We start from the raw sequence: 72089 nt of genomic DNA on the forward strand, positions 1-72089 counted from the left end.
CACCTAGGGGGGAAAAAAGCATATTGGGTGTTGCATAACTTTGTTTATGAAATAAATTAAATAAGTATGTAATTGTTGTGTTACTTGCTCACTCAGATAATATTAGGCTTTGGTTGAAGAGCTGATAAAAATCAATATAAAAAATATGCAAAATTGGCCACGTGTCAAATGTTTGCAGATGGGAGAAGTATGATATTGAATAATCTGTGAATGGAAAATGTTGCAACTGTGGTGGGGATCATACTCCGAACTGCCTTGAGTGCCCTGTTAGGGTGAATGAGGTCGAGGTGTCAAAGATCAGGGCTGCATAACGATTCTCCTATGTGGAGGCCCTCAGGCTTCTGAGCCTGTATTGGGACCTGATTAGAATGAGGTTTTTACAGAAAAGCAGGTAGATTAAAAAAAAAAAAAAAAATGTTTATAGTTTGTCTATTTATTTTTACTCGAATGTGTTCCTTTTTGGGATCCTTATTATCCACCCGCACAGTAAGTGGCGGAATGCACTTCTAATAGTTGCGAACGCAATTATACCATAGAAGAAGACAAATAATAAGAAACGGGCGTGACCACACTTGGACTCCAGCCAAACAAAAAACGTTGGCTTTTTGGGGGTAGGGCTTCCGAGCAAACCTGTGAAGATGGCTACCTGGGCTAGTTGACCGATGTAGGCTTGCAAACGTAGCTACCTAGTTAGCAAATAAAACCCCATAATAGCTAGCCAGTTGCCAACAAAACCTTAACAAGCAAGCATAGTAGCAGTACTTTCCCTCAGCAAACCAGCCATGTATTACTCTGGGAAACACTCTTTTCACGGCACTTCGATACTAGTAACGTTACCGAAGTGACTTTTTCGTAGCAGGTTAGGAAATGGACCAGGGCTATCCAAAATCACTTAGTATTTAAGTGCCGTGAAAATAGTGTGCCCGTTGTCTTGCAAACCATAACACTTAATCGTCAAAGTAACGTTACCTCCCCAAATCCCGAGCTTGAGTTGTGAGGTGTCAAGGTTCACAACATAGTCCCCCAGAAACCTGTTTAGGACATCTACCACCACGCTTTCGAAGACCATGTTGCTATGTCGTTCACCTCTCGGTCACCATGTTAAATTGTTTACATTAAGTTTCTCTTGACTAGCTAGCTAGCTACCTGTCGCGCCTAGTCCTGTTTCTCAAGCATTTGGTTGCGTCAGTAGAGTAGTGGTGGGGAGTCGAATCCAAAATAATCGATTCCTTGCCAGTCGACTCCCATTTCTAGTTGTCAAGCTTCGATTCCACTATGAATAGACTCCTAAGGTTCAGTATTTTTACTTCGAGAACAAACTCTCGCATCTTTCACAGCTATGGGGGTGCAATACACAGCGAAGAAAGAGAGGGAGAGACGGCAGAGGCACAGCCAGGCATAGACATGTCGACCACCAGGCAGAAAGTCAGAACCGTGCATCGGTAATCAAAATATATAGCGTTGGCTATCGCAATGGTGTATATTAAAATGGAAGAGCAGGCGAGGGAGAGAGAATGGGGTCAGGCAGACAGACTGTCGGAATAGTCGCATAAACTATATTTTGGTAATCTGTATCTCACAGTGCCTTGTAAATTCACCTACAGTATTTTAAAGTATATATTAAGCTACCAATGAGTATGATTAAACTATTCGTCATAGTGACAGTGAATTGAAATTAAACATCGCCAAATTCATGTTTAATTAGGCCTAAATGTGCAGTAAAACGTATTGTGTTTATAGATTATTTAACGAAACCCTGGTAGGCTGTTGATGTACTGTGGGCGGCAGGTAGCCTAGAGCGTTGGGCCAGTAACCGAAAGGTCGTTGGATCGAATCCCCGAGCTGACAAGGTAAAAATATGTCGTTCTGCCCCTTAGCAAGGCAGTTAACCCTCTGTTCCCCGAGCGCCGTAGACGTGGATCTCGATTATGGCAGCCCCACACCTCTCTGATTCAGAGGGGGTGGGTTAATTGCGGAAGATGCATTCAGTAAGGTTTCGCTCCAACCAGATTATTTTGATCAACCAGCTAATTATTGAATCAGATGCCCTAGATTAAGGTTGGAGTGAACCTAAAGGATGGAAGCGCTCCATGAACAGGGTTTGAGAGCTGTCAAAGCAGGACATCCCCGCTAAACTTTTTGGAAATGGTAAATTCACTTAAACGCATCTCAAGTGCAAATATGGTTCAGCAGCTCAAATCAGCAGGATGGGGGGGAAGAATAGGTGTATCAACACAGTACCAGCATCATCCCATGTGATCCGTCAAGGCTGCACAAAGCATAAATATTACTGCAATATTCTAGTTCCTAAACATTACCTTCTATATTCAAACAAAATAGGCCTTTTATAGGCTAAATTGATGACTAAATGGGCATGCTCATGTCAGTCCTCTAGAACGCACATGTAGTCTTCCTAGTAGGACTGTAATGGGGTGGCGTGTCCGCATCCGTTTCAGCGTGCTTTCGCGTCAAGCAAGAGTCGCCTATTTCAACTCTAACCACAGGAGTTGACTACTTTTGACTCCCAACAATAGGAGTCACCATAGTCTATGGCATATAGAAAATAAAAGGCCAATAGTGTGCAACTGCAGCCCGCAATTTGGGGCGTTCCTGTGTTTGGGCATTCCTGCATGTGCCCCACCTCGATTATCCCATTGGTTCCTCTCAAGCAGTGTTGCACATTTGCTGTTTTCTCGCGAATTGGGCTACTTTGAAGACGATGTCGCTCGTGAAAATGTATTGGTTACGTTTTTTGGGCTATTAGTAAGTTGCACTGCGGCCGCCATGGCATTTTTCTTAACAAATATATATTTATATATATTCACTGTGACCTGTTGCTTACTGTCTGGCAGAGGCAGGTTGTTGATGAGGGAGGGAGGGAGTGTTGGGGAGGGACGGAGGGGTGTGTGTTGAGAGAGCACTACAGCTATTGGCTGAGTCATGTGAGCGAGAGAAGAGGGAGCAGCGCACGTCCTGACAACTTTTTACCAAGTTGTACATAGGCTATTTAGATTCGTTTGTATACTGTTTTTTCTGCAATAAATACAAATAATAATAAGTACATTTAGATGGTCGTTATGGAGACACCTATTTCCAACCCATTTTCGCAAAACATATGAATACACTAGGGCTGCATTCCAAACACGTTATTTTATCCCCTCAACGGGTTAATATGACCCACAATTCAATGCAAACTATAGTCACATGTCAAACTCTGGTGGCCACGAAGTGTCAAATTCAATAAACAAGGCTGCATTTTCGGCATGTTAGAAAAAAGTATGAAGCTAGCTTGCAAAAAAAAAAAAAATATATATATATATATACATTGATTTTAGCGTTAGCAAATTGGCTTAGTCTCGTAGTGAGGAGCCTATAAAACGTTGCTAGATTCATAAATATATTTTTTGCAATTCTGAAATGTATTGGAATAAATTACCAAACTATATAACTAGCTAGCCAGCTATGGGTAACTGTAGCTAGCTACCTGACAGGAGTGCTAGCTAAATACTTTAGCTTACTAGGTACATTAATAACTTTAGGATGGTTGTTTTTAAGCTCAACTTCAAGATTTCAACCAAGGACGTTGCCTCTCCAATCATCACCCGGAGATTTAAAGTACACTCGGATGTGACGACGTAAAACGTCATTCAAGGGCTGACAGTTTATGGCCGACGGCTGTCTACGTTTAACGTACACTCGGATGTGACAACGTAAAACGTCATTCAAGGGCTGATAGTTTATGGCCGACGGCTGTCTACTATTAGTTTGAAATGCAGCCTAGAACTGATGCACATCAAGAAATAATGGAGTCAAAGCAATAGCAGTTCTAGCTTGTATGGCTCCCTTCAGCGCCCCGCCAACAAAAAAAACTATAAAGTTTATTCAGACATTTGGAACAACACAAATAAATAATCATAACATTTAAAACTATGTAAATATAAAAATATATACAAAAATAAGACTCATAAATATCAAAAATAAGTAACAAAGACAAATAGAAACAAATTTGTGTTGATTTGGCTCTCGAGCGTCAATTACCCATCCCCCAATACTGTCAACCAAGAGTCAAGACTAAACCAATTCACCTTGGTGGTGTGCAGACTGGTTTTATATTATTCTTAACGATTTTGTTTATAATAGCATTTTTTTTCACCTTTATATAACCAGGTAAGCTAGTTGAGAACAAGTTCTCATTTGCAACTGCGACCTGGCCAAGATAAAGCATAGCAGTTCGACACATACAACAACACAGAGTTAAACATGGAATGAACAAAACATACATTCAATAATACAGTAGAACAAAAAGAAAACAAAGTCTATATACAGTGAGTGCAAATAAGGGAGTTAAGGCAATAAATAGGCCATGGTGGCAAAGTAATTACAATATGGCAATTAAACACTGGAATGGTAGATGTGCAAACGATGGATGTGCAAGTAGAGATACTGTGGTGCAAAAGGAGCAAAATAAATAAATAAATACAGTATGGGAATGAGGTAGATAGATGGGCTATGAACAGGTGCAGTGATCTGTGAGCTGCTCTGACAGCTGGTGAGGGAGATGGGAATCTCCAGCTTCAGTGATTTTTGCAGTTCGTTCCAGTCAGTGGCAGCAGAGAACTGGAAGGAAAGGCGACCAAAGTAGGAATTGGCTTTGGGGGTGATCAGTGAGATATACCTGCTGGAGCGTGTGCTACGAGTGGGTGCTGCTATGGTGACCAGGGAGCTGAGATAGGGCGGGGCACTACCTAGCAGAGACTTGTAGATAACCTGTAGCCAGGTTACCTCGGGTGGTTTTTGATATATGGCCAATATACCACGGCTAAGGGCTGTGTCCAGGCACTCCGTGTTGCGTCATGCATAAGAGCAGCCCTTAGCCGTGGTATATTGGCCATATACCATACCCCCTTGTGCCTTATTGCTTAATCATAGCAGTCAAACGAGATTCATTGATGGAAAATGATATGGCAAGTTTATCAAGTGCAAATGATCTTTTCTCTTGCGACATATTCAAATTCCTTTATTACATCATATCATAGCTCGCAATAATTATTATTTTGAGGAAAACCGAATTTTGCTTATAACGTCGTAACAAGTTACTACGATATTCCTTTTTAATTGGCTCGATAAAATTATGGAAAAAATAGTTTATTGTATAAATATGGAAACTCCTCTTGCTGTGACATTTGTATCAATTTGGCATAGGTGTCAGTTCTTTTGGGCGGGATTTGAGTGGTCATTGTCTGGAAAATTTAGCAAATCCTGGCAACCCTGCCCTGGTGCAAGACATCTTCATGCTTGTGTGACACTTTTGAATGGGTCACAAGGTTTTTATCTGATTGAAAGGTTTTTTTTCTCTCAAAGTTGCCGGGGATGTCAAGTGTCCTACTTATATCAGTACACTTGTAACAACCTAAGGCGATACGAAACTTCTATTCGATATATACTAAATGAGCCACACATAGCAAATACGCCAAAATAAGCATACAAATCTCCTCACTTGGTGAGTGGAAAAAACACCACCTGCTGCAGAAGACAGATTTTTGACCCAGTTATCCCTCTCGCTTAGCCTCTTCTTCTCTGGTTTATCTGAATGAGTGTTTGTATATTCAAGTTTCTTTGTTACTGTTAACATGGTTCAAACAAGCACATTTAAACCTTTAACCCTTAATAAGCATTGCTTGTTATTTCTATATTTTACCATTTTCCCTATTTATGTGCCTCGGGGGCCTCCCGAGTGGCGCAGTGGTCTATGGCACTGCGCCACTAGAGATCCTGGTTAGAGTCGGCCGTGACCGGGAGACCCATCGGGCGACGCACAATTGGTAAAGCATAATCAGGGTTAGGGGAGGGTTTGGCCGGCAGGGATGTCCTTGTTCTATTGCGCTCTAGCGACTCCTGTGGCAGGCCGGGCGTATGCACGCTGACACGGTCGCCAGGTGTAGGGTGTTTCCTCTGACACATTGGTGTGGCTGGCTTCCGGGTTAAGTGGGTATTGTGTCAAGAAAGCAGTGTAGCTTGGTTGGGTCGTGTTTCGGAGGACGCATGGCTCTCGATCTTCGCCTCTCCCGAGTCCATATGGGAGTTTCAGAGATGAGACAAGACTGTAACTACCAATTGGATACCATGAAATTGGGGAGAAAAAAGGGTAAAAGTAAAATAAATGTCCCTCGAACCCAGGGGCGCAACTTTGACTGGGAATGGGGAGGGGGGGCATGATCCCCCCCCACATTCTAAAACGTAATTTGTGTCCCGCCCAGTTTTATAATCGCACTGTGATACAAAGGCAGCATCAATGTGCTTTAAGACCATGCGGACGCCTCAGTGCTGTTGGGTAGGCTGTTTGGCTGTTTCAGTCGACTGGATTTAGGACCACAAGGACACCACAGAGCAGGCGGACAGGCTGTGTGAAGGCAAAGCTATTATTATAGGACCCGCATGGTGCTGCTGTCTGCAGATGCGGTCGCTGTGTGTTGCGCTTTTTCTCCGGGTTGTAAAAGAAAGAAGAGCAGAAACTGGCAGTTCAAGCTCCCTTGGTTGCTACCATAGATTTACATTAGAAGTGCCCGTCCAAGAAGACTCAAGGTCATTGGCCTCTGACAAAATTACGTCAAATCACGTTATCTACCATAGCTTTGATTGGACTGATCATGTCAACATCATACGTTCAAATGTTTAGCTAACAGGCTAGACAATCACATTGTGAATCACAGCGACAATCTACGGGCAAATCCTTGTCTTATGAAGATAAAAACAAATTGCAAATTTAACAATGAGTGGTTTGGATGGAATCAGTGGCTAACTGCGAGCGTCGCAAAGCTATCACTATTTTGCTTCCCCTGCCTGCTATTCGGTGGAGAGGGTGTGTGGTCCAAGACTAGGTTTAAGATTTTAAAACATCTGTCTGAAAGGGTGTCTTTTTCTAGCTTAAAGTAATAAACATTCACATGCAACACCATGGGCCAGAAAATGTTGAATACATTGGCCATGCTGTCAATCCAGCATGACTTTTGCTGTGTTCAAAACAATTGGCCTCTTATACCACCAATGCTCCTTATAGGACACATCACTGCACTCTATACTCCTCTGTAAACTGGTCATCTCTGTATACCCGTCGCAAGACCCACTGGTTGATGCTTATTTATAAAACCCTCTTAGGCCTCACTCCCCCCTATCTAAGATATCTACTGCAGCCCCCATCCTCCACATACAACACCCGTTCTGACAGTCACATTCTGTTAAAGGTCCCCAAACCACACACATCCCTGGGTCGCTCCTCTTTTCAGTTCGCTGCAGCTAGCGACTGGAACAAGCTGCAAAAAACACTCAAACTGGACAGTTTTATCTCTGTCTATTCATTCAAAGACTCAATCATGGATACTTACTGACAGTTGTGGCTGCTTCACATGATGTATTGTTGTCTCTACCTTCTTGCCCTTTGTGCTGTTGTATGTCGCCAATAATGTTTGTACCATGTTTTATGCTGCTACCAGGTTGTGCTTCTGCCATGTTGTGTTGCTACCATGTTGTTGTCATGTTGTGTTGCTACAATGCTCTGTTTTCATGTGTTGCTGCCATGCTATGTTGTTGTCTTAAGTCTCTCTTTATGTAGTGTTGTGTTGTCTATCTTGTCATGATGTGTGTTTTCTCCTATATTTCAATTAAATGTTTTATTTTGAATCCCAGCCCCCGTCCCTGCATGAGGCCTTCTTTTACCTTTTGGTAGACCGTCATTGTAAATAAGAATTTGTTCTTAACTGACTTGCCTAGTTAAAAAAAGGTTAAATAAAATAAAATGATACGCTCATCATTCTCTTATGCCATAGTCTATCATATAAGTATCTTAGCATACCACCCTGCATACCACTGCTGGCTTGCTTCTGAAGCTAAGCAGCGTGGGTCCTGGTCAGTCCCTGATGGGAGACCAGATGCTGCTGGAAGTGGTGTTGGAGGGCCAGTAGGAGGCACTCTTGCCTTTGGTCTAAAAAATATCCCAATGCTCCAGGGCAGTGATTGGGGACACTGCCCTGTGTAGGGTGCCGTCTTTCAGATGGGGTGTCCTGACTCTCTGCGGTCATTAAAGATCCCATGGCACTTATCGTAAGAGTAGGGGTGTTAACCCCGGTGTCCTGGCTAAATTCCCAATCTGGCCATCAAACCATCACGGTCACCTAATAATCCCCAGTTTACAATTGGCTCATTCATCCCCCTCCTCTCCCCTGTAACTATTCCCCAGGTCGTTGCTGCAAATGAGAATGGGTTCTCAGTCAACTTACCTGGTAAAATAACGGATAAATTAGTCATTATTTTAGGCAAAGTTGGAATTATTTAATTATTTTGCTTACTTCGTATATTATTATTAGCTCATGTGCTTTTCTTCATGATAAGGGGATAGATACTATATAATGTTGTTGGGTCTGTAAACATGTTTGCCAGTGACAGTCTCTTCCGATGCAAACATAAAGTTGTAAAGTGTTGTTGTAAAATGTTGGTCCCGTGTTTTATGAGCTGAAATAAAAATCACAAGATCTTTCCATTTGCTCAAAAAGCTTATTTTTCTTTGTTTTCAATCTGTGTTAGTGACCATTTCTTCTTTTCCAAGATAATCCATCCACACCTGACAGGTGTGGCATATCAAGAAGCTGATTAAACAGTATGATCATTACACAGGTGCACCTTGTGCTGGGGACAATAAAAGGACACAGATGTCTCAAGTTGAGGGAGCATGCATTTGGCATGCTGACTGCAGGAATGTCCACCAGAGCTGTTGCCAGATAATTTAATGTTAATTTCTTTACCATAAGCCCCCTCCAACGTCATTTGAAAGAATTTGTCAGTACATCCATCCAGTCTCACAACCACAAACCACGTGTAACCATGCCAGCCCAGGACCTCCACGCTTCTACACCTGCAGGATCATCTGAAGGGGGTAGGGGAGGGTTCTGAGTATTGCTTTCTGTAATAAAGCCCTTTTGTGGGGAAAAACTCATTCTGATTGGCTGGGCTTGGCTCACCAGTGGGAGGGCCTGACTGCCAAGTGGCCCACCCATGGCTGCACCCCTGCCTAGTCATGTGAAATCCTTAGATTGGCGCCTAATTAATTAATTAAAATTCCTTATAGGAATTGTAACTCAGTAAAATCTTTGAAATTGTTGCATGTTGTGTTTATATTTTTGTTCAGTATACAAGTACCATTTTCAGGCTGTGGAAGAAAATCCAGACAATGCATCGATGTATGGCATCAAAAAAGCCTGTTACTTCTCTGAATCATGTGCCATCTCCAATTACCTATCTGTTTCCACCAGACGTTATGTATGCCACCGGACTGCAGGTAGCCTAGTGGTTAGAGCGTTGGACTAGTGACCGAAAAGTTGCCAGATCGAATCCCTGACCTGACACGGTAAAAATCTGTATTTCTGCCCCTGAGCAAGGCAGTTAACACCACTGCTCCTAGGCTGTCATTGAAAATAAGATTTTGTTCTTAACTGACTTGCCTAATTAAATGAAGGTAAAATAAAATGACCTTCATGAGGGCATCATACCCACAGTGCTCAGAATAGTGCTGCAACAACTGGTTCAAGAGAGGCAAATTACTTTGGCCCAGATCAACTATGAGATTGAGAACTTGTCATATGGCAAACAAGATGTGTCTTCTAAACCTGTCCCACTATCCGAGAGAACCCCAAGGAAAAATGGCCATCTATCTGGAAGTGCATCAGAAAAATGTACACTTTTCCGTTTACTCCCTCAAATGATTGGTAGTCAAATACAAAACGTCAGTGCTTAGGATCTCTGCCTCCTGCTTCGAGAGATATCCAACATAATCTTGGCCCAAGTTTTAAGAAGATCCTGGATCCCATATACGGCAGAAAAAATCCCTGAATTTCAAGCTCTCTTACAGGAGCTGTTTCCAGGGAAGACCATCCCAAAGATGCACGACCTCGTCCACTACCCTAGCCTGCTACTTGCCTATGGACCTTTGATCCACAATGCGATTTGAAGCGAAACACCAATATTTCAAGAGGCTCTCAGCAGGGAAACTTCAAAAATATAACGAAGACCCAGCCTAAAAGACATCAGCTCGGACCATGCTTGGAGCAAACCAACAAAAGCCTTGGCAACAAAACAACACACTGTAAGGACACAAGAGACGTCCCACTGCATGCTCTTCCAAACTCTGACCATGCAGTATTAAGTGCCAGATTCGGAGAAGCCATCAGAGCAAAATATGTCACCAAGACAAAGTCCATTGCAGTGAACAATGTGTAATACAATGTAGGAGACTATCTGGCCATTGACACTGTCTATTCAGAAGAGATCCCTGTGTTCATGGAAGTCTGTGGAATTTACAGTTTCCTTGGTTCTTGGTGCTTGTGTGGTAAAGTACTACTACCAGCCAGTTTCAACAGCCATCACCACACATACATGGTTCAACACAGTCAACAATAGATGGCTTTAAGGCCTGGTGGGAGATCGATTTCCATGGGTTAGATGGATACAGAGGGGCCGAGAGGGAGGAGTGTTGATTCCACTCTGCCACTGGATTGCAGTTAGTTAAAATTCATTGATTTATTATCAAATCAAATCAAACCACATTTTATTGGTAACGTACACATGGTTAGCAGATGTTAATGTGAGTGTAGCGAAATGCTTATGATTCTAGTTCCGACAATGCAGTAATATCTAACAAGTAATCTAACATATTTACAATGACTACCTTATACACACAAATGTAAAGGGATATGTACAGTGCCTTGCGAAAGTATTCGGCCCCCTTGAACTTTGCGACCTTTTGCCACATTTCAGGCTTGAAACATAAAGATATAAAACTGTATTTTTTTGTGAAGAATCAACAACAAGTGGGACACAATCATGAAGTGGAACAACATTTATTGGATATTTCAAAATTTTTTAACAAATCAAAAACTGAAAAATTGGGCGTGCAAAATTATTCAGCCCCCTTAAGTTAATACTTTGTAGCGCCACCTTTTGCTGCGATTACAGCTGTAAGTCGCTTGGGGTATGTCTCTATCAGTATTGCACATCGAGACAGTGACATTTTTTCCCATTCCTCCTTGCAAAACAGCTCGAGCTCAGTGAGGTTGGATGGAGAGCATTTGTGAACAGCAGTTTTCAGTTCTTTCCACAGATTCTCGATTGGATTCAGGTCTGGACTTTGACTTGGCCATTCTAACACCTGGATATGTTTATTTTTGAACCATTCCATTGTAGATTTTGCTTTATATTTTTGATCATTGTCCTGTTGGAAGACAAATCTCCGTCCCAGTCTCAGGTCTTTTGCAGACTCCATCAGGTTTTCTTCCAGAATGGTCCTGTATTTGGCTCCATCCATCTTCCCATCAATTTTAACCATCTTCCCTGTCCCTGCTGAAGAAAAGCAGGCCCAAACCATGATGCTGCCACCACCATGTTTGACAGTGGGGATGGTGTGTTCAGCTGTGTTGCTTTTACGCCAAACATAACGTTTTGCATTGTTGCCAAAAAGTTCAATTTTGGTTTCATCTGACCAGAGCACCTTCTTCCACCATGTTTGGTGTGTCTCCCAGGTGGCTTGTAGCAAACTTTAAACAACACTTTTTATGGATATCTTTAAGAAATGGCTTTCTTCTTGCCACTCTTCCATAAAGGCCAGATTTGTGCAATATACGACTGATTGTTGTCCTATGGACAGAGTCTCCCACCTCAGCTGTAGATCTCTGCAGTTCATCCAGAGTGATCATGGGCCTCTTGGCTGCATCTCTGATCAGTCTTCTCCTTGTATGAGCTGAAAGTTTAGAGGGACGGCCAGGTCTTGGTAGATTTGCAGTGGTCTGATACTCCTTCCATCTCAATATTATCGCTTGCACAGTGCTCCTTGGGATGTTTAAAGCTTGGGAAATCTTTTTGTATCCAAATCCGGCTTTAAACTTCTTCACAACAGTATCTCGGACCTGCCTGGTGTGTTCCTTGTTCTTCATGATGGTCTCTGCGCTTTTGACGGACCTCTGAGACTATCACAGTGCAGGTGCATTTATACGGAGACTTGATTACACACAGGTGGATTGTATTTATCATCATTAGTCATTTAGGTCAACATTGGATCATTCAGAGATCCTCACTGAACTTCTGGAGAGAGTTTGCTGCACTGAAAGTAAAGGGGCTGAATAATTTTGCACGCCCAATTTTTCAGTTTTTGATTTGTTAAAAAAGTTTGAAATATCCAATAAATGTCGTTCCACTTCATGATTGTGTCCCACTTGTTGTTGATTCTTCACAAAAAAATACAGTTTTATATCTTTATGTTTGAAGCCTGAAATGTGGCAAAAGGTCGCAAAGTTCAAGGGGGCCGAATACTTTCGCAAGGCACTGTACATATACAGTGGGGCAAAAAAGTATTTAGTCAGCCACCAATTGTGCAAGTTCTCCCACTTAAAAAGATGAGAGAGGCCTGTACTTTTTATCATAGGTACACTTCAACTATGACAGACAAAATGAGGAAAAAAATCCAGAAAATCATAATGTTTGATTTTTAATGAATTTATTTGCAAATGATGGTGGAAAATAAGTATTTGGTCAATAACAAAAGTTTATCTCAATACTTTGTTATATATCCTTTGTTGGCAATGACAGAGGTCAAACGTTTTCTGTAAGTCTTCACAAGGTTTTCACAAGGTTTTCACACACTGTTTCTGGTATTTTGGCCCATTCCTCCATGCAGATCTCCTCTAGAGCAGTGATGTTTTGGGGCTGTTGCTGGGCAACACGGACTTTCAACTCCCCCCAAAGATTTTCTATGGGGTTGAGATCTGGAGACTGGCTAGGCCACTCCAGGACCTTGAAATGCTTCTTACGAAGCCACTCCTTCGTTGCCCGGGCGGTGTGTTTGGGATCATTGTCATGCTGAAAGACCCAGCCACGTTTCATCTTCAATGCCCTTGCTGATGGAAGGAGGTTTTCACTCAAAATCTCACGATACATGGCCCCATTCATTCTTTCCTTTTCACTGATCAGTCGTCCTGGTCCCTTTGCAGAAAAACAGCCCCAAAGCATGATGTTTCCACCCCCATGCTTCACAGTACGTATGGTGTTCTTTGGATGCAACTCGGCATTCTTTGTCCTCCAAAACACGACGAGTTGAGTTTTTACCAAAAAGTTATATTTTGGTTTCATCTGACCATATGACATTCTCCCAATCTTCTTCTGGATCATCCAAATGCTCTCTAGCAAACTTCAGACGGGCCTGGACGTGTACTGGCTTAAGCAGGGGGACACGTCTGGCACTGCAGGATTTGAGTCCCTGGTGGCGTAGTGTGTTACTGATGGTAGGCTTTGTTACTTTGGTCCCAACTCTCTGCAGGTCATTCACTAGGTCCCCCTGTGTGGTTCTGGGATTTTTGCTCACCGTTCTTGTGATCATTTTGACCCCACGGGGTGAGACCTTGCGTGGAGCCCCAGATCGAGGGAGATTATCAGTGGTCATGTATGTCTTCTATTACCTAATAATTGCTCCAACAGTTGATTTCTTCAAACCAAGCTGCTTACCTATTGCAGATTCAGTCTTCCCAGCCTGGTGCAGGTCTACAATTTTGTTTCTGGTGTCCTTTGACAGCTCTTTGGTCTTGGCCATAGTGGAGTTTGGCGTGTGACTGTTTGAGGTTGTGGACAGGTGTCTTTTATACTGATAACAAGTTCAAACATGTGCCATTAATTCTTGTAATGAGTGGAGGACAGTGGAGCCTCTTAAAGAAGAAGTTACAGGTCTGTGAGAGCCAGATATCTTGCTTGTTTGTAGGTGACCAAATACTTATTTTCCACCATAATTTGCAAATAAATTCATTAAAAATCCTACAATGTAATTTTCTGTATTTTTTTCCTCATTTTGTCTGTCATAGTTGAAGTGTACCAATGATGAAAATTACAGGCCTCTCTCATCTTTTTAAGTGGGAGAACTTGCATAATTGGTGGCTGACTAAATACTTTTTTGTCCCACTGTATAAATAAATGGATGAGCAATGGCCGTGCGGCATAGGCAAGATGCAGTAGATGGTATAGAATATAGTATATGCATATGAGATGAGTAATGTAGGATATGTAAACATTATTAAAGTGGCGTTATTTAAAGTGACTAGTGATACCTTTTATTAAATCCATTTTTTAAAGTGGCCAAAGATTTGAGTCTGTATGTTGGCAGCAGCCTCTCTATGTTAGTGATGGCTGTTTAACAGTCTGATGGCCTGTCACGCCTGCTCCCGCTCTTCCCCCCCCTGGGGTTCGAGGGCGCCAGGCTGCCCTGCATTACGTACTCCTGCCACCATCATTTACGCACACCTGCCTTCCTTCGTCACACGCTTCTGCGATTTTGGACTAACCTGGACTCACTCAATCACCTGTTTATTACCTCCCCTATATTTGTCAGTTCTCCGCTCTGTTCCCCGCTGCTGCATTGTTTGTCATATGTCCATGTTACCCGTGTGCTGACGCTGTTCCTGTCTTGTTCTATGTCTGTTCCCGAATAAATGTCTGACTCCCCTTACCTGCTTCTCCTGTCTGGCGTCGGTCCTTACAGAATGCAGCAGCCATCACATGAAGCATCGGGGAGTACTGGCATTCCGGTTGGTGGTGACGTCGGTCCTGGGTCTCCACCAATAGAACCGGGGCTGCCTAGCCAGACCGTCGGGCCTCCACGCCCTAGCTGGCTCGAGAGGTTTCCTTGGCTCGGAAGGCGCCCATCCCACGTTGGGCCTCAGCCGGATCGTCAGGTCTTGTTCTCCCAGCCGGCCCATGAGTTTTCTTGTTTTGTTGGTGACGTCGGGCTTGGATACTGCTGCCAATGGAACTGGGGGTGCCTAAGCCAGCTTGTCGGAATTCCACGTCCTAGCTAGCTAGAGAGGTTTCCTTGCCTCGGTTGGCTCAGCAGGTTCCCATCCCACATCATGCTCCGCCGGATCATCGGGCTTTCACGCCGCAGCGGGATCGACAGGCGTTCATGCCTCAGCCAGCACACCAGGCTCCCACGCCCCTGCCGGTTCGTGGGGAGTTTACCCCCCGTCGGCTTTCCCAGTGCCCATGTCACGATCATCTTCTTTGTTTTGTTGAAGTTGAGTGAGAGGTTATTTTCCTGACACCAAACTCCGAGGGCCCTCACCTCCTCCCTGTAGGCCGTCTCGTCATTGTTGGTAATCAAGCCTACTACTGTAGTGTCGTCTGTATACTTGGTTATTGAGTTAGAGGCATGCATGGCCACGCAGTCATGGGTGAACGGGGAGTATAGGAGAGGGCCGAGAACGCACCCTTGTGGGACCCCAGTGTTGAGGGTCAGTGGAGATGTTGTTTCCTACCTTCCCCACCTGGGTGCGGTCTGTCAGAATGTCCAGGAACCAGTTGCATAGGGCGGGGTGGAGGGTATTATGGTGTTAAATGCTGAGCTGTAGTCGATGAACAGCATTCTCACATAGGTATTCCTCTTGTCCAGATGGGATAGAGTAGTGTGCAGTGTGATGGCGATTGCGTCATCACACTGCAAAATTGGAAAATTGGAGTGGGTCTAGGGTATCAGGTAGGGTGGACGTGATATGATCCTTGACTAGTCTCACAAAGCACTTCATGATGACAGAAGTGAGTGCTAAGGGGCGATAGTCATTTAGTTCAGTTACCTTAGGTTTCTTGGGAACAGGAACAATGTTGGCCATCTTGAAGCATGTGGGGACAGCAGACTGGGATAGGGATCCATAAACACACCAGCTAGCTGGTCTGCGCATGCTCTGAGGAAGCGGCTAGGGATGCCATCTGGGCCGGCAGCCTTGCGAGGGTTAACACGTTTAAATGTTTTACTCACGTTGGTCACAGAGAAGGAGAGCCCACAGGCATTGGTAGCGGGCCGTGTCTGTGGCACTGTATTGTCCTCAAAGCGAGCTAAGAAGTTGTTTAATTTGTCTGGGAGTAAGACGTTGATGTCCGCGACGGGGCTGTTTTTCATTTTGTAATCCATGATCGACTGCCACATATGTCTCGTGTTTGAGCCGTTGAATTACGACTCTACATTGTTTCTATACTGACGCTGTCACACCCTGGTCTTAGTATTTTGTGTTTTCTGTATTATTTTGGTCAGGCCAGGGTGTGACATGGGTTTATTTATGTGGTGTGTTTTGTCTTGGGGTTTTTGTTAGGTATTGGGTTTGTGGCTTAGTAGAGTTTTCTAGGTAAGTCTATGGCTGTCTGGAGTGGTTCTCAATCAGAGGCAGGTGTTTATCGTTGTCTCTGATTGGGAACCATATTTAGGCAGCCATATTCTTTAAGTTGTTTCGTGGGTGATTGTTCCTGTCTCTGTGTTTGTTTGTTCACCAGATAGGCTGTTTAGGTTTTCTCACGTTTATTGTTTTTGTTAGTTTATTCATGTATAGTTTTCTTTATTAAAGAATCATGAATAACCACCACGCTGCATTTTGGTCCGCCTCTCCTTCACCTAAAGAAAACCGTTACAGACGCTTCACTTGTTTGATTGCCTTGCGGAGGGAATAACTACATTGTTTGTATTCGGTCATGTTTCCAGTCGCCTTGCCATGATTAAAAGCATTGGTTCGTGCTTTAAGTTTTGCGCAAATGCTGCCATCAATCCATGGTTTCTGGTTACGGAAGGTTTTAATAGTCACATTGGGTACAACATCTCCGATGCACTTGCTAATAAACTCGCTCATCGAGTCAGCGTATACGTACGTCAATGTTATTGTCTGAGGCTACCTGGAACATATCCCAGTCCATGTGATCGAAGCAATCTTGAAGCGTGGAATCCGATTGGTCAGACCAGCGTTGGATAGACCTGAGCACGGGCATTTCCTGTTTTAGCTTCTGCCTATAGGATGGGAGCAACAAAATGGAGTCATGGTCAGATTTCCCGAAGGGAGGGCGGGGGAGGGCTTTGTATGCATCGCGGAAGTTAGAGTAGCAATGGTCCAGAATGCTACCAGAATGCTGACAGAATTTTGGAAGCCTTGTTCTCAGATTAGCTTTGTTAACATCTCCAGCAACAATAAATGCAGCCTCAGGATATATGGTTTCCAGTTTACATAGAGTCCAGTGTAGTTCTTTCAGGGTCATCGAGGTATCTGCTCGGGGGGGGGGGGGGGGGGGAAATATACACGGCTCTGACTATAATCGAAGAGAATTATTTTGGGAGATAATGCGGTCAGCATTTGATTGTAAGGAATTATAGGCCAGGTGAACAAAAGGACTTGAGTTCCTGTATGTTGTTATGATTACACCATGAGTCGTTAATCATAAGGCGTACACCCTCGCCCTTCTTTATACCAGAGATATGTTTGTCACTGTCGGCTCGATGCATGAAGAAACCAGGTGGCTGTACTGACTCGGACAACATAACCCGAGTGAGCCATGTTTCCGTGAAACAGAGAATGTTACAACCTCATGTCTCTCTGGAAGGCAACTTGTGCCCGAATTTTGTCCACTTTGTTGTCTAGAGATTGGACATTGGCGAGTAATATGCTCTGAAGCTGTGGATGGTGTGCTCGACTTCTAAGTCTGACCAGTAGGCCGCTCCGTATGCCTCTCCTGCGGCGACCGCGTTGTTTTGGGTCGGCCTCTGGGATTAGATCCCATGTCCAGAGTGGAGGTCCGAACCAAGGATCCGCTTCGGGAAAGTCATATTCCTGGTTGTAATGTTGGTAAGTTGACGTCGCTTTTATATCCAATAGTTATTCCCGGCTGGATGTAATAACACTTGAGATTTCTGGGCTAACAATGTAAGAAATAATACATTTTAAAAAACAAATTACTGCATAGTTTCCTAAGGACCTGAAGCGAGGCGACCATCTCTGTCGGCGCCATCTTATAAAGTACAACACACTTTTGTTTTCACATTTTCATATTCTTTTCCTATTCTGATATGCACTGGCCAGAACACTGACATGTTCTTTTTCTTTTGTATATTTTTCTCCAATAGAACACTAAATTGATGGAGAGACTGATGTCATTGGACCAAACATAACAAAATGTGAAAAAAGGGAGACAGCCTTATTTTGCTGTCAATGAATTCCAGTATTATTATATGTTTATTTATATATAAACGGTTAGGTTCACAAAGTAGAAGATAACATCCCAGCCCTCTGTCTGCCTGGTCAATGACTATCTGTCAGACTGTCAAGCCCTTCCAACAAGTTTGAACATTTTTAAATGCACACACAATGTACACATTGTAAGAATGTGGAAAGGGATGCCTTTGAGCGATTCGGAGCCTAATGGTGCAGTGAACCACAGAACAACAGTCAAACAAACTATGCTCCATAAAACATTCTATGATCTGTCACGATTTGCTTTGCACACTTTTGCAGACAACATTTGCTTGGCAAAACCAAATACTATGTCTCTAAAGATTCACATAGCTCTCACTATTCACATAAGTGAAGCATACCGGAACAACAAGACAGAAGGCATTATAATAATAATAATAATAATAATAATAATAATCAAATGTCATTTGAAGAGCGCATTTCCCACGATTAATAATAATTATGCATGGCTAGGGACCTGGATAGGACTTACTGGCCTGGTAGCTAAAGCTAATTCTGCTAGAGCAGAGGGGTTGGAGATTTTAAGGCTATGTACACTATATAACCACAAGTACTAGGTGTTTTCCCTGGTCAGGTGACATGGTCAGGAAAAAGTCCTGGCCATGGGCATAACAATAACACATAGAGAGGTTGGCTGAAGCAGAAGATATTTCCTCCCTGGTCACAGGGGCAGTAGCTGGGCCAAGGGTTCAGTTATGATGATCCCGAGCACCGTGCCCCGTCTGAGCCCGGAAGCCTTGTCTAACACCTTCAGTTGGAGCCGCAAGCCACCCAGGCTGTCCAGGCTCAGCTCAGTGAAGAAAAAGTCCTCATTGAACACGGGGCTCCTGCAGTTCCTGATTGTGGCGCTGTCCTGTCTCTGGAGCTTCCCCGGGCTTAAGCTCAGGCTGAGGCAGCAGTGGAGGGCTCTGGGGTCCCCTTCATCCCTCAGACCCTCCACGGACACCACCCTCACTCGCACTACCATGGACAGAAGAGAGGGCGACAATGTGTGCTCGGCCGAGAGGCGGACTCTGCCGCGGCCCTCCGGCAGTGGGAGGACATGTTCTCTCTGCATCCGCTCCTGGCAGTGGAGCACGTCCAGCGGGAACAGGACAGGGGGCGCCAGGGAGTTGACAACGAAGGGAGGACTGAAGCAGGGCTCGATAAGGGAGGTGGAGGGAATGGGAGAGATCGCCCCCCTCCGTCCTCTGGGGTTAACTGCAGAGCATGAGGGGGCTCCTTCCAGTCCCAAAGTGCCACTGAAGGCAGACTGCAGACCTGGGTGACCCTCGGTTAACCCGATGATAGAGAGTGAGAGGCCAGAGCAAGAGCGGCTGAGCAGGGGAGAGCCCAGAGGGGAGGAGTCATTTGAGGAGGGCGTATCGCTTTCTGTGCTGCCTGACTCCGACAGGCTCTTACAGGAGAGCCCTAGTTCAAGCCCCAAATGGCTGGGGGGTGCTTTACAATGGTTTTGCTCTATCGCCACCCTTGTGGTGGGCCTGGGTAGGGTCCTGTCCAGTGTGTAGCCAGTGCTCTTGGAGTGAAACAGCGACTCTTTCCTCCGTGTGTTTGGACTCTCATACATCCCTGCCAAACCGTAGCCCTCTGCGGAGAATGGCAGTGGCTTCTTACCCTTCCAGGCCACCCCACTGACTTTTGTCAACTTCATTTCCTCAATCTGTTTAACTTGCGGAGTCACAGAGAAATCAACAGCACCACAGTCTCGACTGGTGAGCCTCTGACTCACAGTGTGGGGTTCAGCTGCCGCTAGGCTCCTGCACAGCCGAGGGGGCAAGCAGAACTCCGGGATTTTGTCCGGAGTCAGAATGTTACTGTGCAACTTGTTGGAGAGGCTGGCCTTGGCTGAGAGATCCTCCTCCTCACTCTTTCCCACGTAGCGTCCAAGCTCTAAGGGAATGTTCTCCATGCTCTCTCGGATCTTTCCCAGGAACCACATTCTGCTGTCTAGCAGGTGTTCACTCTTGACCAAGCTGTCCTGGTTAGTTATCCCTGTTAAAACAAAATGGGTACCAGAATACTATTCTCATGAACATTCTCAAATCTAAAGTCATGATGTAGTGTATCGACTTAAGCTAAAATCATGTATAGCACGATATCTATAATAACACACGTTTCATTGCAAGAATTCACTTCTGACATCAAGAGAGTTTACAGTACCATGAATGTTTTCTCACCTGTGTAGTCCAAAGATTTGTAAATTACTGGTATGGAGGGAGTGTTCCGTGCTGTGTTCCATGAATGGGAGTGTGTGTATGAGTGATAGAGGGGCAGAGGAGAGGTGTTTTTAAAGGCTAATGTCACTCTCTGCGTCACTAGTCTGCTGCACCCGCAGCCAGGAAACGATTTGCACACACACATAGACACACACACACACACACAGTTGTATTGACAGTATTCAAGCAAAAAACAGAAAAGACCTCCAAAAGGTCAAATAGACTTCTGTGGTGGTGAGATAAAGAGGGGACTGCAGGATGTGACTATAGCTACAGGATTGATTTGACCAAGGCAATGGAATGTGTAATGTGTGCCATATTACATAGTTTCAAACCTCTCTAAAAGTAGCATCACTGTCACTGTACTCTTCTCTCTAACTGAAGTCTACATCAAAGACCTTCAAAGACAGCAGCTAACCTGGCCTACACACACACCACCTCAAAGACTGACCTTAACACTCAGTACACCCCGTACCTCCCTCCGACTTCTACCGCCCCTCTGCTGACCCTCCGCCCCTCTGCCACCACTGTAGCCTCTGTACATACTGTCCTGTAGAGAGAGAAAGGCAGCCCTGGCCCATTGTAATATCAGGCTGTTCAAATAGTGACACCTAGTGATATATAGGCTAATAGCTCTCATGTCCTCTGTGTCAGGCAGGCTTGATACTGCAGCTGCATATGAATAGTCCTAGTGGGCTTGTCTCCTTGTATACTGTGGCTGCATATGAATAGTCCTAGTGGGCTTGTCTCCTTGTATACTGCAGCTGCATATGAATAGTCCTAGTGGGCTTGTCTCCTTGTATACTGCAGCTGCATATGAATAGTCCTAGTGGGCTTGTCTCCTTGTATACTGCGGCTGCATATGTATAGTCCTAGTGGGCTTGTCTCCTTGTATACTGCGGCTGCATATGTATAGTCCTAGTGGGCTTGTCTCCTTGTATACTGCGGCTGCATATGTATAGTCTTAGTGGGCTTGTCTCCTTGTATACTGCGGCTGCATATGAATAGTCCTAGTGGGCTTGTCTCCTTGTATACTGTGGCTGCATATGAATAGTCCTAGTGGGCTTGTCTCCTTGTTTCTTCTTTTCATCTTCACATGAAATGATGGGACGACTGAAACAGAGTATGTCATGGGATAGGATCTAAAGAGGTTAGATGGATATATTAAAAGGGATAGATCAAGATGTATCTACTTCCCCAGAGTCAGACGACCTCGTGGATACCATTTTTATGTCTGTGTTCAGTTTGAAGGAAGCAGCCAACTAGGGTTAGCGCAAATGGTAACTAGCGTTAGCGCAATATAGACTTCCCGTCATTGCACTAGCTCTAGTCAGCATTGGCTCGTGAAGCTACCTATCTATAACTTCCTTCATACTGGACCCAGAGTACTGGACCCAGACATAAAAATGGTATCCAGTTCATCTGACTCTGGGGAAGTAGATAAAGGGTTTCATTGCCAAAATCCCAAACTATCCCTTTAGGCAATATGGCATGTTGCTTATAGCCTTCCTTTCCAGTCTTTTAAGATATAGTGGGATCCCACTGTCTAATTAGGAGTGTTTGAGCACACAGAATAAATATGTGGTGCAAATATAGGTTTTATTTACAGTGCAGCCAAATGACAGCAGTACAAAAGTGATAGCCCTCTGGTAGGTAGGGTTTTAGAGGTTGCTTTGGGATTGGAACTAAAGCTCAGCGTTCAACACCATAGTGCCCTCAAAGCTCATTATGAAGCTAAGACCCTGGGACTAAACACCACCCTCTGCAACTGGATCCTGGACTTCCTGATGGGCCGCCCCCAGGTGGTAAGGGTAGGTAACAACATATCTGCCACGCTGAAACTCAACACGGAGGCCCCTCAGGGGTGCATGCTCAGTCCCCTCCTGTACTCCCTGTTCACTCATAACTGCATGGCCAGGCACGACTCCAACACCATCATGAAGTTTGCCGATGACACAACAGTGATATTCCTGATCATTGACAACGATGAGACAGCCTATAGGGAGGAGGTCAGAGACCTGGCCGTGTGGTGCCAGGACAACAACCTCTCCCTCAATGTGATCAAGACAAAGGATATGATTGTGGACTACAGGAAAAGGAGGCCCGAGCACGCTCCCATTCTCATCGACGGGGCTGTAGTGGAGCAGATTAAGAGTTTCAAGTTCCTTGGTGTCCACATCACCAACAAACTAACATGGTCCAAGCACACCAAGACAGTCGTGAAGAGGGCAAAACAAAACCTATTCGCCTTCAAGAGACTGACAAGGTTTGGCATGGGTCCTCACATCCTCAAAAGGTTCTACAGCTGCACTATTGAGAGCATCCTCACTGGTTGTATAACTGCATGGTATGGTAACTGCTCGGCCTCCGACCACAAGGCACTACAGAGGGTAGTACGTCACTGGGGCCAAGCTTCCTGCCATCCAGGACTTCCATCCCAGGCGGTGTCAGAGGAAGGCCTTAAATATTGTCAAAGACTCCAGCCACCCTAGTCATAGACTGTTCTCTCTGCTACCACACGACAAGCGGTACCGGAGCGCCAAGTCTAGGTCCAAGAGACTTCTAAACACCTTCTACTCTTTTTCTTTTGCAAAGGTAGCAACAGCCAAAATAGTCAGTATGCTGGCAGAGTTTAAATGCTCCAAAGCCACAGGCCTGTATAATATTCCTGCAAGGTTTCTTATAGATTCTGCTGAGCAAATTGGCCCTTGTATTACGCATATTGTTAATCTCTCTCTTGAACAAGGTACCTTTCCCAGGGACATGAAACATGCTAAAATTATACCTCTGTATAAGAAGGGGATAAAGTCTGACCCTGGGAATTATAATCCTGTATTTATCCTCTGTGTAATATCAAAGATGCTGGAGAGAATTGTACATTAGCAAATGTATGAATGTCAACAAACAAAGTCTAATGTATCATTTTCAGTCGGGTTGTAGAAAAACATAGTCCACTGATTCATGTCGACTTTACTTGACTGACTTCATCAGGAAAGAGATTGATGAGGGAAATCTGTGTGGAATGGTAATGCTTGACCTACAGTAGGCCTTTGATACAGTTAAACCCTATCTCCTAATCTCCAAACTGGAGGCACTGGGGTTAAGCAAAAATAAAAATAATAATAATAAAAAATAATAATAAAATAATAATAAAAAAATTAAAAATAATTCACTAACCTTTTGAACAGATGACAGTAATAGGACATGTTACACAGTACATTTATGTTTTTTTCAATAATGTGCAATTTATATCCATAAATCTCCGTTTACATTGACGCCATGTTCAGAAAATGCTCAAAAATGTCCGGAGAAATTATAGATAGCTCCGCCAGATAACAGAAATACACATCATAAACTTTGACTAAATATACGTTCTACATATAGTTAGAAAGATACACTGCTTCTTAATGCAACCGCTGTGTTACATTTATTTTTAACGTTACAGAAATCACTCACTAGGCAATAATTTGAGGCGGTGCTCAGACGTAAGCAATATTTCTCCGCTATGTTGGAGTCAACAGAAATACAAAATTACAACATAAATATTCCCTTACCTTTGATGGTCTTTGATCAGAATGTAGTGGAAGGAGTCATACTTACCCAATACATCGTTTGGTTTCAAGTCGTGTGTCTTTGTATTAGCATATGCTACCACTTTCAGCTGAAATGCACCCAAAATGACTTCTGGTCCCGAACAGTTGCGCATCAAAACTTCAAAATGACATATTATATGTCGACTAAACTGGTCAAACTATGTGCAGAATCAAGCTTTAGGATGTTATAAACGTACAAAACAATTCTCAATTCAACCGGACAATCACACTTCTTCTCAGGCGAGCTGGAACAAAGGAAGCTCTGTGCCCAAAGCGCGCCCTAACGCACATGTATTTTCTTGCGACACCCACTCTTTCGCCTCCCAAAGGGTCAAAATTAAACACTCTACTGAATGAGGACATCTAGTGGAAGACATAGAAAGTGTCTCCAGATCCATAGCTGGTTGGGAAGGGTGGGGGCGAGGACGTTAAAGTTGCCCCAACTTTCAGTATTCCAAAACTAGTTTGGGAGATTGCCTGCCCTGTGAGTTCTGCTATACTTACAGACATCATTCAAACGGTTTTAGAAGCTTTAGAGTGTTTTCTATCCAATAATAATTATTATATGGATATATTAGCAATTTTGGACATCATTTTTTTCAGTTTACTATGGGCACGCAATTCATCCAAAGGGGGCAGTATTACAGTGCCTTGCGAAAGTATTCGGCCCCCTTAAACTTTGCGACCTTTTGCCACATTTCAGGCTTCAAACATAAAGATATAAAACTGTATTTTTTTGTGAAGAATCAACAACAAGTGGGACACAATCATGAAGTGGAACGACATTTATTGGATATTTCAAACTTTTTTAACAAATCAAAAACTGAAAAATTGGGCGTGCAAAATTATTCAGCCCCCTTAAGTTAATACTTTGTAGCGCCACCTTTTGCTGCGATTACAGCTGTAAGTCGCTTGGGGTATGTCTCTATCAGTTTTGCACATCGAGAGACTGAAATTATTTCCCATTCCTCCTTGCAAAACAGCTCGAGCTCAGTGAGGTTGGATGGAGAGCATTTGTGAACAGCAGTTTTCAATTCTTTCCACAGATTCTCGATTGGATTCAGGTCTGGACTTTGACTTGGCCATTCTAACACCTGGATATGTTTATTTTTGAACCATTCCATTGTAGATTTTGCTTTATGTTTTGGATCATTGTCTTGTTGGAAGACAAATCTCCGTCCCAGTCTCAGGTCTTTTGCAGACTCCATCAGGTTTTCTTCCAGAATGGTCCTGTATTTGGCTCCATCCATCTTCCCATCAATTTTAACCATCTTCCCTGTCCCTGCTGAAGAAAAGCAGGCCCAAACCATGATGCTGCCACCACCATGTTTGACAGTGGGGATGGTGTGTTCAGCTGTGTTGCTTTTACGCCAAACATAACGTTTTGCATTGTTGCCAAAAAGTTCAATTTTGGTTTCATCTGACCAGAGCACCTTCTTCCACATGTTTGGTGTGTCTCCCAGGTGGCTTGTGGCAAACTTTAAACAACACTTTTTATGGATATCTTTAAGAAATGGCTTTCTTCTTGCCACTCTTCCATAAAGGCCAGATTTGTGCAATATACGACTGATTGTTGTCCTATGGACAGAGTCTCCCACCTCAGCTGTAGATCTCTGCAGTTCATCCGGATTGATCATGGGCCTCTTGGCTGCATCTCTGATCAGTCTTCTCCTTGTATGAGCTGAAAGTTTAGAGGGACGGCCAGGTCTTGGTAGATTTGCAGTGGTCTGATACTCCTTCCATTTCAATATTATCGCTTGCACAGTGCTCCTTGGGATGTTTAAAGCTTGGGAAATCTTTTTGTATCCAAATCCAGCTTTAAACTTCTTCACAACAGTATCTCGGACCTGCCTGGTGTGTTCCTTGTTCTTCATGATGCTCTCTGCGCTTTTAACGGACCTCTGAGACTATTACAGGTACATTTATACAGAGACTTGATTACACACAGGTGGATTGTATTTATCATCATTTAGGTCAACATTGGATCATTCAGAGATCCTCACTGAACTTCTGGAGAGTTTGCTGCACTGAAAGTAAAGGGGCTGAATAATTTTGCACGCCCAATTTTTCAGTTTTTGATTTGTTAAAAAAGTTTTAAATATCCAATAAATGTCGTTCCACTTCATGATTGTGTCCCACTTGTTGTTGATTCTTCACAAAAAAATAGAGTTTTATATCTTTATGTTTGAAGCCTGAAATGTGGCAAAAGGTTGCAAAGTTCAAGGGGGCCGAATACTTTCACAAGGCACTGTATGCCTAGTATTTTAATGGTTCACTGTCTCGGGCAAAACAAACAAGTTGTGGTGTTCCGCAGGGGACCGTGCTTGGGCCTCTGCTGTTTTTATTTTATATTAACGATATGAAAGATGCTTGTTCTTACCGTCTTTTTCTTTATTATGATGACCCTACACTTCTGGTGTCTCACAAAAGTTAAACTTTGTTGGAGAGCATATTTAGCACAAAGCTTACTAACATTAGCAAATGGCTTGGAGATAATAAGCTATCTCTGCACTTAGGGAAAACTGAAGCAATTATTTTTGGATCCATACCTAAATTGAGTAGGTCCTCTGAAATCAGTGTGTAATTAGGGGGCGAGATGCTGACTACAAAAACCTCTGTTAGCTACTTGGGATGTATCCTTGATGGAAGCTTGGGAGGTGTGAGCATGGCCAATAAAGTGGAAGGGAAAGTTAATGCCAGGACTAAGTTTCTGGCTAGAAAGTTCAAGCTGTTTGAAAAGGACTCCATGAAAGTGCTAGCTACTGCCCTCATTCAATGCCATTTTGACTATGCTAGTACTTCCTGGTTTGGGGGCTTATCTAAACTTATGAAGGGGAAGCTCCAGATAGCCCAGAAGAAGCTGATCAGGGTAGTATTGAAGGTGAGTCCATGTACTCACATAAGCAGGAGCTGCTTTCAGGAACTCAATTGGCTGCCTGTTGTGGCTAGGGTGTCCCAGATTAGACTAGGTCTGGTTTACAGGAGTATTTATGGTCCTGCGCCCAGATATCTAAGTGATTACTTTTCTCGTGTTAGGGATGCACACAATCACAGCACCAGATCAGGTGTTGCTGATGTGTGCTTATACGGGTTCAGGAGTAATGCTGGGAAAGGTACTTTCTTGTATACTGGAGCCTCTGAATGGAATGTGTTGCCTCTGCCCATAAAAACAATGTCCTCTCTGGGCAGCTTTAAAAAATAAAGTAAAATATGTTTATTGTCTTCTGTGACCATATGACTATGATGTAACTGGAATGATGAGATAGATGTTCTTCTTCTCTCTTTCTGTTTTATTATTTCACTGCCATACTGTGTTCCATCTTGTCACAAGAGGACCACAATGGAAATAAGTCCCAGACTTTATTGTGTGTTATCCTCAATGATTTTATTAATGTGCATGTATGTCTTTTTCAAGTTTTATGTGTGCTTGTTTTTTTAAATGGTCGAATTAATAAACGAAGCGAAACTAAGCCATAAGACTCCTGAACATCTAATCAAATGGCTACCCAGACTATTTGCATTGCCCCTCCCCCCCTTTTACACTGCTGCTACTCTGTTAATTATCTATGTATAGTCACTTTAATAACTCTACCTACATCTACATATTACCTCAATTACCTTGACTAACCGGTGCCCCCGCACATTGACTCTGTACTGGTTCCCCCTGTATATAGCCTCGCTATTGTTATTTTACTCCTGCTCTTTAATTATTTGTGACTTTTATTTATTTTCTTTAAAAATGTATTGTTGGTTAAGGGCTTGTAGGTAAGCATTTCACTGTAAGGCCTACACCTGTTCTACATTTAGGGTGGCAGGTAGAGCCCAGTGGTTAGAACATTAAGAGAGTAAGGTTGCTGGATCAAATCCCTGCGCTGACAAGGTCAAAATCTGTTGTTCTGTTGTTCTGCCCTTGAACAAGGTAGTTAACTCACTGTTTCCTGGTATGTTGTCATTGTAAATAAGAATGTGTTCTTTAACTGACTTGTCTAGTTAAATAAAGGTTAATAAAAAAAATGCAGCATTTGATTTGAAAGGTTTTGTCCATGAAAACATGAATCCTAATGGCCACTAGAGGGTGCAAGCAGACTGAATTTAACCTTGGATGCCAATATGGCTAGATCCAGGGTGATTTTACTTAGATTTTTCTTCAAACATGTTTGTATATGGCTTTATTTGGGGGTTTTAACGTTTATTTTTTCAATGGATAAATATCAAAGAAGAAATCCACAGTGTCTCGTATCTTAAGTATCTTTCAATGGATGGTTTTTGATTATTTCCATGGGTCTATTATAGCACGGCAACAATTTGTCATGTTTATTATGTTGTAAAATTAACAGTCAGACAATAAATAACAAAGTGACACAATTACAGAGTTTAAAATACACACACTCCCAAGAAAGCCAAGAAAGCTATGGTAACTGAGCTAAACGACTACCGTAGCACTCACTTTCGTCATCATGAAGTGCTTGAGAGACCAGTCAAGGACCATATCACCTCCACCCTACCTGACACCCTAGACCCACTCCAATTTGCTTACCGCCCAAATAGGTCCACAAACGATGCAATCTCAACCACGCTGCCCTAATCCATCTGGACAAGAGGAATACCTATGTGAGAATACTGTTCATCGACTACAGCTCAGCATTTAACACCATAGTACCCTCCAAACTCGTCATCAAGCTCGAGACCCTGGGTCTCGACCCCGCCCTGTGCAACTGGGTACTGGACTTCCTGACGGGCCGCCCCCAGGTGGTGAGGGTAGGTAACAACATCTCCACCCCGCTGATCCTCAACACTGGGGCCCCACAAGGGTGCGTTCTGAGCCCTCTCTTGTACTCCCTGTTCACCCACGACTGCGTGGCTATGCACGCCTCCAACTCAATCATCAAGTTTGCGGACGACACTACAGTGGTAGGCTTGATTACCAACAACGACAAGATGGCCTACAGGGAGGAGGTGAGTAGTGACTAGCCACTTTAAACAATGCTACTTAATATAATGTTTACATACCCTACATTACTCTTCTTCTTACTCTTCTCATATGTATATGTATATACTGTACTCTTTATCATCTACTGCATCTTTATGTAATACATGTATCACTAGCCACTTTAAACTATGCCATTTTGTTTACATACCCTACATTACTATATACTGTACTCGATACCATCTACTGCATCTTGCCTATGCTGTTCTGTACCATCAATCATTCATATATCTTTATGTACATATTCTTTATCCCTTTACACTTGTGTGTATAAGGTAGTAGTTTTGGAATTGTTAGGTTAGATTACTCGTTGGTTATTACTGCATTGTCGGAACTAGAAGCACAAGCATTTCGCTACACTCGCATTAACATCTGCTAACCATGTGTATGTGACAAATAATTTTTATTTGATTTGATTATATATATATATATATAACTAGGCAAGTCAGTTAAGAACACATTCTTATTTACAATGACGGCCTACACCAGCCAAACCCAGACAACACTGGGCCAATTGTGCACCAGCCTATGGGATTCCAAATCACGGCCAGTTGTGATACAGCTGTGTCTGTGCGATTAGTTCCCCTTCTTTGCCTAATTAAAGACAACATTAATTAAGTGATTGGGAGGAACAACATGCCCGTGTCCCCTCGCGCTCTGATGAATATGCAGAGTGAGTCAGTCGGGGCCCCCACGATCTCAGGGGTCAGGTGACTTTTTGTGGGAGTTAAGATGTATTTTATTGTGCCAATAAAAACCCAAGTGCTTCCTCTAATGGAGAGATAAATGATCAGGGAGTCAGTGGAGGACCTTTCCTTTCACCACTGCCACAGCCTCAATTAACACTAAGGAGAGAGGAGAGAGAGAGAACAGTGTGTAGTAGCTAGAACCTGAGTCCATATTCATAAAGCTTCTAACAGTAGGAGGGTTGATCTAAGACCAGGTCCCCACTGTTGATTGATTATATTCTTGAAGGCAAAATTGATCCTAGAACAGCACTCCTACTCCGAGACACTTTATGATTACGGGCCCTGTGTTATAGGAAGTGTACTTACAGTGTAATGTGAAAGCAAGCACCCTAATGTCTATGTCAATGTCAAACTGTTGGTTGCAGAAGACAGATTGTCCTCCTTGTGATTAAGAAATCTACACCTACCTGTAATGTGAGTACCTGTATCTTCTAACATACATTCACTCATACTTTGCATACGAACATACACACGCACGCACACACACACACACACCCTCAGGGCTCATGTGATTAATGTGAGCTTCGGAATTATACCTGCTCAAGTTATGCCATACTTATCCATTGTGGTTTATCTAAGAGTTCAAACCCAGGTCTCACGCCCCTTTACTGCCCTACAGTACTAACACATGCAGATTCTTCCTTCTTTCTCTTTCCCTTTGTGTGTCTCTCCCATACCCATAACTACACACAGAGACATGTTCCTATGCACATCACACATTCATATCGCACAGGCACACATAACATACTATATAAACAGAGGCATCATGCCCATAGGGGGCACAGGAGCACGTGCCCCCTTTAGATTTGTCCTGTTAATATACAGTGCCCTCCGTAATTATTGGGACAGTGAAGTATTTTATATTATTTTGAAATTAACCAATGACTGTGAGGTTAAAGTATAGACTGTCAGCTTAAATTTGAGGTTATTTTCATTCATATCAGGTGAACCGTTCAGACATTACAACACTTTTTGTACATAGTCCCCCTGCTTTAGGGGAGGAAAGGGACACATTCATTGGGACAAATTCACTTATATATGTATTAAAGTAGTCAAAAATGAAGAATTTGGTCCCATATTCATAGCATTTTGGAATCACTTTTATTGTAAATACGAATACGTATCGAATATGTTTCTCAACACTTCTAAACATACAGCAAATGTGTTGAGTCACAAGCGTGATGTAGTCATTGTGTGCTATGAATGTGGGACCAAGTACTTCACTTTTTAGTACTTTAATACACATATAAGCAGGGATGGAAAAAGTACCCAATTTTCATACTCAGTAAATCTGAAAGTCACCCAGTAAAATACTATTTGAGTAAAAGTCTAAAAGTATTTGTTTTTAAATATGCTTAAGTATCAAAAGTAAATGTAATTGCTAAAATATACTTAAGGATCAAAAGTAAACGTTTAAATCATTTCAAAATCCTTATATAAAGCAAACCAGCAGGAATCATTTACTTGTTTATTTTCTTCTTCCGGATAGCCAGAGGCACGCGCCAACACTCAGACATCTTTTACAAATGACTGTGGCATGTGGAAAGTCACTGAGCTCTTAAGTAAGGCCATTCTACTTCCAATGTTTGTCTATGAAGATTGCATGGCTGTGTGCTCAATTTTATACTCCTGTCAGCAAGGGTGTGGCTGAAATTGCCGAATCCACTAATTTGAAGGGGTGTCCACAAGGAGGGAGCAATTTTACAAAGGGTCACGGCTAGCACGAAAGCCTGAGAGGCAGCTCCCCCCAAAAATTGGGTCGGGGGCACACGGGAAGATTGGCGGAGTCAGGGTTTAGACCTGAGCCAACTCCCCGTGCTTATCGTGGGGAGCGTGTGACTGGTCGAGCACTGTGTTATGCGGTGTTGCGCACAATGTCTCCAGTGCGCAGTCACAGCCCAGTCCGCTATATTCCAGCTCCTCGCATTGTCCGGTGCAGTGCGTCCTGTGCTAGTGCCCCGCATTTGCCGGGCGAAAGTAACCATCCAGCCAGTACGGGTTGATCCAGCTCTGCACTTGAGATCTCCAGTGCGCCTCCACGGCCCAGTGTATCCGGTGCCTGCTCCAAGCACCAGGCTTCCAGTGCATCTCCCCTGTCCGGTGAGACCTTTTCCTGTTCCACGTACCAGTCCTCCAGTATGTCTCCCCAGCCTGGTAAACCCTGTGGCAGCTCCACGCACCAGGCTTCCAGTGCGTCTCCTCAGTCCGGTGAGACCTGTTCCGGCTCCACGTAAGAAGCCTCCAGTGATGATCCATGGTCCGAAGCCTCCAGTGATGATCCATGGCACGAAACCTGTAGTGATGATCCATGGCCCGGAGCCTGTAGTGATGATCCATGGCACGAAGCCTCCACTGATAATCCATGGCCCAGAGCCTCCAGTGATGATCCATGGCACGAAGCCTCCAGTGATGATCCATGGCCCGGAGCCTGTAGTGATGAACCATGTCACGAAGCCTCCAGTGATGATCCATGGCCCGGAGACTGTAGTGATGATCCATGGCACGAAGCCTCCATTGATAATCCATGGCCCGGAGCCTCCAGTGATAATCCATGGCACATCCGAAGCCTCAAGTGATGATCCGGTTCCCTGTCCGGAGCCTCCAGCGACGGTCCCCAGTCCGAAGCCTCTGGCGACGGTTCCCAGTCCGTAGCCTCCGGCGATGGTGGTCTGTTTGATCTGCGGCCCGGACTGGGGACCGTCTCTGGAGGCTCCGGACTGGGGACCTGGACTGGTCTGTTTTCTCCGGCGATGATCTACGGCCCGGTTCCTCCGGTGATGATCTACGGCCCGGTTCCTCCAGTGAAGGTCCATGCAATAGGGCCGCCACCAAAGCGGAGGGATCTACGTCCCGCACCGGAGCCGCCGCCGTGAAGATATGCCCACCCGGACCCTCCCCTTTAGAGTCAGGTTTTGCGGCCGGAGTCCGCACCTTTATTATTATTCGACCATGCTGGTCATTTATGAACATTTGAACATCTTGGCCATGTTCTGTTATAATCTCCACCCGGCACAGCCAGAAGAGGACTGGCCACCCCACATACGCTCTCTCTAATTCTCTCTTTCTTTCCTCTCTCTCGGAGGACCTGAGCCCTAGGACCATGCCCCAGGAATACCTGACATGATGACTCCTTACTGTCCCCAGTCCACCTGACCGTGCTGCTGCTCCAGTTTCAACTGTTCTGCCTTATTATTATTCGACCATGTTGGTCATTTATGAACATTTGAACATCTTGGCCATGTTCTGTTATAATCTCCACCCGGCACAGCCAAAAGAGGACTGGCCACCCCTCACAGCCTGGTTCCTCTCTAGGTTTCTTCCTAGGTTTTGTCCTTTCTAGGGAGTTTTTCCTAGCCACCGTGCTTCTACACCTGCATTGCTTGCTGTTTAGAGTTTTAGGCTGGGTTTCTGTACAGCACTTTGAGATATCAGCTGATGTACGAAGGGCTAGGGGGGTTACTGTCACGCCCTGACCATAGAGAGGCTTTTATTCTCTGTCTTGGTTAGGCCAGGGTGTGACTAGGGTGGGCAATCAAATTTCTTTATTTCTATGTTGGTGTGGTTCCCAATCAGAGGCAGCTGTCTATCGTTGTCTCTGATTGGGGATCATATATGGGGCGGTAGGGTAGCCTAGTGGTTAGAGTGGTTGGACTAGTAACTGAAAGGTTGCAAGTTCAAATCCCCGAGCTGAGAAGGTACAAATCTGTCATTCTGCCCCTGAAATGGAAGTTTACCCACTGTTCCTAGGCCATCATTGAAAATAAGAATATGTTCTTAACTGACTTGCCTAGTTAAATAAAGGTAAAATATTGTCCTTTTTTGTTTGGGTTTTGTGGGTAGTTATTTTCTGTTTAGTGTCTGCACCTGACAGGACTGTTTCGGTTTTCACTCTTTGTTATTTTGTTTGAGTGTTTTGAGTAATACATTTATCATGAACCCTTACCACGCTTCGCTTTGGTCCATGCCTTCTGACGAGAGACGTGACAGGTGTGTCCAAACTTTTGACTGGTTCTGTATATTATTAAGTAAAGTTTGGCCAGGGGGGCTTTACTTGGCTCATCACAATCTAATGACTCCTTGTGGCGGGCCGGGCACCTGCCGGCTGACCTTGGTCGTCAGTTGAATGGTATTTCCTCCAATACATTGGTGCTGGTGGGAGTTAAGAAGCTTGGAGGGTAACGTTTCGGAGGATGCATTACTCGACCTTTGCCTCCCGAGCGTGTTGGGGAGTTGCAGCGATGAGACAAGATGGGGTAAACATATATAAATAAATAACCACCAGTCAGAGGGATACATAGATATGCAGTAAAATATACTTATTTTTTTACATAGAATTAAGCAGAATGCAGAAAAAGCGATCCTCACCTAATTTGTGCCCCCTCAGATTTTTGGGGTGCAATACCCCTGTAAATAAACATCTAAAACAGACATCATAGAAATATACATACTGATTCTTCTCTGTTTCTCTCTTTCCTCCTTCCCCGCAGGCCCGGTAACTCCATATCTGTGGCCTTGGGCAGGGAGAGTCCTGTTGCCTCTACTCTCTTACTGGACAAAGAGGGCTGTGGTTCAGTCCGACGGTCAGACATCCAACTATAGATCCTTAATATCCCCTGAGGTGGGTAATGACATGGGGATGGGAAGGTTAAATAGCTGGAACAGTGTAGAGCCCAATCAGGGCATGGTCATATTCATTAGGGCACACCATAGCAAAATGTTTTGTAAAGGATAACAAAAACGAGCACAGAATGTCCCTCGCGTTTTCAGGCTGTTTTTTTATTCTTTTTTTCTGTTTTGTCTAATGTATGTATACAACCCATGTGTGAAAGTATAGTAGGCAGCAGCAGATTTAAATGTAACTGTTCAAACTATAATCGTTCATACAGAGAAAATACAAATATTGACTTTGTCCTTTCAGTATTTTTTGAGTACTTTACCCTCCGTTTCTATTGTTGAGGCCATAAATAAAAATATGAGCGCTTATCCCCTCCCACCTTAACCTCCTCAAAAGGTTGGAAAGTTTCTGGGACCTCTTCTCCGACTGGACTGTGTCTCAATGTGAGAAAATGAGAGATTAAAGAGGAGAAAAGATTTAAAGAGGAGAAAGTTTGGGACAGAGGCCAACAAGACTGCCCCCTAACCTCTTTTTGCAATCTATAATAAAGAGTAATAATGTCTAATCAGGTAAAATAATGTGAACCATTAAAGCAGACAGCAGAATGGAGATTGGATGAGCTGCGTCAGAGGACCTTGTTCAACGGACATTGCTTACTTCAGCCAGGAGGGCAGCTAGACCCTCTGAGCACTGAATCACCCTCAATCATAGAGAGAGAGAACATAAGAGAGAAAGGGATTGAGTGCAAGAGGAAAGAGGGGTGGATGTAACGGAGAGGGAGAATGAAAGGGTTGGAGAAAGAGAAGAGGTGGGGCAAAGAGTGAGAGACAATGAATAGAGAGAGTTATTGTAATCTGTGGTCCTCTCTAGGTGACCTACCATTTATAGCGCTAGCGCTGACAGCTTCTCTCTGTCGCCTGAGCTGATGGTTAATGCTGCCTAGGTGAGCTGTTCATTGGTCAGGCTTGGCTGGCTCCACAGGCAGCAGACACGTGCCAACTATCCCCACCGTCAAGAGGCTGGTGTGGTACAGACGGTGAGGCGGCCATTACCGAGTGGCAGCAGCTGTGGTCCATACTCCCAGCGCCCGCTAGCAGTGAATCACATACGTTAGCACGATGAAGCTAACTCTTTCAGGCAGTCTGTAAGGCTGGCTTTGAAGACAGCTGTGTACAGATGTGGGCTATTGGAGTGCATAGTACTACTACTACCTGGTCAACAAAAGAGTAGCCTCCTTGTGTGTGGTTGTACTTTTACGGCCTCTGGCAAGAGATGTGTGGACCTTTATGGCACAGGTGGTAGTGTGCTAGCCCTCAGGCTTGCAGGAGTTTGTCAGGAGTGACATGTATAGTAAGTAGCACGTCAGCATACTGTAGGTGACATATAATTACAATGATTAAATGTCAGCATTTTGATATATTCTAATGTTGTGGATCGAGTGTGTAAAGTTTCTCAGTTGCACATTGGAGTTGCTCTTTCAAGGTCCTGAGATGTATCTCCGAGCTCACACTTCTTCTGGCACTGAAGATTCTAGTTGAAAAAGAAACCTCTTAAGAATATTATAATTTCATTAGTACTGCTACATAGTGAAGCCCTTGTGCCCTTGTGTGGGGTCTCGTTCTCTACTGTCTCCCGTCTTCTAAATCCACGAGTTTGTGCAGAGAGGGAGAAAAAATGCACTGCTGCAGTCCAAGGGTCTTTGTGCATGCTTGAGAATAACTACATTGCAGTTGGCGAAGGGAGACTAACTGATGATCTACAAATCACCTCACCATTAGTGATGATGGCTAATTGTGTTTTTTTGGTAGACTGCAATCCCCAACTGCAATGTAGTCAATCTCAAACACACCCCTTTTCTCTAGTTTAGCCTGTGTGGATGAGTAGACCTGTTTGTTTATGTCCGCACTGATGGTTTAACTTGACTATAGATAACTGCAGCAGTGGCACAGAGAAATCTCATTGTTCACCCTAAATTCTACTGGATTAAATAATGAATCTATCAATGCAATTATATGTTTTTACCAATTGACTCAATTTCTCTCATGCAATGTTACCCATTATATTAAAATTTACGATCCGTTTCAGAGAATATCATATCTCTGCTCTGCTCTGCTCTGTGTGTGTGTGTGTGTGTGTGTGTGTGTGTGTGTGTGTGCGTGTGTGTGTGGATGAATGAGAGCATTAATGAATTAAGCTGCTCATTATGATGGCCTGTTCTTGTTGGTCATTAAAAAAACGCATGTAGAATTTGTCACCCTGGCCCGATGGAGTCTGGGTAATTATGGTTAATGTCTCATCTCCTATTCAAGACTGGAGCATTATTCTTGGGAGGGTCGCGCAGCAACGACCCCCTGACCTCATATTTTATTCATCTTAACAGTCATATTATTCATGATTAACAGATTTTCACAGAACAAAAGTTAGATTCATATTCATGTCATACAATTTAGTTCATGCTAACAGTTGTTATAAGATATAATAAAGTTTTTGCCTTTTGCAAACAAATGGTCATAATCTCACTTTCAGCCCTATTCAGATTCATACCTCTGTGTCTTTTGTCTCTTGATTTGATATGACTTGAGAGAGAAAGAGAGATTAATTATAAAAAATATAATTTGAAAGAAAAGAGTGTGTGTGCATGCGTGTGTGTTTGTGTGACAGAGACCTCGTTAATAATGACACAGACCAATTTCAATCCTAGCTCCCACGTCTTTCCTCCACTTGTGCATCTCAATTATTTGTTCAGAGGCTGGTGTGACAATGGCATGGGTTATGGTTGCCTTTGGCATGCTAAACAGGAAGACAGCCTGAAAGTAAGTCACTGTCAGTGGGCAGTACCAAGCCCTTTGTGTTCTGGAGGGGACCTGCTCCCTGGACTTCAAAGGTGGGATTATGTTGAAAAGAGAAAAACAAAAGAAAACTTCATCTAATGCCCGCTTTTGAAGTTATGGAGATATATAATACCCCCCACCCCCCATCCATCTTTTGTGGCACACACACTCATAGGCACACATGCACACACAGTGCTACCTCTTGAGTTCTTGCAAAAAACTGAATTTGATTGACAGATTTAATAACCTATTCATTTAATAATTAACGTTTAGAGCTTCCAATTATAGGCCTATATGCTAGATGTTACAACAATATTCGGGAAATGATATTTGATGTTAGCATAGCCTAACAGGATGTTTCAATATAATTCAATATGTGGGACGTTGGCTTGTATACAAACACTGTGAAATCACTCGTTAATAAACGGTTTCATTTGGGTTAGGTTCCGCGCGAGACAGAACGTTTTTTTGGCGCTTTATTGGCCTCGCCCATGTGTGTGATAACGTGTAGATGTTTCAAACCTAACAATAACCATAAAAGGCATAAACTACTCTTCAGCTCCGTGACGAGCTCTGTGAATATCACGATACCCCTCAAAGCAAACATTAGCCTTTATGTTTGTATTACAACATTTTCAAGAGTGTGAATGAGTTTGAATAAGCTTGAATGTAACCGCATAAATTGAAACCTGAAATATCGTGTGTAGGCCTATAGGCCTAATAAGGTGCAAAATAGTTGAACTTGCTCTCATGACTTTCGCACGAGGTGTCACGCACTAACTGAAAACTAGGAAACAACATCAGAAAAATAAGGTCTCGATAATTCAAATAAATCATTCCAATTAAAACTTAACACAATAACTCATGACAGATCATGTATTTCGTTTAAAGTTCTTTATAAATCTCTTAAGATAAATAATGTTATTTTACAGTTATAACATTTATCTTACGTGCTAATAACAACAGTCCATATACATTGTGTTATTATTAAACTACACATTTAATTATTCAATTAAATCTAATGAACAAAAACTTTAAAACAATTTATATTATTCACTCAAACATGTAAAAACTGAGGCAGCAAGTTTTGATCTTCCTCTATATTTTTATTGAATTAATTATGATTATTAAATCAAAACTCTTTGGGTCAATTCCTGATTGTATTTCAGTGCCACTTTTAATGTGGCAAATGCCTTCACAATGTGCTAATGGAGTAAGAACAAATTATGCTGAAATGCGTGGTAGCCAACTCATCACTAGAATGATAGGCCTACAGTCTGAATTCCTTCACAGGTCACCATACCTGCTCAACTTTTAGGCAACTATAGGCTAAATGATTAACATTTTAGATACTGCTCTTGCCCCTTATGTTGTTTGTTCCCTCGTCGATACAGAATCGAGTTTGACGTTTTATCCGGTTAAGGCAGCAGGAGAACCGGGTGTATCGGATTGCCCATGCCCTCCAAAGGATCGGAACCATTCTTCTCGAGCAATGATGAAGGGGAGCAGAGATGCGATGGGCCGGGCGGAAGGCCCGAAAGACCGGGCATCGGACCCATAGACGGGGTCGGTTTGATGGGCACGGGCATGGTGGGCAGCGTCTGTCCGCTCGCGTGGTGGTAGAGATCCTTCATGGACACGCCAAAGGGAGCGTACTCTGAGGAGACTGGTAGGGGCATGGCGCTCATGGAATCTGACAGCATGCCGACGTGCGGCCACATTGAGTTGACCACACTGCTGAGCTGCGCGGGCACAGGGTAGCCCAGGTGCTGCATTACCGAAGTAATGGGCAGCCCGCTTGTCATCACGCCCTTGTAGTCCCGACCTATGATGTTCTCAATGGCGAACGGGTGCTTGAAGCCGCCGGACTGTCCGCAGTTGATGCTGCCGTAGCTCTGGAAGTGGGGGAGCCTTCCCACTGCCGCGGCGGGGCCTTGGTGCTCATGATGCCCCCCACTCAGCTTGCCCTGGTGGTGGAAATAGTGCATCATTGGGGAGCTCTTGGAGGCCATGTGCTCAGCGCGCAGCAGTTTGAAGCGCTTCCTCCTGCGTAGAAAGCTGCCGTTTTCGAACATGTCTCCACAGTCTGGGTGCAGGGCCCAAAAGCTGCCCTTCCCCGGTTGTTCGGGCCGCCGGGGGATTTTGATGAAGCAGTCGTTAAAGGACAAGTTGTGTCGCAGAGAGTTCTGCCACCGCTGTGTGTTCTCCCGGTAGTAAGGGAATCGGTCCATGATGAACTTGTAGATGTCGCTCAGTGGGAGCATCTTCTCGGTGGAGTTCTGGATGGCCATGGCTGTCAGAGAGATATAAGAGTAAGGCGGCTTCTGCTCGCTGTACGAGTTCTTCCCCGGACGAGGCATGCTTTTGGTTACTTATTTATGATGTATCAATAGCATATGCTGTATATTGTTTGTTAAGGGCGCCTGAATGTTGTTGCAAGTCTTTGGTCAGTATGAGTGACTTGGCGCGAGTCAGAGTTTTCCACAGTTTGGAGACACCAAAATCATTGATCTCCTGGCATGTTGTTCTTCTTTTAGTGGTGTACATGGAAGATCATAAGTGAGTCAGTCAGGCAAACACAGACACAGACTCTGGTCATGTTTTCTCCAGATGAATTCCCCAAAGATGCGGATCACAAAAAGCACCAAAAGGTTTCCTTGAAGAATCGTGTTTTTTTTCCGTCCACAGGCGCACACTAATTTAGCCTACACGTTTATCTCGCGCGTAAAAGTACAACACATCAAATAAAGTCCGCCTCTTTCGCAGTCTCTGCGACAGTACAGGGCAAGGAGTTGGTGATGCTCCTCGCTTTGGGCCTAATGCTCTTCGTGTGCGCTCTTCTGGCCACCCCTTACCGTTTTTGTAAGGCTGGAGCGGCGCAGAGACCCCTGCAGGTCTCGCTCTATTATCACATGGTATTCAGGCACTTACGGACCCGTCGCGGGGGAAGGGGAGGGATGGATGATGAGGATTACAGGAGAGGGGAAGGGAGAATCTAAACACATTCGTGCGCCCCGGTGCCAATCAGGAAACTCGCGCGCTCTGAGAAGAAAAAGGGTGGATATAATAGTATTAGTGATGAGGCAAATAAAAACCTATAATAGTAGCCTATAATCTAATAATACTAAAGTTAATATTATGATTACTATAAAGAGATTATTAAAAGATAATTAAAAAACAGACAAATGTTCTTACACTTTTTTAAATTGTGGAATAGCCCTACAGCCACGTCTTTATTAGAATAAGTTGTAATGTAATTTATCTTTCACCAATTTTGTACATTTTAGTCCCCGATAGGCCTAATTCTAAATCATTCATGAAAATTAACAACTTGTCTCTGTGCTTTATGTGAGTTAATAAGGTCAACTTGAAACAGTGTGGCTTTTTAACTAGGATACTACAGATCCCTGAATTATTAAAGTTGCGTTTTTAAAAATTCGTTATAGGCTTTATCTTCATTTTCTATCTTAGTTTTCTCTTTGTTTATGTGAAGAAATATGACAGATTCCAAGCTAGTCCTAGCTACATCGAGTGTACAAAACATTAGGAACACCTTCCTAATATTGAGTTACACTCCCTTTGCCCTCAGAACAGCCTCAATTCGTCCGGGCATGGACTCTACAAGGTGTCGAAAGCGTTCCACGGGGATGCTGAACCATGTTGACCAACGCTTTCCACACTTGTGTCAAGTTGGCTGGATGTCCTTTCGGTGTTGGACCATTCTTAATGCACACGGGAAACTGTTGAGCGTGAAAAACCCAACAACGTTGCGCTTGGCACCTACTACCATACCCCGTTCAAAGGCACTTACATCTTTTGTCTTGCCCGTTCACCCTCTGAATGGCACACATACGCAATGCATGTCTAAGTTTTCTCAAGGTTTAAAAATCATTATTTAACCTGTCTGTTCCCCGGGCGCCGAAGACGTGGATCTCGATTAAAGCAGCCCTCCCCACCTCTCTGATTCAGAGGGGTTGGGTTACACATTTCATTTGAATGCATTCAGTTGTACAACTGACTAGGTATCCCCCTTTCCCTTTCCTCCCCTTCATCTACACTGATTGAAGTGGATTTAACAAGTGACATCAATAAGGGATCATAGTTCCTAATGTTTTGTACACTAAGTGTATTTTATGCACAGTAATTTTGATGCTTCAAAATGCAACTTTATGCAACCTATTTAACTTTATGCACGCTGTTCAGAAGGATACCTCATACAGTGCCTTCAGAAAGTATTCATACTTTCACATTGTGTTGTGTTATAGCCTGAATTCAAAATGGATGACATAGATTTTTTTTATCTCACCCAACTACACATATGTCACACAAATGACAAAGTGAAAACATGTTTTTTAGCAAAATTATTGAAAATTAAATACAGTATCTCGATTTACATAAGTATTCACACCCCTGAGTCAATACTTTGTAGAAGCACCTTTGGCAGTGGTTACAGCTGTGAGTCTTTCTGGGTAAGTCTCTAAGAGCTTTGCACACCTGGATTGTACAATATTTGCACATTATAATTGTTTTTATTCTTGAAGCTCTGTCAAGTTGGTTGTTGATCATTGCTAGACAGACATTTTCAAGTCTTGCCATAGATTTTCAAGCTAATTTAAGTCAAAACTTTAACTAGGCCACTCAGGAACATTCAATGTTGTCTTGGTAAGCAACTCCAGTGTACATTTGGCCTTATTTTTTAGGTTATTGTCCTGCTGAAAGGTGAACTTGTCTCCCAGTGTCTGTTGGAAAGCAGACTGAACCAGGTTTTCCTCTAGCATTTTACCTGTGCCGTTTCTTTTTATCCTAAAAAACTCCATAGTCCTTGATGATGACAAGCATACCCATAACATGGGCAACTGTGGCCCCCATCAAAGTTGTCCATAACTTTTATAGGCTATGAACACACACACACGTTGATTAATTGCTGAGAGGTGATTCATTGCAACCAACCTGCCATCTCACACACACACACACACACACACACACACAATCATGTTGTTTGAGATTAATTGCGGTGAGGAGACTCGTTGCAGCCAACCTGCTGTCTGTCTGTTTAAACACCCTCTCGTGTATCCTACAAGGATGTAAACAAACTTGCTCCCATCTCTGAGTTGATAAACAGAATAACAAAAGCTGTTCCTGCTTTTGCATTGCCAGGTGTAATGTCTCGGCCCTTGACGCGCCCACAAATACATTAAAATACCCACTGGGCACAGACGTCAGTTCAACGCAGTGGCGTGTATTCATGGATGCCAAGGGAAGCCAGTCTTCTCAACAAAAAAAAACACAAAAAAAAACATAAAACAAGTTCTCTTTTGTCTCTCTCTTGTTTCAGAATGTTCCTTCAATTCGCAAGAGGCTGAATGTATCTCACAGGAGAAAGCTTCCGAGCGAGTGAAACAGCGCCCCTCTGTCTCTCTACGTGTAGGCTATCTATCTGATGCTGTCTTGTCCAAATGAGTATGACATTGTTGCCGCCTGTAGCATTGAATGCAAGAGAAGCCAGCAACCATCTGGCCTCCCTTGACAAAAAAAGTATTAAAACATTTGCCAATCAGAGTTGAGCTAAACTAAATGGTCCTGGTGCACCAAAAAACAGTGTTGAGGGAAGCCAGCCTGGATTTGGCGTCACTCCTATCAAATCCCATTGAGAGCAGATGTCTTTAACAGAAAAATTTGAATTGTTGAATTTCGTTGTCTTCTGGTGGCTAGCTATCCAGCTAGCAAAAATGGTCCCTTTTCTAAATTAGTCATGGATGGAGATAGGGATTTTGACTTGTGGTTTTACTTCATTCTCCGTACTGGACAATGATTATAATAACGATTCTGATCCAACTATTAATTCATACACTGTTGTGCCCCTGGCCTGAGAGGATGGCAGTTCAATATGTAGATAGATGTAGAAGGCTACTGTTAACTAGCTAACGTTGCCCATGAATGGAAGTTAGGCTAGCAAGCAATCATTTTAGCCAGGTAGCCTAGGACAACAACAAGCATGTACTGTATGACAGAGTGATAGACCGTTTCATCAACATGAAAGAGAGGAGGATGGCATTGGCGTTTTTCTACAAGTTTCTACTTGCACGAACACACACAAACACACACACAGAAATCAGAATCATGGACAGGCACATCATATTTAGCTTACTTTGATTGACTAAATTATTTTTGGTATCGTTTGGTGTCACTGTATTAGACTAAGCAGAGGAAATGTGATGATGTTGAAGTATTGAAATTGAAATGGTGCTGGAATAGTGGAGGCAGCTCCAGTTGTCTGCAACTTGCAGTAACCCTTTGTGGTTCTAAATCAATAGTTGTTTAGTGGCCCGAAAATGTCAGAAACATTAACTGGCTTGACCATGCTGTACATCATGCTGTCTGTTACTGTACATGGAATATGCTTTGTGGACTTCACTGGACAGAGGTTGCTATCCGGTTTTGTGATAAAACATAGATGTGGCTGAATTTATTCTGCTTCTGTCTTTTTATTGTCTCTGCCTTTAGGCCTATATATCATGGTCGCAAGACATATGAATTAACAGGTTATAGAGCCAACAATGCAGTGATTTTACCCATGCACTACTACTGGTTTAACGTCTAGTTTTGATTTACATTTGGTTGAGTTGTCGACTGAAGTGAATTCAACTTGACATCAACAAAAATGTAGGTTAAAAGTTGTGTGAAAAAGAGAGGACATATTGATTACTTTTTTAAAATCCAGTCAGTTTTCCACGTTGATTCAGCATCATCACATTGTTTTTTCGGGTTGAAATGACATGAAAAAACGTTGATTCAACCAGGTTTGCCCAGTGGGTAATGAAGCCTTCCATGATTTACCTTCCATGGAGAGAGGTCAACAAATTTAATTAAGCTGAGCTTGCTATATTAGATATGAATATTCAAACCGGTGTCAATTAATTAGCCAACAGATTATGTGTCGTCGTCGTCGCCGTCGTCCCCACAGTCCTTCAAGCACTAAAGGGTCACCGGTGCCAAAGGATAGCATATTTTATACATATTAGTCTTTATATTTGCAGCTCTATTTGTCGCTCGCTGACCAAGAGAGCACTTTTAAAACGAATTTAGGCTATAGGCTTCATGAAGAATGCATTGTTTTTCAGAGCCTAAAAATGTGTCGGTGCCCTTTGAGGCCCACAGAAGCTAACACGGGGGTATACATCCTCTTTAAACACTTGGGAAAGATAAATATTAAATCTGTTTCCACAAAGGGGGCCGTTAAGTAGACACCACGCTGATATGCATAACACAATTAATTAGGTACTGTAGTCTGCAGCATCCAACTCCTGGACAAACAACTAGGCTACTTGTAAAGCACACCTTCTGGGCATACTGAACATATGCTGGAATTATCCTTAATTGGCTAATTACGTAAATTACTCATTATTTTTTTTTACAGCACATCAATTATAAAAGATATATCAATTAATTTAGCATACATTAAGACTGCACACCGCTGTAGAACGAGGTATGGGGATGAAGGCGCAGGGAGGGGGCCCACACATGGTGGTGGGGGTTGCGGGAAAAGGGGTCGTCTGTTTGTTTCGAGAGTCTAATAATTATTTGTTCAGCTTAGGGCAGGATATTCTTCCTCTGTCTCCCGTTTGAAAATATATGTGGATAATGGCAATTATGATAATAATCTTTAAAGACCCCTCACGAAGTCATCATGGGCGCATCGCGGCATAGCGAGCCATTTAAATCAATTACTATTGTTTCAACAGGAAAATGAGCCTGTTTGGGAGTGGTAAGGCTTACCGTTGGAGTAATGGGAAATTATTTAGTGGTGACGCTTAATGCTCCGTGATCGCTCTATTTCCCCATAAAACAGAGGGTGGGTGGTGATGTCGTTTCCTTGTTGTCGTTCAAAGTTACTGGAAACTAAGCCAAATTCTGGCGAACCTATAGGCCTCATGAGTCGTGACAGAAAAGTGGCTTTTTGGTTGGAAATATTGCACAAATCTGGTCTTCATTTAGTCATTTGAGTAATACCAGCCTATACACAATGTGTCTCATCCATGACGACTAAGTGAATTACACTCGTATCAGAGACCGTTTGTTCCTCAGAGAAAATACAATAAGGAAGGTCATTTGATTTGGCGCGAGTCGGTTGTGGTGTAGTGGTTGTATGTTAAGCGAGCGAGGCCGTTGATGCTTTACCGGGCGACAGACGCTGGGCGGCAGTGATAACCTCTCCATCAACTCCCTCTCTATCTCCACCCCCGCCTATTTCGAAGACAATGTTCTGCACATGCCACACCATTGGTTATGTATGCACCTGTCCTGGCCATGCAAGCCCCAGCTTATTTGCTAAAATATTACAGTAGTGGAGTTGACCAGCCTGGTTAGTCCAAATAACTGAAGAAGTCTATTTAAGTTAAAGGATAAGGTAGGGTAACTTCAGGTAAATTGATCTAATATTTAGTCATTTAGAAAAAGTTAGATATTTACAGTATAATATAATGAAGTTAGATGTAACCTTTTAATATACATACCATTAAGGGAGACTTAAAATAAATAATCCACTTGTTTAGAGATAAAAACCATTTATCCGTTTTTAAGGTGAGTGTGTTGGGGCAACTGGCCCCTCCTCCAATGGGACTGTCCCCCTGGCAATCCAATACAAGTTCAATGGTACCTACACTGAACAAAATAAAAAAGCAACATGCAAAAATGTCAAAGATTTTACTGAGTTACAGTTCATATAAGGAAATCAGTCAAATTGAACCGCCCCCCTACTGCTGTTTATTATCTATAGTCACTTTACAAATGACCTCGACTAACCTGTACCCCCACACATTGACTCTGTACCTGTACCCCCTCTTCATAGAGCCTTGTTATTGTTATCTACATTTGTGTTACATTTTGATTTATTAGATTTTTTTACTTTAGTTTATTTAGCAAATATTTTATTAAGTCTATTTCTTGAACTGCATTGTTGGCTAAGGGCTTGGAAGTAAGGTCACCTGTTGTATTTGGGGCATGTGACAAATATAGTTTGATTTGAACATGCAACAATTTCAAAGATTTTACTGAGTTACAGTTCATATAAGGAAATCAGTCATTTGAAATAAATTCATTCGGCCCTAATCTATGGATTTCACATGATTGTGAATACAGATATGCATCTGTTGGTCACAGATACCTTAAAAATGTGTATTTGAATATAACAATTAAATTACATTTTATAACTGAATTCAATATTCATTCATTTCAAATAATGAAATACAAGTTCAATTTATGAATTAAATGATTCAATTTGTGCATAAAACATTCTAAAATATTGAATTCAAATACAGTTTCTGTTGGCACTGATATCACTCCATAAACATCTGGTAACTAGCCCCCCTAAAAAAATGTCCAACTGCTCACACAAAAAAAGCAAAGTTTGGTCAAAAAATGTGGTTTGTGGATGATGGTCACACTTAGGCAAACAAACTATGAAGGGAAATAAGTTGCTACAGTGTACACTTTTTTTGTTATTTAATGAAATGTTGGTTTTAGAAAAGGTGTATTTTTTCCCCAAGTACCGGAGTAACTAGGAAGATTTGGATAGGATTTGGCAATACAATGAAAACAGGGAACTTATTAGTGAGATGTGCAATGCCATTTTGTTTCAATATAGATTTAAACACATTCATCTTCGGGACCAATGTTATCTTGGGGGGGGGGGGGGGGGGGGGTCATGTAAATAGTCCGGATGGCCATTTAATTTGTTGTTCAGCAGTCTTATGGCTTGGGGGTAGAAGCTGTTAAGGAGCCTTTTGGTCCTAGACTTGGCGCTCCCGTACTGCTTGCCGTGTGGTAGAAGAGAGAACAGTCTATGACTTAGGTGACTGGAGTCTTTGACTATTTATTGGGCCTTTCTCTGACACCGTCAAGTATATAGGTCCTGGATGTCAGGAAGCTTAGCCCCAGTGATGTACTGGGCCGTACACACTACCCTCTGTAGCGCCTTACGGTCAGATACCGAGCAGTTGCCATGCCAGGCGGTGATGCAACCGGTCAGGATGCTCTCGATGGTGCAGCTGTAGAACTTTTTGAGGATCTGGGGACCCATGCCAAATCTTTTCAGCTTTAGCCAGGTGTGCGTTTATATTTTGTTCAGCGTAAAATGTTTGAATCTGAGAGTAAATAAAGCCAAATATATTGATAAAAGCCACATTGTCCAAGAGAGCACTTCTTTAAAAACCCCTATGAGAAAAATTAATGATGGAAAAACGATTGGAACCATTTCCCTGTTTGACTGCTAGGTTTTATAGGTATTATGACACCTCCACTGTGGGGGGACAAATTGCTGTTTTTTTTTGTCAAACTCCCTTCTAACATGTCCTGTGTGGCCTGTGATCATCATAGAGGGGAACAGAAGGCACGTCCATATTCCAGAGAGTCTTAGTTTTCATGAATGGGTTATAGCTCAAACAGTTCAAACGCTAGAGCCAAATTCATAGGAAGAAAAATAAATTCAACATGCCACATTGGCTTCAGAATCCACCAAAAACCACTCTGTTTGTATCTTCTGTTTATCACAGAGAGCATTTGATTCTATTTATTTTCCTCTACCTTTCCTTGCTGGAAAAGTACCAGGTTGTTGTCTCTGGTTTTGAATATGAATGTAGAGATTTGAATTTGAAAACTGAATCTGAATGCATCTGAAAAATGTAATATATGAAACTTTGGTAAAATTTTAATTATAGTTTGTAAACTTTATACACTGACAATGAATGCAATATCTACCATATTGAAATTGAATATATAAATATTTAATTTGAATGCAAAAGTAATTCAATTCATTTTCAAATCATGAAATAGAAGTTCAATTTATGAATTAAATGATTCAATTACAAATTCAAAATTATGGAATTAAAATACAATATATGTTGGCACTGAAATCTCTCCATACACCTTACCCTACCCCTATTACTTACAAGAGTAAAAGTTTAAAGTTTGAAATATTGCTGAACAACCTCATGGGGATTCAAAACAGTACACAGTTACAGTCACTCACCCTTCTAGATAAGTTGAAACAGTCTAACCAGGTCTTGTGTCTTGAAGTTGCTGATAGCTATTGCTAGCCAACTTCTTTTGCCAATTAGCTTTAGCCAGGTGTGTGACCATGGCAAAGTTGGTTTGACATTAAATAGCCTAGCTCTGGGGCTAGGTTAGGGACCGTCAATAAATTACACAATGTAAATGGGACAATATCTTCAAGTTGCATATATTTTAGCTATCTCATTAAATGCTTTCAATATTTGCATATGAATTTCTACATTTTATATTTGGTTTGAGGTTTTTCAGTCATTGAAATTTGTCGCTATTGACATTTTCTTTACATTATCCCACGTACATTGTGTAATTTACTGATGGTCCTTAACTAGCCCCATAGTGATATGTCAAACCAAATTGACCATAGGCATTATGATCAGGTCCAACACAATCTCACATGCAATTAATTTGCGCAGGCTTTAAATAAATAACTATAGGAAAACTGTTACTGTACTCTTCACCATCTTGACATACCATTTTTTCCTATTGTCTCGCAAATCTCTGTTTCGGATGAGACTAACTGACACTTTGTACACTTTGTATGGTCAAATATGACACTATAATATATGTTTCTGACTCATATTGATGCCACATAAGCCGTTTTCAAAACGAGAAGTTGCTTTTTAGGGGCAGTTACTCTCTAAGCCTATTTGAGACGGCCACTGTTCACTGCACTGTGGTGGTGAATGCCAGATCTCGGGACCCCTCTTATGCGGCTGTCGATAGTACTGAAATCTAAAGTCGGTTGTTCAACCACAATTTATGTGTGGTTTCAACAAAGTAGGCCAAGACTTCAGAAAGTGTTTTCATTTTGTTTTCAATCAAGAAAAAACAATATTCATTTTGACTAGCCTATATTAGCCTATTTTATTTGATAGTAAAATTATATAGAATAACATTTTGTTGAGGAACAAAACGAGATTATTACCAAGTGCTAGCCAGTCAGTTACAGTGATGGCCATAATGACTAGGCCTCCTGTTTACAGAGGACAGGAGTTATCTTGAAGAGTGGTGAGCTACAGGCTGCTGAGGTGTTTGTTGCTCAAATTTTACATAGGCTACCATGGTTTGATATTGTGACAATGAGAACTGTGTAAGGCCAAACGCAAGTCACCTGGCTGCAAAGTCACCCCTAAAAACGCAATGTCACCTGAGAGAGTCCCAAATCCATATTGATAAATCTGATGGCACATGTATTTATCATGATGACCTCATGATAAATACTCTGTCCATTTTAAATATTAAAGTTTCAGAACTGGCCTGTTACCCAGACTCTGTGTGTGTGTGTGTGTGTGAGTGTGTGAGACAGAGATCTTGCCAAATTTGTGTTACTTTGTTCTTATAACAACATGCTTTACGTTTTAATTCAATTTTGATTTCTATTCAACACTAACGTTATACAAATAAATACATAATATAATAAAAATGATTTAATCTACATGGATACATTTTTGCCATTGGCGGGGATTCCCAAACGCTGGGTGCGCATTGAATTCAGCGAGAGCGCCACCCTCTGTATAGCTTCTCGTCACATCCACTCCAGAGTGGGCCAGCCCATAGAGATAGATAGAGTACTCCTCTTTGACTGTGCCATTATAGCGTCTATGACAGCGACATTGACGACTATGACAGCGGCATTGAGGCTACAACCCATAGGAATCTCATCCAGTTGACTACTTTAAAATGGTGGAAGCACGGTGGAAGTCAGACTCCACTAGTTACCACAGGCACAAAATTTGAATTGGCTATATTGTAAAAGTAAATGAAAACAAAAATATGCTTTTTGGTCTTAATTTAAGGATAGGCATAAGGTTAGCAGTGTGTTTAAGGTTAGGGTTGAGATTAGGTTCAAAATAAGATTTTAAAAATAAACGGTAGAAATAGGCGGGGTTTATGGCTTTGTGGCTGTGGTAACTAGTGACGAACGTGGAAGCCCTCAATGGCGCTGCCCTAGCAAAACTACCTTTTGGGCTCTAGAAGACACTGTCATTCTCTATGGGCCAGTCGGGAGAGGGAGAACCGCTAGCTGAGCCAGTGTTGCAGTGAGCGCAGCGGGGAATTCGGTGGCAAGCGCAACTACGACAACAAGCGTTGCAAACTTGTACATGAAGGCTAAAGCATCCCCACAATGACAGAGGCCAACATGGAAGATTATTTGCGGCGGGCCAAGACAATGCTGGTTAGTTTTAGCCTAAACAGCCCGGGGATAATAAGGGTTTTACTGGTTGGGATGATGACTACAGTCTGTATTCCTGTTGCTGAAAACGTAGTCTCTTGTTTCTTTGCCCCCCAAGCAGAAGTAGTAGGCTACGGCGGACGTCCGGAATGATGAAGAAAAACGAATGGTCCAAACCATAAGCTTCTCCTGCCACACATTTTTTTAAATTAATTTTAATGAGTCACGCACAAGCTTCGCACGCACCTGTGCTGCAGGTCTGTCATCACGCTTATTCGTATTTTATTGAAAAACAAATAGCCACATACTGTCTCGGTAGAACACATACAAGTAGTTTCCAGTAAAACGTTGTTGAAAACACCTGATGACGACTCACTTACCTGATCGGAAGGCGAAAGGATACTTAACTGTTAGTTGCAGGAAGGCTACGTCACAATAAAATATATGCGTGTAGGCCTGTAACGTTAGTTAGTTAGTCTAACGATCAACATTCCGGTGAGGTCTGAAGTTTCTTGATTGTGATTGGTCATTCTCCACAAAGTTATTTTTTTATATCCAGCCCCATGAATAGTCAGACCCCAGTGAAGGCATTCTTATTCTGCATACTGCATATCTCTAGACCCCTGCATTACAGTTTTATGTTTTGGGTGTTGGAAGCCTGATTGTGGCAATAGGCATATTGTTGGAGTTGTGTTGGAGTGTTTGTGTAATGGTTGTTTTTTGCTAGTCCATCTATTGGCTACACAGTCCCCTTCGTGTGATGAGACCATGAAATCCTAGGATGACATAGAAGGATAACACACAATTCAAACAGTCATCACTAGCCGGCCTCTGCCCAGTACCCTGCCCTGAATCTTAGACGCTGTCACTAGCCGGTTGCCACCCTGTAGTCAACCCTGCTCCTTAGACTGCTGCCCTATGTACTAAGAGTCATTGAACACTGATCACTTATTATATACCGTATTCTAGTCATGGGTCATCCTACAGTTGCAGTTGGAAGTTTACATACACTAAGGTTGGAGTCATTAAAACTCGTTTTTCCACCACTCCACAAATTTCTTGTTAACAAACTATAGTTTTGGCAAGTCGGTTAGGACATTTACTTTGTGCATAACACAAGTAATTTTTCCAACAATTGTTTTCAGACAGATTATTTCATTTATAATTCACTGTATCACAATTCCAGTGGGTCAGAAGTTTACATACACTAAGTTGACTGTGCCTTTAAACAGCTTGGAAAATTTCAGAAAATGATGTCATGGCTTTAGAAGCTTCTGATAGGCTAATTGACATAATTTGAGTCAATAGAAGGTGTACCTGTGGATGTATTTCAAGGCCAACCTTCAAACTTCGTCCCTCTTTGCTTGACATCATGGGAAAATCAAAAGAAATCAGTCAAGACCCCCGAAAAAGAAAATTGTAGACCTCCACAAGTCTGGTTCATCCTTGGGAGCAATTTCCAAACTCCTGAAGGTAACACGTTCATCTGTGCAAACAATAGTATGCAACTATAAACACCATGGGACCACGCAGCCGTCATACCGCTCAGGAAGGAGACGCGTTCTGTCTCCTAGAGATGAACGTATTTTGATGTGAAAAGTTAAAATCAACCCCAGAACAAAAGCAAAGGACCTTGTGAAGATGCTGGAGGAAACAGGTATAAAAGTATCTATATCCACAGTAAATCAAGTCCTATATCGACATAACCTGAAAGACCACTCAGCAAGGAAGAAGCCACTGCTCAAAAACCGCCATAAAAAAGCCAGACTACGGGTTGCAACTGCACATTGGGACAAAGATTGTACTTTTTGGAGAAAAAACAAAAACAAAAATAGAACTGTTTGGCCGTAATGGCCATCATTATGTTTGGAGGAAAAAGAGGGAGGCTTGCAAGTCGAAGAACACCATCCCAACCGTGAAGCACGGGGGTGGCAGCATCATGTTGTGGGGGTGCTTTGCTGCAGGAGGGACTGTTGCACTTCACAAAATAGATGGCATCATGAGGATGGAAAATTATGTGGATATATTGAAGCAACATCTCAAGACATCAGTCAGGAAGTTAAAGATTGGTCACAAATGGGTCTTCCAAATGGACAATGGCCCCAAGCATACTTCCAAAGTTGTGGCAAAATGGCTTAAGGACAACAAAGTCAAGGTATTGGAGTGGCCATCACAAATCTCTGACCTCAATCCTATAGAAAATGTGTGGGCAGAACTGAAAATGCGTGTGCGAGCAAGGAGGCCTACAAACCTGACTCAGTTACACCATCTCTGTCAGGAGGAATGGGCCAAAATTCACCCAAGTTATTGTGGGAAGCTTGTGTAAGGCTACCTGAAATGTTTGACCCAAGTTATACAATTTAAAGGTAATGCTACCAAATACTAATTGAGTGTATGTGAACTTCTGACCCACTGGGAATGTGATGAAATAAATAAAAGCTGAAATAAAAATCTCTCTCAACTATTATTCTGACATTTCACATTCTTAAAATAAAGTAGGGATCCTAACTGACCTAAGACAGGGAATATTTACTGTGACTAAATGTCAGGAATTGTGAAAAACTGAGTTTAAATGTATTTGGCTAAGGTGTATGTGAACTTCTGACTTCATCTGTATGTTAAAAAAAGATAAGATTAGCATTCCTGCAGAATTATGTAGTTGAAATATAATTTGATCTATCAAAAATTAAGAATTGATTGCACCATTTGGCTATTTTAATGTATAGGATTCATGCAATATTCAATAAATATAGTACCTAACATCGGAGTTGGACCAAACTTTTTTCTAACATTGAGTAAGACATGAAGAATCAAAATAAATGGTCAAAAGCCTCCCAATGCAAGCCAATAGTATCAATATTAGCATTTTCACACGTTATTGTAACGGTTTTCTGTATGAGAAGGAGAGTCGGACCAAAATGCAGCGTGTAGATTGCGATCCATGTTTTAATGAACAAACGTAAAACACGAATCAATACAAACACTACAAAATAAAGAACGTGATGAACGTAACGAAAACCTAAACAGCCCTATCTGGTGAAAACACATAGACAGGAACAATCACCCACAAACACACAGTGAAACCCAGGCTACCTAAATATGGTTCCCAATCAGAGACAATGACGAACACCTGCCTCTGATTGAGAACCATATCAGGCCGAACATAGAACTGGACAAACTAGACATGTAACATAGAATGCCCACTCAGGTCACACCCTGACCAACCAAAACATAGAAATATACAAAGTAAACTATGGTCAGGGTGTGACAGTACCCCCCCCCCCCCCCCCAAGGTGCGGACTCCGGCCGCAAAACCTGAACCTATAGGGGAGGGTCTGGGTGGGCATCTGTCCGTGGTGGCGGCTCTGGCGCTGGACGTGGACCCCACTCCATAATAGTTTTAGTCCACCTCCTTAGCGTCCCTAGATAGGTTACCCTCCTAAATGACAGCTCGGGACAGAGGGGCAGCTCGGGACAGAGGTAGCTCGGGACTGATGGGTAGCTCAGCACTGAGAGGAAGCTCAGCACTGAGAGGAAGCCCAGGCCGGTAGTTGGATCTAGCAAATCCTGGCTGACTGGAGAATCTGGAAGAGTCTGGTCGACTGGTAGATCTGGAAGAGTCTGGTCGACTGGCAGATCTGGAAGAGTCTGGTCGACTGGCAGATCTGGAAGAGTCTGGTCGACTGGCAGATCTGGAAGAGTCTGGTCGACTGGCAGATCTGGAAGAGTCTGGTTGACTGGCAGCTCTGGCTGCTCCATGCTGACTGGCTGCTCCATGCTGACTGACAGCTCTGGCTGCTCCATGCTGACTGGCGGCCCTGGCTGCTCCATGCTGACTGGCGGCCCTGGCTGCTCCATGCTGACTGGCGGCCCTGGCTGCTCCATGCTGACTGGCGGCCCTGGCTGCTCCATGCTGACTGGCGGCCCTGGCTGCTCCATGCTGACTGGCGGCCCTGGCTGCTCCATGCTGACTGGCGGCCCTGGCTGCTCCATGCTGACTGGCGGCCCTGGCTGCTCCATGCTGACTGGCGGCCCTGGCTGCTCCATGCTGACTGGCGGCCCTGGCTGCTCCATGCTGACTGGCGGCCCTGGCTGCTCCATGCTGACTGGCGGCCCTGGCTGCTCCATGCTGACTGGCGGCCCTGGCTGCTCCATGCTGACTGGCGGCCCTGGCTGCTCCATGCTGACTGGCGGCCCTGGCTGCTCCATGCTGACTGGCGGCCCTGGCTGCTCCATGCAGACTGGCAGCTCTGGCGGCTCCTTGCAGACTGGCAGCTCTGGCGGCTCCTTGCAGACTGGCAGCTCTGGCGGCTCCTTGCAGACTGGCAGCTCTGGCGGCTCCTTGCAGACTGGCAGCTCTGGCGGCTCCTTGCAGACTGGCGGCTCTGGCGGCTCCTTGCAGACTGGCGGCTTTGGCGGCATCCTGCAGACTGGCGGCTCTGGCGGCTCCTTGCAGACTGGCAGCTCCTTGCAGACTGGCAGCTTCTTGCAGACTGGCAGCTCCTTGCAGACTGGCAGCTCCTTGCAGACTGGCAGCTCCTTGCAGACTGGCAGCTCTATGCAGACTGGCAGCTCCTTGCAGACTGGCAGCTCCTTGCAGACTGGCAGCTCCTTGCAGACTGGCAGCTCCTTGCAGACTGGCAGCTCCTTGCAGACTGGCAGTTCCGAACAGGCGGGAGACTCCGGCAGCGCTGTAGAGGCGGAAAGCTCTGACAGCGCTAAACAGGCGGGAGACTCCGACAGCGCTGAAGAGGAGGAAGGCTCTGGCAGCGCTGGACAGGCGAGGCGCACTGTAGGCCTGATGCGTGGTGCTGGCACTGGTGGTACTGGGCCGAGGACACGCACAGGAAGCCTGGTGCGGGGAGCTGCTACCGGAGGGCTGGGGTGTGGAGGTGGTACTGGAAAAAACGGACCGTGCAGGCGCACTGGAGCTCTTGAGCACCGAGCCTGCCCAACCTTACCTGGTTGAATGCTCACGGTCGCCCTGCCAGTGCGGCGAGGTGGAATAGCCCGCACTGGGCTATGCAGGCGAACCGGAGACACCGAGCGCAAGGCTGGTGCCATGTAAGCCGGCCCAAGGAGACGCACTGGGGACCAGCTGCGTAGAGCCGGCTTCATGGCATTAGGCTCGACGCTCAATCTAGCCCGGCCGACACGCGGAGCTGGAATATACCGCACCGGGCTATGCACCCGCACTGGAGACACCGTGCGCACCACTGCATAACACGGTGCCTGTCCGGTCTCTCTAGCCCCCCGGTAAGCACAGGGAGTCTGCCCAGGTCTCCTACCTGGCGTAGCCATACTCCCTGTTAGCCCCCCCCAAGAAATTTTTGGGGCTGCCTCTCGGGCTTCCTTGCCAGCCGTGTTCCCTCATATCGCCGGCTCCTCTCTCCGGCTGCCTCTGCTCTCCTAAGTGCCTCCACCTGTTCCCATGGGAGGTGATCTCTTCCAGCCAGTATCTCCTCCCAAGTGTAACAGCCCTTGCCATCCAAAACGTCCTCCCATGTCCATTCCTCTTTACGCTGCTGTTGCTGCCTGTTGACACGCTGCTTGGTCCGTTGGTGGTGGGTGATTCTGTAACGGTTTTCTTGATGAGAAGGAGAGTCAGACCAAAATGCAGCGTGTAGATTGCGATCCATGTTTTAATGAACAAACGTAAAACACGAATCAATACAAACACTACAAAATAAAGAACGTAACGAAAACCTAAACAGCCCTATCTGGTGAAAACACATAGACAGGAACAATCACCCACAAACACACAGTGAAACCCAGGCTACCTAAATATGGTTCCCAATCAGAGACAATGACGAACACCTGCCTCTGATTGAGAACCATATCAGGCCGAACATAGAACTGGACAAACTAGACATGTAACATAGAATGCCCACTCAGATCACACCCTGACCAACCAAAACATAGAAATATACAAAGTAAACTATGGTCAGGGTGTGACAGTTATGTCCAAATTATCCTAAAGTATCTTAAAATGACATAGAAAATAACAGACTGGAAGCTTCAAAAGGAGGGTGGTGCTTGGAATCATTGTTCTTCCTCTGTCAACTATGGTTATCTTCAAGGAAACACGTGCCGTCATCATTGCTTTGCACAAAAAGGGCTTCACAGGCAAGGATATTGCTGCCAGTAAGATTGCACCTTAATCAATCATTTATCTGATCATCAAGAACTTCAAGGAGAGCGGTTCAATTGTTTTGAATGCTAACTTTTAGCATTTGTGTCACTAATCCAATGCAAGCCAATAGTATCAATATTAGCATTTTCACACGTTATGTCCAAATTATCCTAAAGTATCTTAAAATGTGTTGTTACTCCATGATGTTACTTATCGATGATTGGATACGAAGCACAAAAATATTAATATAGGTACCATTGACTTGCCAGGTAAACAAAACCAAAGCATGGGTTGCTGTCATACCTGGTACATAGACTGCCTACAGGGTAATAAAACCATTATGTAATTCTGTAATTTGGGGAAATTCTTAAAAAAAATAGGAGAAACAACACCATCTAGTGGTCACATCCTGGTAATATCAGGATGTAGGATGGGACATAAATGCAACAACTTCAATGACAAATTTCTCTGAACAGTGAAAAAAAAACTAGCAAATTGGTTCCCTCGTGTCTTACTCATTGTTAGAAAAAGTTTGGTCCAAATTGGATGTCAGGTACTATCATTATTGAATGTTATATGAATCCTATACATTGTCCTGGAGGGCTATCTGCCATCACTAACATTGAGTGGCTGCTGCCAAAATACTGACTCATCTCTAGCCACTTTAATAATGAAAAAATTGATGTAATAAATGTATCACTAGCCACTTTTAACAATGCCACTTTATATAATGTTTACATACCCTACATTACTCATCTCATATGTATATACTGTACTCTATACCATTTACTGCGTCTTGTCTATGCCGTTCGGCCATCACTCATTCATATATTTTTATGTACATATTCTTATTCATTCCTTTACACTTGTGTATAAGGTAGTTGTTGTGAAATTGTTAGGTTAGATTACTTGTTAGATATTACTGCATGGTCGGAACTAGAAGCACAAGCATTTCGCTCCACTCGCATTAACATCGTCTAACGATGTGTATGTGACAAATAACATTTGATTTGATTTTGATTTTAATCTGTCAGAGATCAAATTATATTTCAACAAAATATTTCATAATGCTTATCTTATGTTTCTAACTACAGATATTATTTAAGAACAATCTAAGATGGTGGGTGTCATGGCTTGCTGAAATGACATGGAATGACCCTGTCCTTTACCCCATGGCAGAAACCAGCCCAGTGCATGCACACTTTGTGGAGATTGGAGACAGACACCACTTACATACAGTAGATACAGTATATTGCCATAGTAGACCTAAAAACATTCTGACTTGGAAAGTCTTTGACTTGATTGAGGGAAAGAGACAGTGTGGGACTGACACAGACTATGTTGTTTCTTAAATACATGGAAAATAAATGTGTGTGTGAGTGTGTCTGTCTGTGTACAGTCGTAGCCAAAAGTTTTGAGAATGACACAAATATACATTTTCACAACGTCTGCTGCCTCAGTTTGTATGATGGCAATTTGCATATACTCCAGAATGTTATGAAGAGTAATCAGATGAATTGCAATTAATTGCAAAGTCCCTCTTTGCCATGCAAATGAACTGAATCCCCCAAAAACATTTCCACTGCATTTCAGACCTGCCACAAAAGGACCAGCTGACATCATGTCAGTGATTCTCTCGTTAACACAGGTGTGAGTGTTGACGAGGACAAGGCTGGAGATCACTCTGTCATGCTGATTGAGTTTGAATAACAGACTGGAAGCTTCAAAAGGAGGGTGGTGCTTGGAATCATTGTTCTTCCTCTGTCAACTATGGTTCAAGGAAACACGTGCCGTCATCATTGCTTTGCACAAAAAGGGCTTCACAGGCAAGGATATTGCTGCCAGTAAGATTGCACCTAAATCAACCATTTATCTGATCATCAAGAACTTCAGGAAGAGCAGTTCAGTTGTTTTGAAGAAGGCTTCAGGGCGCCCAAGAAAGTCCAGCAAAGTGCCAGGAATCTCCTAAAGTTGATTCAGCTGCGGGATCTGCACGCACAGTGAGTCGAAGACTTTTGGAGGATGGCCTGGTGTCAAGAAGGGCAGCAAAGAAGCCACTTCTCTCCAGGAAAAACATCAGGGACAGACTGATATTCTGCAAAAGGTACAGGGATTGGACTGCTGAGGACTGGGGTAAAGTCATTTTCTCTGATGAATCCCCTTTCTAATTGTTTGGGGCATCCGGAAAAAAGCTAAATTACCACGTCACTGGAGAAGGAATCACAATATTACCACTGACCCATTGCGGATGGGGGAAGGGGGGAATAGGGGGTACTGATAATAGAAGACGGTGGTGAAAGTGGGGATGATGAAATTAAGAAGATAATGGAGGGAAAGAGAGAGAGAGCAAGAAAGGGAAAGCAATAAGAGAGCTAAGGAAGGCATGCAGAGAAACAGAAAAGCAGCAGTGCGTCCGTTCACCCCGAGCCTCCTTGAGATGAATGGGGTGAATTTTAGATGAGGAGCACACAGTGAAATGGAGATGAGAGAGTGGTACCGGCTGTGTGTTCTGTTGTCTGTGTGTTCTGCTGCTGGTGCTGCTGCTGTGGAACAGCCAGTGAGTGCCCTTTCATTTCTAACGCGTCTCTTCCTCCCGTAGCCATCAGAGTATCGACCAACCCGCTGCCCCCCTCCCCCTCCATCCCATCAGAAACATGAGTGACGCCTGCTCGACAGAAACCATATATTAGCATCTCAAACAGATATGTCACTGATTGCCCACTGCAACCCCGCTCCGCTACGCATCCTCTCTAATCATGGACCTGCACAGTAATATGAGACTGAGATATGGAGGGATTTTCATTGTAACATCAGACAGAGATATGGAGGGATATTCATTGTAACATCAGACTGAGATATGGAGGGATATTCATTGTAACATCAGACTGAGATATGGATGGATATTTATTGTAATATGAGACTGAGATATGGAGGGATTTTCATTGCAACATCAGACTGAGATATGGAGGAATATTCATTGTAACATCAGATTGAGATATGGAGGGATTTTCATTGTAACATCAGACTGAGATATGGAGGAATATTCATTGTAACATCAGACTGAGATATGGAGGGATTTTCATTGTAACATCAGACTGAGATATGGAGTGGTATTCATTGCATATTTTCCTATTTGTTCTATGGTTGTATCCATGAGGGATTGCAGCAGGCCAGTGTGGCACCGTATTCTGCAGTTTTGTGTTTACCCAATGCTGACTAGCGCAATGTAACCACCACCACAGATACTTACTTCCCCACCCGCTTACAACATAGTACTCTTCGTACTAGCAGATGGCAGCCACACTGTTTTTATTTGTGTAGTACTAGTACTGGAGGTAGTAACTAGGATACACACACACACAGAGGGACCTCGGAAAATTACAATTGTCCCAGAACAGGGCAGCACGACTGGCCCTTAAATGTACATGGAGAGCAGTGCAGTTTATGGTGAGAGAGGACAATTTTGTTTTTTGATGAGCATGGCCTTATTTCTATTACAGCATATTGGATGACTGTCATTCATTTTCCATTCACCCAGTTCAATGCAACATCAATAGGTTTATGACACTGCATCATACTCAAATTTTCCTTATACCCATCATGAGGTTGATACAACCTAGCCTATGAATGAAAGTTTACAACGTAGGTGCACACAGGTTGAGAGAAACATTTGAGGTGACACATGGACACATTCAATACCGCCTTCCACACTCTTGCCTGCATCTAGCTTATCTAGGTAATCATGTGTAATCATTAGTCCAACAGTTGCAATCAAAAGTTTTTATTAGACAAATTCTGGTATTTTTATCCCCTTTTCGTTTGCTTTCCTTTAAGAAACGTTTTTCAACAGAATTGCCGGAATGAATACACCCTTGATCACGCGTAAACACATTTCACTTTCATAGCAGCCACGTTGTATTCTTTCTCGCATCTATGCACTCTCCTCCTCTCACCTTTTCCCTTTGTTTGTGGACTTCAATGCACATCAGCTGTATGTGACCAGGCAAAATATTATTTCAAAGCCAAACCATGTCATAACCACTACACACAGCCTACATCGTTGTTCCCTTATTAGCTAAAGTAACATTAGCATCCTAGTCAACATAGCTAATAGAACTGTGTTATTAAACCCCCTACAATCATGCAGTAACGTTACAGTGTATAGTCAGTAAGCAGTTTAGCATTTACACCGGCAGGCCCCGGTGGCAAAAATGTATAAAACCAAAAGCTAACCTTGACTTGGAAGAGTCAGCTAGCTAACATAGCATCCCTCTGTTTGAGCCAGGTCATTGTGTAGGCTAAACTAGCCATCTGCATTTGCTAGCTAAGTAAGTGAAAATGAAAGTGAAAAAGACTCTCTTCTCCTTAATTTGTGAAGAAATTCATTTTTGAAAACTCTTTCTCTCTCTTTGAGTCAACAACTCACCACATTTTATGCAATGCAGTGCTAGTGTAACAGTATAACTTTAGACCGTCCCCTCGCCCATACCCGGGCGCGAACCAGGGACCCTCTGCACACATCAACAACAGTCACCCACGAAGCATCGTTACCCATCGCTCCACAAAAGCAGAGCAAGGGAAACTACTACTTCAAGGTCTCAGAGCAAGTGACGTCACCAATTGAAAGGCTATTTAGCGCGCACCACCGCTAACTAAGCTAGCCGTTTCACATCCGTTACACTAGCTAGCTGTAGCTTATGTTTTCAGTGCTAGATTCATTTTCTGATCCTTTGATTGGGTGGACAACATGTCAGTTCAAGCTGCAAGAGAGCTCTGATAGGTTGGAGTATGTCCTCCGGAAGTTGTCATACTTACTGTGTAAGTCTATGGAAGCGAGTGAGAACCAAGAGCCTCCAAGGTTTGTGTTGAAGTTAATGCACTGAGGTGTCTATTTAAACTACTACGGTAGTACACAGCTCGGACACCCATGCATACCCCACAAGACATGCTACCAGAGGTCTCTTCACAATCCCCAAGTCAAGGACAGACTATGGGAGGCGCACTGTACTACACAGAGCCATGACTACTTGGAACTCTATTCCACATCAGGTAACTGGTGCAATAAGTAGAATCAGATTTTAAAAAACAGATAAAAATACAACTTATGGAACAGCGGAGACTGTGAAGAGACACACATACACATGATAAAACACACACTCTATACACACCTACACATGGATGTAGTATTGTAGATATGTGATAGTAGAGTAGTGGCCTGAGGGAACACACTTAATGTGTTGTGGAAAGTGTTATATTTTAAATGGTATATAACTGCCTTAATGTTGCTGGTCCCCAGGTAGAGTAGCTTCTGGCTGTGCAGCAGCTATTGGGGATCCTTAATAAATACAAATAAACACACCACTGATCTACCATCATGGCCACCACAGGGTATATGAATCTTAGTCATCTCTTTCATGCATATTAAATCATATTTTGCATTATGCATGGATTTCTGAGTGCTGCATTTCAGCACAGTCATACTTGTCCCGTACCGCTCTGGAGATGAGATGATCTCAGCTATCTCTACCTAAACTCTGATTTCACCCCTTCTCACAACTTAGCTTTCTTTCGTGTCACAGGCTGCAGTGGCATAATAAGTTTGAAATGACTTTTTCAAAGTCAGCCCATCCCATTGAAATACTTGCTAATCCACAGATGTAGGTTCAGCAATTGTGGAAAAACAAACCAAAATGTTATTGATGTAATACATTGGATCCTGTGTGGTCTTTTGAACCTGGTTGTTAGTATGTTTGTTTGTTCCAGGCGTCAGGACCTGAGGGTCCTAAAGTCCATGCTGTTCTAGGAGTGGTGGAGCCAGATGTAGATTCTGTGGCTTCAACACTGAGTTACGCCTACTTCCTCAGCAATGTAATGTGTGGGGACATGTTCATGGTATTTATGTGTGTACTGTATGTGTGTGTTTGTGTGTGTGTATGTATTACAGCCTTTGAGTACTTGTTTGAGGTTGAGTTTACAGGACCAGTCAACATTTGACACACCCACTCATTCCAGGGTTTTTCTTTATTTTTACTATTTTCTACATTGTAGAATAAAGACATCAAATACATTTTGTTTTTAACACTTTTTTGGTTACTACATGATTCCATATGTGTTATTTCATAGCTTGATGTCTTCACTATATAAAATGTAAAAATAAACAAAACCTTGAATGAGTGGGTGTGTCCAAAATGTTGACTAGTACTGTAAATGTATCTGCGTGTCTTGTATTTGTACTTTCTGTGTGTCTGTTTGTGTGTGTGTGTGTCTCAGAAGGAGAGCTGTGTGAGTGTCCCGGTCCTGTGTGGTCAGCGATGTGATGTGGGCTTGCCAGGGAGACGTTGTGATACCTTGTGAGGGTGTGTGAGTCTGCTCTGTTGTGGAAAGATGACATCAACCTACTACAGCTCCACCACAGAGGAAAACTTTCCCTCACTCTGATGAGGGACGATGTGCTCAACAGCTACACACACACAGACACACACACACAAATCATGTAGTTGATATTTTGTGTGTGCGTGTGTGTACATTTGCGTGTTGGTATTGCTCAGACGTGTGTATTAGGAGGTATAGTATGAAAGTGTATGTTTAGGATTTCAGACAGGTCCTGAGGGCTTTGTGAAGATTTAGTGTAATGTGCCCTTCCCCCTGTCTGTTCCAGCTCCGACTATGAAGCTCTGAAGTCCAGCATCCTCCGAGTGGTCCATCACCACGAGCAACGGGCAGGAGGGGAAGGGGTGTCGTGCATGGCGGTGGTCGTCACGAGGGAGATTCTTCAAGAGGCATTGGAGCAGATCTTCGTGCTGCTGGGGGAGCTGCTAGGAGGTGAGGACCAATGGTGCCCCCGCTGGGGGTAATGGGCTGATGCAGGACACACACTAAGCCCCCGATATGACTCGGTTATAACAGTTAGGAGTGTGCAGTTAGGAGGGACGGGACTGCAGGGTAACAAGTCATGACATCTAGGCAGTGAGAGAATACAAGAGGGTCAGAGTGTGTACGTGTGTGTATGTGTGTCTGTGCATCTGTCCATGTGTGTTTCTTTCATACCCTCTGTATACTGGGTTTGTTGTGTTTGTCAAATACATCGTTATGACTCACTGCCTCATACATGGTGTGTGAGTGTTGACTGTATGTGCATGTGTGTGTGTTCTTCCCCTGCCAATAAATCAGTCAAACAAGCCTGCAATCTTGTTAGAGAGGTTAAGTAGCTCTGGAAGTTATCAGGAAATGACTGATTTTTGTTCTCCATTGCGTTTCCTGCTTATATCTATTGTTTTAGCTGTGATGTACCGGCTAGGGTGTGCGCGCATGCTTATGTGTGTATGTGTGCTGTGCTTACGGAGCACAGTACCACCCAACAGCTCCTAAGTGTAATGAATTTAACTGATGTCACTGACATCAATTTGTTAGCCTCTGTATGATATGAGAGTCTTGATGCAAAGTCCCTGAGATTTTTGCAGTCAGTATATTTTTCCTTCGTTTTAGTGCCACATACAAACATAATAGCATGTATAGCTAATATTACACCAATGACTGAATATCGGTTTGTTTTTGATGTAGCAGGTGTGTGTTTTCTCAGAGGCCCTGAGGCTGCAGTCAGAGGGGCTGTGGATCAAAGATGGCCATCGCTCAGTGGACCTAGAGGAGCAGGAGAGGAGCAGCTTCTCACAGTATGATGACACAACCAGTCCTAACGCTGGTGAGGCCCAGCTTCAAGGTGTGTGTTTATAGCTGGCAAGGTTAAAGATGTGGTTATTTGTGTAGTGTAGTGTAGTGTAGTGTAGTGTAGTGTAGTGTAATGTCTGTCTGTCTGTCTGTCTGTCTGTCTGTCTGTCTGTCTGTCTGTCTGTCTGTCTGTCTGTCTGTCTGTCGACTAGACAGTTTAAATTTGAATTATAAAACATTTGTTTGGAATGGAATTAGATATTAGCTGGCTTCCTCCAAACATGAACTCCTGGTGAATGGGGTGTGTTTTTTTACAGGTATGGATATAGAGCACATGTTTCTGAAGGAGCTGAAGGAGTTCTCTGATGGGGAGCTGACCATATTGTTCACCACTGTGTCAGTAGATCTGAAGGTAAGGTCGAAGGTCATTAGCAAAAAACTAGAAATGGAAATAAACTCCCAGAATTTCCCCTTTTGGTTACGCTGATAGTGTTATTTTGTGTTTACACTAAATTGTGTAAAAAGTATACACTGCCGTTCAAAGGTTTGGGGTCACTTAGACATTTCCTTGTTTTTTTTTAAAGAAAAACACATTTTTTTTGTCCATTTAAAATAACATCAAATTGAATAGAAATACAGTGTAGACATTGTTAATGTTGTAAATGATTATTGTAGCTGGAAACGGCTAATTTTGATTTTTATCAGCAACCTTCACTCCTGTGTTCCAATGGCACGTTGTTAGCTAGTCCAAGTTTATAATTTTAAAAGGCTAATTAATCATTAGAAAACCCTTTTGCAATTATGTTAACACAACTGAAAACTGTTGTTCTGATTAAAGAAGCAATTAAAATTGCCTTCTTTAACCTCTCTTGGGTAGGGGGCATTATTTTCACGTCCGGATGAAAAGCGTGCCCAAAGTAAACTGCCTGTTACTCAGGCCCAGAAGCTAGGATATGCATATAATTTCTGGATTTGGATAGAAAACACTCTAAAGTTTCTAAAACTGTTAAATTATGTCTGTGAGTATAACAGAACTGATATGGCAGGCGAAACCCCGAGGACAAACTACTAACAGAAGAAGATTATCAAAGGTAAGGCATTTATTATATCGCTATTTCTGACTTTCGTGGCGCACCTGCCTGGTTGAAATATGTTTTTCATGCTACCGTCCCACCTGCCCATAAGAAGTTAAACGAGTTGAGTATCTGGAGCATCAGCATTTGTGGGTTTTGAATACAGGCTCAAAATGGCCAGAAACAAATAACTTTCTTCTGAAACTCTTCAGTCTATTCTTGTTCTGAGAAATGAAGGCTATTCCGTGCGAGAAATTGCCAAGAAACTAAAGATCTCATACAATGCTGTGTACTACTCCCTTCACAGAACAGCACAAATTGGCTCTAAACAGAATAGAAAGAGAAGTGGGAGGCCCCAGTGCACAACTGAGCAAGGGAGAGTGCCGGAGCCCGCCTGGGATTCGATGGAGCAGTGTGCGGAAGGTTATCGGAGAATGGAGTTGGAGAGACAAGCACGGCGGCGCGGTAGGAAGCACGAGAGTCAGCCCCAAAAATGTATTGGGGGGGGGGCTCACAGGGAGTATGGCTAGGCCAGGTAGGAGACCTACGCCAACTTCCTGTGCTTACCGGGGGGCTAGAGAGACCGGGCAGGCACCGTGCTATGCTGTGGAGCGCACGGTGTCCCCAGTGCGGGTGCGTAGCCCGGTGCGGTACATTCCAGCTCCGCGTATCGGCCGGGCTAGAGTGAGCATTGAGCCAAGTGCCATGAAGCCGGCTCTACGCAGCTGGTCTCCAGTGCGTCTCCTTGGGCCGGCTTACATGGCACCAGCCTTGCGCATGGTGTCCCCGGTTCGCCTGCATAGCCCAGTGCGGGCTATTCCACCTCGCCGCACTGGCAGGGCGACCGGGAGCATTCAACCAGGTAAGGTTGGGCAGGCTCGGTGCTCAAGAGCTCCAGTGCGCCTGCACGGTCCGGTCTACCCAGTACCACCTCCACGCACCAGTCCTCCGGTGGCAGCTCCCCGCACCAGGCTTCCTGTGCGTGTTCTCGGCCCAGTACCACCAGTGCCAGCACCACGCATCAGGCCTACAGTGCGCCTCACCTGTTCAGCGCTGCCAGAGCCTTCCTCCTCTCCATCGCTGCCGGAGTCTCCCGCCTATCTAGCGCTGCCAGAGCCTTCCTTCTCTACTGCGCTGCCGGAGTCTCCCGCCTGTTCAGAGCTGCCAGTCTGCAAGGAGCTGCCAGTCTGCAAGGAGCTGCCAGTCTGCAAGGAGCTGCCAGTCTGCAAGGAGCTGCCAGAGCTGCCAGTCTGCAGGATGCCGCCAGAGCCGCCAGTCTGCAAGGAGCCGCCAGAGCCGCCAGTCTGCAAGGAGCCGCCAGAGCTGCCAGTCTGCATGGAGCAGCCAGAGCCGCCAGTCTGCATGGAGCAGCCAGAGCCGCCAGTCTGCATGGAGCAGCCAGAGCCGCCAGTCTGCATGGAGCAGCCAGAGCCGCCAATCAGCATGGAGCAGCCAGAGCCGCCAGTCAGCATGGAGCAGCCAGAGCCGCCAGTCAGCATGGAGCAGCCAGAGCCGCCAGTCAGCATGGAGCAGCCAGAGCCGCCAGTCAGCATGGAGCAGCCAGAGCCGCCAGTCAGCATGGAGCAGCCAGAGCCGCCAGTCAGCATGGAGCAGCCAGAGCCGCCAGTCAGCATGGAGCAGCCAGAGCCACCAGTCAGCATGGAGCAGCCAGAGCTGCCAGTCAGCCAGGATCTGCCAGAACTGCCAGCCAGCCAGGATCTGCCAGAGCCCCTCAGCCCAGAGGCGCCAGAGCCCCTCAGCCCAGAGGTGCCAGAGCCCCTCAGCCCAGAGGCGCCAGAGCCCCTCAGCCCAGAGGCGCCAAAGCCCCTCAGCCCAGAGGCGCCAGAGCCCCTCTGTCCCGAGCAGCTGCCCCTCTGTCCCGAGCAGCTGCCCCTCTGTCCCGAGCAGCTGTCCCTCTGTCCCGAGCAGCTGCTCCTCTGTCCCGAGCAGCTGCCCCTCTGTCCCGAGCAGCTGCCCCTCTGTCCCGAGCAGCTGCCCCTCTGTCCCGAGCAGCTGCCTCTCTGTCCAGTGGGGTCATTAAGTAGGGTAGCCGTGGCTAGGAGGCCACGGAAGCGGACAAGGTGGGGGACTAAGACTACGGTGAAGTGGGGGCCACGTCCAGCACCAGAGCCGCCACCGCGGACAGATGCACACCCAGACCCTCCCCGATAGGTTCAGGTTTTGCGGCCGGAGTCCGCACCTTGGGGGGGGGGGGGGGTACTGTCACACCCTGACCATAGTTTGCTTTGTATGTTTTGGTTGGTCAGGGTGTGATCTGAGTGGGCATTCTATGTTGGATGTCTTGTTTGTCTATTTCTATGTCTGGCCTGATATGGTTCTCAATCAGAGGCAGGTGTTAGTCATTGTCTCTGATTGGGAACCATATTTAGGTAGCCTGGGTTTCACTGTGTGTTTGTGGGTGATTGTTCCTGTCTCTGTGTTTGCACCAGATAGGACTGATTTAGGTTTTCTCACGTTTATTGTTTTCTTAGTTTATTCATGTATAGTGTCTTTATAAATTAAAACATGAATAACCACTACGCTGCATTTTGGTCCGCCTCTCCTTCACCACAAGAAAACCGTTACAGTTTCTCAAACTAGACACTCTAATGTACTTGTCCTCTTGCTCAGTTGTGCACTGGAGCCTCCCACTCCTATTTCTATTCTGGTTAGTGCCAGTTTGCACTGCTCTGCGAAGGGAGTAGAACTTCAGTTTCTTGACAATTTCTCGCATATAATAGCCTTCATTTCTTAGAACAAGAATAGACTGACGAGTTTCAGAATAAAGTTATTTCTTGCCATTTTGAGCCTGTAATCGAACTCACAAATGAGTATCTGGAGCATCAGCAACTAGTCTAAAGAAGGCCAGTTTTATTGCTACTTTAATCAGAACAACAGTTTTCAGCTGTGCTAACATAATTGTAAAGGGGTTTTCTAATGATCACTTACCCTTTTTAAAATTATAAACTTGGATTAGCTAACACAACGTGCCAATGGAACACAATAGTGATGGTTGCTGATAATGGGCCACTGTAAGCCTATGTAGATATTCCATAAAAAATCTGCCGTTTCCAACTACAATAGTCATTTACAACATTAACAATGTCTACACTGTATTTCTAATCAATTTGATGTTATTTTAATGAACAAATGAAATGTGCTTTTATTTGAAAAACAAGGACATTTCTAAGTGACCCCTAACCTTTGAACGGTAGTGTATATTATATATATATATAATTGGTCAGTCATGGGCCGTGTCCGAAATCTGACTTGCCTACTACTTTCTGCATACTGTGAACGAATCGTACTACATACTATTTATAACGTACTGTTCAGTACAGATGTATGGAATATGCAACAAATATCAACATACTACTCATCCATACTGAAAAGGCATCATCAAATGGGCAATCGGGCTTGTTCCCCACCATTCAGTGATTTTTGTAGAGTGTTGTAGAGTGTTGTAAACTGTTGTCGAACACACATGGATGTGAAACACTATTCTCTTCCTCAATAGTGTGCAGCGAATTCTACTAGATGAAATGCCGAAATGAGTATGACATCCGGGCATTTAAAGTATACAACATGTTCGAAATTTCAAATACTGTAAAACTTTCAAACGGCCTCTTATTTAGGGCACAAGTATGAATATTCGGATACATTTAATGCGAACGATGCTCTTATCCAACGTGACTGGCAAATTAAAGAAATCCTAAGAAAAAAATGGTATAGTGCTTTAAAACAGAACTTATGACACACCACAGAAGTCAAAACCTTCATTCGGTGTCAGGTAGCAAATTTAACGCATTTCTTCCCCATTGACTTAGTCTTAAACTTTTTATGACAACTTTTAATGACAGACTTTTGCCTGTGTTTTTATGGGGCCCTCTGTGGACATCCCTTCAAATGAGTGGATTCAGCTATTTCAGCCACACCCATTGCTGACAGGTGTATGAAATCGAGCACACAGACATGCAATCTCCGTTGACAAAGTTTGGCAGTAGAATGGCCTTACTGAAGAGCTCAGTGACTTTCAAAGTGGTACCCTCATAGGATGCCACCTTTCCAACAAGTCAGTTCATTAAAATTTCTGCCCTGCTAGAGATGCCCCAGTCAACTGTAAATGCTGTTATTGTGAAGTGGCAATAACGGCTCAGCTGCGAAGTGGTAGGCCACATAAGCTCACAGAACTGGACCGCCGAGTGCTGAAACACGTAACACGTAAACATCGTCTGTCCTCGTTGCAACACTCACCACCGAGTTCCAAACTGCCTCTGGAAGCAATGTCAGCACAAGAACTGTTCGTCGGGAGCTTCATGAAAAAGGTTTCCATGGCCGAGCAACCTTGGTGGAGGAGGAATAAGGGTCAATGACATTCTAGATGATTCTGTGCTTCCAACTTTGTGGCAACCATTTGGGGAAGACCTTTTCCTGTTTCAGCATGACAATGCCCCTGTGCACAAAGCGAGGTCCATACAACAATGGTTTGACGAGTTCGGTGTATGTAACAGCAGATATCCTTCCCAGAAAAGTGAAGGCTGTTATAACAGCAAAGGGGGGACCACCTCCATATTAATGCTCAAGATTTTAGAATGAGATGTTCAACGAGCAGTTGTCCGCATACTTTTGGTCATGTAATGTATGTCACAGCCAGGTGCACCATCCTGGGCTCTGAATTATAAACCCCTACCTGTCCACCCTGGGCTCTGCATTATAAATCCCTACCTATCCACCCTGGGCTCTGAATTATAAACCCCTACCTGTCCATCCTGGGCTCTGCATTATAAACCCCTACCTGTCCATCCTGGGCTCTGAATTATAAACCCCTACCTGTCCATCCTGGGCTCTGAATTATAAACCCCTACCTGTCCATCCTGGGCTCTGAATTATAAACCCCTACCTGTCCATCCTGGGCTCTGAATTATAAACCCTACCTGTCCATCCTGGGCTCTGAATTATAAACCCCTACCTGTCCACCCTGGGCTCTGAATTATAAACCCCTACCTGTCCATCCTGGGCTCTGCATTATAAACCCCTACCTGTCCATCCTGGGCTCTGAATTATAAACCCCTACCTGTCCATCCTGGGCTCTGAATTATAAACCCCTACCTGTCCATCCTGGGCTCTGAATTATAAACCCCTACCTGTCCATCCTGGGCTCTGAATTATAAACCCTACCTGTCCATCCTGGGCTCTGAATTATAAACCCCTACCTGTCCATCCTGGGCTCTGAATTATAAACCCCTACCTGTCCATCCTGGGCTCTGCATTATAAACCCCTACCTGCCCATCCTGGGCTCTGAATTATAAACCCCTACCTGTCCACCCTGGGCTCTGCATTATAAACCCCTACCTGCCCACCCTGGGCTCTGAATTATAAACCCCTACCTGTCCATCCTGGGCTCTGCATTATAAACCCCTACCTGCCCACCCTGGGCTCTGAATTATAAACCCCTACCTGTCCATCCTGGGCTCTGAATTATAATCCCTACCTGTCCGCCCTGGGCTCTGCATTATAAACCTCTACCTGTCCATCCTGGGCTCTGCATTATAAACCCCTACCTGTCCACCCTGGGCTCTGAATTATAAACCTCTACCTGTCCACCCTGGGCTCTGCATTATAAACCTCTACCTGTCCACCCTGGGCTCTGAATTATAAACCTCTACCTGTCCACCCTGGGCTCTGCATTATAAACCTCGACCTGTCCATCCTGGGCTCTGCATTATAAACCCCTACCTGTCCACCCTGGGCTCTGAATTATAAACCTCTACCTGTCCACCCTGGGCTCTGCATTATAAACCTCTACCTGTCCATCCTGGGCTCTGAATTATAAACCTCTACCTGTCCACCCTGGGCTCTGAATTATAAACCTCTACCTGTCAAACCTGGGCTCTGAATTATAATCCCTACCTGTCCACCCTGGGCTCTGCATTATAAACCTCTACCTGTCCATCCTGGGCTCTGCATTATAAACCCCTACCTGTCCATCCTGGGCTCTGAATTATAAACCCCTACCTGTCCATCCTGGGCTCTGAATTATAAACCCCTACCTGTCCATCCTGGGCTCTGAATTATAAACCCCTACCTGTCCATCCTGGGCTCTGAATTATAAACCCTACCTGTCCATCCTGGGCTCTGAATTATAAACCCCTACCTGTCCATCCTGGGCTCTGAATTATAAACCCCTACCTGTCCATCCTGGGCTCTGCATTATAAACCCCTACCTGCCCATCCTGGGCTCTGAATTATAAACCCCTACCTGTCCACCCTGGGCTCTGCATTATAAACCCCTACCTGCCCACCCTGGGCTCTGAATTATAAACCCCTACCTGTCCATCCTGGGCTCTGCATTATAAACCCCTACCTGCCCACCCTGGGCTCTGAATTATAAACCCCTACCTGTCCATCCTGGGCTCTGAATTATAATCCCTACCTGTCCGCCCTGGGCTCTGCATTATAAACCTCTACCTGTCCATCCTGGGCTCTGCATTATAAACCCCTACCTGTCCACCCTGGGCTCTGAATTATAAACCTCTACCTGTCCACCCTGGGCTCTGCATTATAAACCTCTACCTGTCCACCCTGGGCTCTGAATTATAAACCTCTACCTGTCCACCCTGGGCTCTGCATTATAAACCTCGACCTGTCCATCCTGGGCTCTGCATTATAAACCCCTACCTGTCCACCCTGGGCTCTGAATTATAAACCTCTACCTGTCCACCCTGGGCTCTGCATTATAAACCTCTACCTGTCCATCCTGGGCTCTGAATTATAAACCTCTACCTGTCCACCCTGGGCTCTGAATTATAAACCTCTACCTGTCAAACCTGGGCTCTGAATTATAATCCCTACCTGTCCACCCTGGGCTCTGCATTATAAACCTCTACCTGTCCATCCTGGGCTCTG

The 72089-nt window shown here is 43.9% G+C and overlaps 3 protein-coding genes across 6 annotated transcripts in view; all 3 read right to left on the minus strand.

The window, feature by feature from the left end:
* The window catches only part of LOC110525386 (vacuolar protein sorting-associated protein 13A), a 64535-nt gene extending 63162 nt beyond the window's left edge, over window positions 1–1373 (minus strand). For 2 of the 3 annotated variants that reach the window (XM_036979520.1, XM_036979519.1), the window contains exons 1-2: window positions 970–1069; window positions 1–3 (exon numbers count right to left, since the gene is read on the minus strand). The exon at window positions 1–3 is cut by the window's left edge and continues 41 nt beyond it. In XM_036979520.1, coding sequence (XP_036835415.1) covers window positions 1–3; window positions 970–1069 — 103 coding nt within the window. Of the gene's footprint in view, window positions 4–969 lie in introns of all 3 variants that reach the window. The other variant, XM_036979518.1, reaches the window with a different exon arrangement.
* Window positions 1374–17978: 16605 nt separating this feature from the next.
* Window positions 17979–48192, minus strand: LOC110525109 (C2 calcium-dependent domain-containing protein 4C). Of its 2 annotated transcripts, XM_036979522.1 has the most exons (3): window positions 48098–48192; window positions 34074–34238; window positions 17979–20072 (listed from the first exon to the last, which is right to left on the minus strand). In XM_036979522.1, exon 3 carries the CDS (start codon window positions 20017–20019, stop codon window positions 18742–18744), a length of 1278 nt encoding a protein of 425 aa, XP_036835417.1. In that variant the 5' UTR covers window positions 20020–20072; window positions 34074–34238; window positions 48098–48192; the 3' UTR covers window positions 17979–18741. The 2 variants fall into 2 exon arrangements, with proteins under 2 accessions (XP_036835417.1, XP_036835416.1); XM_036979521.1 differs by lacking the exon at window positions 34074–34238 and having other exon boundaries at window positions 48098–48189.
* On the minus strand, window positions 37951–40106 carry LOC110525387 (forkhead box protein B2-like). Its single transcript, XM_021605451.2, has one exon. The coding sequence runs from the start codon at window positions 39429–39431 to the stop codon at window positions 38490–38492; it is 942 nt and encodes a 313-aa protein (XP_021461126.1). The 5' UTR covers window positions 39432–40106; the 3' UTR covers window positions 37951–38489.
* Window positions 48193–72089: the final 23897 nt, after the last annotated feature.

This window comes from Oncorhynchus mykiss, chromosome 6 (genome assembly GCF_013265735.2).
Source record: "Oncorhynchus mykiss isolate Arlee chromosome 6, USDA_OmykA_1.1, whole genome shotgun sequence".
NCBI lineage: Eukaryota > Metazoa > Chordata > Actinopteri > Salmoniformes > Salmonidae > Oncorhynchus > Oncorhynchus mykiss.

Coding starts and splice junctions, on each gene's coding strand:
- LOC110525109 (XM_036979522.1), bottom strand. CDS start 20,019: ATGTGGTTCCTGGGAAAGATCCGAGAGAGCATGGAGAACATTCCCTTA.
- LOC110525387 (XM_021605451.2), bottom strand. CDS start 39,431: ATGCCTCGTCCGGGGAAGAACTCGTACAGCGAGCAGAAGCCGCCTTAC.